This window comes from Sceloporus occidentalis, unplaced genomic scaffold (assembly GCF_023333645.1).
Source record: "Sceloporus occidentalis isolate IW3139 unplaced genomic scaffold, rSceOcc1.0.p SCAF_396, whole genome shotgun sequence".
NCBI lineage: Eukaryota > Metazoa > Chordata > Lepidosauria > Squamata > Phrynosomatidae > Sceloporus > Sceloporus occidentalis.
The window spans coordinates 89,597-161,685 of record NW_028317376.1 but is presented as its reverse complement, the minus strand read 5'-3'; the positions used below and the strand labels follow the sequence as shown (position 1 = coordinate 161,685).

General features: G+C 39.9%; 2 protein-coding genes across 2 annotated transcripts; both read left to right on the top strand.

The window, feature by feature from the left end:
- The first annotated feature begins 8,130 nt into the window (after positions 1-8,130).
- On the top strand, positions 8,131-12,019 carry LOC149273210 (leucine-rich repeat-containing protein 14B-like). Its single transcript, XM_089506593.1, has 2 exons — positions 8,131-9,035; positions 11,374-12,019. The coding sequence occupies exons 1-2, from the start codon at positions 8,131-8,133 to the stop codon at positions 12,017-12,019; spliced, it is 1,551 nt and encodes a 516-aa protein (XP_089362719.1).
- An 11,965-nt stretch (positions 12,020-23,984) lies between these two features.
- Positions 23,985-57,534, top strand: LOC149273209 (testis-expressed protein 10 homolog). Its single transcript, XM_089506591.1, has 14 exons — positions 23,985-24,164; positions 25,585-26,276; positions 27,459-27,693; positions 31,707-31,816; positions 32,440-32,675; positions 33,267-33,405; positions 36,257-36,432; positions 39,086-39,263; positions 47,524-47,612; positions 48,238-48,371; positions 49,438-49,518; positions 51,226-51,404; positions 52,845-53,055; positions 57,421-57,534. The coding sequence occupies exons 1-14, from the start codon at positions 23,985-23,987 to the stop codon at positions 57,532-57,534; spliced, it is 2,754 nt and encodes a 917-aa protein (XP_089362717.1).
- Positions 57,535-72,089: the final 14,555 nt, after the last annotated feature.

The window sequence follows — 72,089 nt, the reverse complement described above, 5'->3', positions numbered from 1 at the left end:
CATTTTCACCCACTTGCTGTTTATGTGTCTTAGCCAGCTCAATGAGCTCCATATGTGTGTAACTCTTTACCACTTCCTTCATCTCATCACGTGCACCATTTCTCCAACCAATGCTCCCTATCTTGGTCGCAGTGTATTCTCCTTTTCTGCTGTTGTATAATGATAGGACAGGCCTGTCGCCGGTCCAGTTCATTATCATCTTCAGAAAAGGACACATACGCATCATCGGATGACCGGGGAGTCTCTGCAGGATCCCATGTGGGATCTGCCACCATGCTCGCACCTTACTTACAGGCTCTAGTTTTCTACATCTCTGCAACCTCCTGTGCTTGATCTTGCTTACCATTAAGTTAGTACATTTCTCTTCTAGAGCAGCCAAATGGCACGCATTACTACGCATACATTCTTTGGTCATAACTAAAGAATCTTTGACTTCCTGCAACTCTGTCTTCAATGCTTCATTTCTCTGCACCTCGCGGCTAAGGGCCTGCACAACTATCCAGCCTGTGGTGGCAGCGGCTTTCCGCTCTTTCTTGGAGTAAACTCCTAGGTCTAAACGTAATGCCTGCACACCAAGTTCAGTACCAGCATCAGGATAGACTGGAGCTGCATATTTTATCAGTTCCTCAGAAATGGCTTTCCAACTACCAAATTCTGCCCATACAGGAATTGTTCCATATTTTGATCTTTCTTGCCCTGCTACAGCTGCTTTCTGTTTGAGTGTTCTGAACATCTTTACACACTATTACAAGCGAGTTCTATGCACTAGACTCTCTACTGTAATATAGGGGTATGCACTAGAGTTTAAACACACAAACACATGGCTTTAGAGCACTAGAGTGTAAACATACAAATCTGTAACTTTATGCGATAAATGCACAGTAAATACACGGTATTCTCATTAATAATCTTTACTGTATCCTGCCGACTACGCCAATTGTTGTGGTCGTGGCCTGTTTTATGCAAAATTATGCTAATATTTAAATACACAATTTAGACAAAACACATCTAACAATACAACAATAAATTTGATTCAGGAATACAGTTAAATTATGTAAAGACGAATACCAACAGATGTTATGATATATAATGATATACTTTATTAATACCTCTAGCGGTACAAACAATATATCAAAAAAGGTTACCATAACAAAGTTACAGACAGTCAACAATTATATTCTAATAACATTGTAATAACATATGTACTTAACTTCAGAGAGTATCAGCATATCAAATGACTCCTTTGGTGTTCAGTTTCCAAAATGGCTCTAGATACCAGGATCATATAGAAGACTTTAAAGGATTCTTTCAGTAGTTGTTTTCTAATTCTTAGTTACAATACTAGGCACTTAACTAGTCCTAGCTTCTTGGCACTTAACTAGCCCAAGATGGAAGAGCAGCTTTCTATTTCATACTTCTTCTCTGGCAAACTTTCACAGCTCCCTTAGCTTCTGCCATGCTGCTTCCTTCCTGTCCTTCCAGTCTCCTCTGCTCCTCCCCCTTCTTCCTGGAGTTCCTGATATCCCATTGTTCTTGGTATAGCCCACATGGCCTTTCATCTAGGTAGCCATTATCTATGGTCTTAGATAAACAATAGATGTACACATCACTCACTCTATAGTGCTACCTGGTGGTAGAGGTAAGGCACTTCTTAAACAATAGAACTAATTGGTATTGTAATATATGCCACAGTTAGGGGAGTGGTTTATCCAAAGGGAGATACAGATATTGCGTCTGTGACGTGAATCACTAATAATGGACGATGCAATCCATGTCCACAACAGATGCCCAAAAGGCTTTCGATCGGGTGAATTGGAGATTCTTAAAAGAAATCCTTCGAGCCTTTTGGTTTTAATGGACCCTCCCTTTGTTTAATAATGGCGCTTTATTCAAATCCGGTGGCTAAAATAAAAGGGCCCATGTTAGACTCGGATTGTTTCCTTATTCGAAATGGTACTCGGCAAGGATGCCCACTGGCTCCTTTGCTATATGCTCTAACAATCGAGCCTCTTGCGATGTTTATCAGAAACTCTATGAACATTCAGGGTATAAAAATTGGTAAATACGATTATCGTATTAGTCTTTATGCCGATGATGTTCTCTTAACAATGTCCTCTCAGTCGATATCTGTTCCTGCTTTGCTTGAAGGAGTTGCGAGATTTGGACAATACTCTAATTATAAACTTAATATATCTAAAACGCAGATAATTCCATTTTATCTATCAGAATCTCAGATAAATTTAATTCAAACACAGCTTCAAATTAACGATTATTCTACACAGATAGACTATCTAGGGATTAAAATTCGAGCAGTCTTGGAAGAAATTTCTGTTCTAAATCACAAAAAACTCTTTCTAGAGGTAAAATCTATGTTTTATACCTGGGGAAAAATCAAGACCTCATGGTTGGGAAGAATTAATATCCTTAAGGCCTACATTATACCCAAAATTCTTTATCTTTTCAGATTAATTCCCTTCCAAGTTCCCAACCAAACGATTATAGATTGGGATAATTTATTTTCTCGATTTGTTTGGGTGGCAAAGATGGTTAGATTACCAACAGATCTGCTTAAGAGAGATACAGAAGTTGGAGGCCTAGGCTATCCAGATCTAAAAAGTTTGTATGAAGCCTCCCAAATATATTTTATGATAGCTTGGAATCTTGTAAAAGAAAAGGAGGATCCAGGATGGTACAACATAGAGAGATATATTTGTAAAAATTCTGATCCATTTCTATTTTTTTGGATGCCTCGAACCCATTTTAAAAAGAAAAAAATTCCTAGTTTAATAATTAATACTACTTTATCTTCTTTTTATAAAATCCAAAAAAGAACGAAAGATAAAGTATTATTTACAAAAAACTGCCCTATAGATGTCCTGTCCTTTTTTATTCTGGACCTATCACTCCATAATTGTAAGTTGCTAGGTATAATGGAAATAGGAGATCTCTATACTGGAACCCAAATTGCCTCCTTTCCCTCTCTGATCGTGGTATTTGGAATACCTTCAAATTATCTATTTAAATATATTAGACTTAAACATCTTTTAATATACAATCCTCCTCCTGACACCTCTCCTTGGTTTAAATTTATTACTTCTTGTACTTCCAAAAGGACAATCTCTAAGATATCGAAATTCTTTAAGGATAATAAAATCCTTAAGAAAAGTAACGCTCAGAAACAGTGGGAGAAAGATTTTGAGTTTTCGGTCTCCCTACAACCTTGGAACATGGGCTGGGCGGTTACTAGAAGAGCAACCCATTGTCTAAATCTTCAAGAACACTTCTTTAAACTTATATACAGATGGTACATGGTCCCGGTCCGGATAGCTAAATTCCAACCAGTAAAGGGAGCTCTTTGTTGGCGTCGTCATTTGGATACAGGCACACATAAACATATTTGGTGGGACTGTGTATATCTATCTCAATTAAAATTACAAATAACTGATTTATTTTTAAAACTATTTGGATTTAATATAACGTTATCTCCGCAGAACTTTCTTTTTCATATTGATTTCCCTAGAATCAATAGGAATGAACAAATTCTTTGGATTAATGTCTTATTAGCTTTTAAAATCTGTTTGGCAAGGAATTGGATGAGTCAAACTCTCCCAACATGGTTAGAGATTGAAAATCAAATAAAAGTACTTTTTTAAAGAGGCTAATATAATAGAGAAATATGAATTGATTTGGCACCGTTGGCTACATATAGCTATCTAAATGATAAAGTATACCTATGCATTGATATAATTCTTTATATATTGAACTCCGTGGCAACCATTTTTTGAATCCCTCCTCTTCTCTACCCAAGACCCCTCTACCGGGAAGCAGAATGTGTGCATGAGAATATGCATGAAGAGTATTACAGGATTGAATTTTGATTGTTAGTTTAACAAATTGATATACTGCATTCTCCGTATACTCTATTATATTTTATTCATAAATTGAAGTCTGCCTTTGTTTTTTAATGTTTGTTTATTGAAATATTTAATAAAGAATGAATAAAAAAAAAAATACAAGTAGCATTTTTGCTATTTCAATACATTTTTTTTTCAGGTATGGATTTACAGCTCCTGGTATATGTCACTTCAAAACAACACCCTAATATATGTTCAGCAGCAGAACATATATGTTCAGCAAAGAACCCCGCAATATGTGTTCAGCAACATCTTCTGGGTATAGTGATACCACTAATGCATATGTGTATTGGGTAGTTTGGGGGCTAAAAGGCCACATTTGGGACATGCACAATTCACATTACCTCATTCTTTTTTCACAAAACAGTAGTCAGCAAAGTGTATTTTTGTATATTTCTATTTTTAAGAAAATGTATTTTAGGTAAATGAGGAGTGCTGTAGGTGGTGGAAAGTGTCTTTTGCTAATTTTGTAAACATGCTACATATAATGGAATTTGTTTTGTTTTTAAATGTATATTGTTTACAATTTGTTTTCACCATTACAGCAATTAGGGGGTCCCCCTAAAGTGTTCCACTGTGCAGTAGAGGGTTTCCTCCAGTGATTTAGTGGCAGGGCTCCCGATCTGGGTCTTTATAGACTCAGAGAGTCCCTGCCAAATCATTAATGATGACGTTGCTGGAAGGAAATGTCTGAACATAAGTTAGTGCATTTAAATGCCTATTGAATGTAACAATATTGTTACATTTTGGCTGTCAGGGGAGAATAAGCCTTAAGATTTGACAGCCTTATCTCAGTTCACCGGCAGGGGTTTAACTCTGCCAGTGCCGAAACCCCATGACATGCTTGGCCCTCAAGGTTTTTTGTCACATATTCCCTATGTCACTGGTCCTTAAGGGGTTATATGTATCAATAGACTGAAATGATAAGTATTATCATGGCATGTGCCAGTCTAAGTGTATGTCAGAATTGTAAGGAGGTTTCCCATCACACACCCACCCACATCTCCACCATCACCAGCCATCCCAACTACCGCCTTCAGCCCCCATTTGCCCTTGCAGCCTGCACAGCCACCTCCGTCCCTCAACTACCTTCGTCACTTCCAAAAAATTGCACACCCAAAACTGCCCACCTCAGCCCCTGTCACGGAGCTGGATAGTCCTACCGATTACCTCCAGCAAAACCCACATTAACATAAAACAAGATATTGGGATATAAACCACCTCGTTAATCTGCCTTCCAGAGGCAACAGGGGCAGTAAAGAGATTAACAGTACAATAGGGTCCCAACCTCCACTGGCTGTCAGGCCTCTCCAGTGGCCCCAGTGATGGAGGGTTCTGTCACAGCCCCCATCTGGTGCCTTACCCTCCCAACTGCTCCCTCCAGCCAACTCAGCTCATCTTTCTCCTCCATTCCCAATTGCTTTCTTCAGCCAATTCAGACCTCCTTTCTCATTTTCGCATCTGCCCCCTTCAACCACAACAGTTCCCACATCTTTACCCTCACCTGCCTGCTTCAGTCCCTATCTGCACCCTGACTCACCACCTGCACTCTTCAGCTGCTTCGGTCACTTCCTTCACCCCCAACTTGTCACATGAGGTCGCTTACTGACTGCAAGAGAACCACGGTAAATTATTTGAGTACTAAGACAGCAGGTAAGAGGGTTAATGTAGCTAAAGGGGGCAAGCCGGAAAGATAAAGGGCTAAGGTCACCTAAGGGGGTAGAGATAGTGAATCTTTACAGCCTAACAGAGGGAGTCTGATCAGCTTCTAGTATGCATGCACAGCCAACACGCCAACTGGGGTAAAACATGATGATTGTATATATCATTAATTTCAAGTGACATCCCACCCCAACATAAATAAAAACAGTAAGGGCAGTGTATGTTTATATGTGTGTTCATGGGCATGTTTATGGCCAGGTGTGTCTAAAGGCAGTGTAAATAAAGTAACCTCTGTAAAAATATAGCGAGGGGCACAATTTTCCCTTCTTGCGTTTGGTACATATGAAGATAGCTATGGCTCTGCTGAGCTACTTCATGGCTGGAACCAAATCAAGAGTTCCTGCAGCTGATCTTCGCCCTGATGACCATTCAAGGCCCGCAGCTTCTCCTACAATGCCTGCACTGCAGACATCTTCTTCTATAGACAGAAATCAGGTCATAGCAGATTACTAATACAAATCACTGGACGGTCATCTAAGTCACCTAGTTATATAGACTACAGACCTACCCATATTCCCTTTCAAACCCACCCTGTCCGGTCTTTTTTTTTTTATATATCAATCTTTATTAAGAATATTTTTCAAAAATAAAAATTAAACAAATAACAAAGACATTCAATAATTTCAAAGTATTAAAACAAAGTGGGTTGATAGAAGTAATATCACATGATGATAAATATACCCAACATAATCTATATTAGGATTTCTCATTCAAATTACTAACAATCATACCAATCTTGCGTGAGAGAGATTCGGAGGAGGGAGGAGAGGGAGTATAGACACAGATTCAATGAGAAGGGTCATGGAGATAAATATGGGTATATTATCAGTATTTTAAATTTTTTACAATGCACAGGAATCATTATCCAATATATAGAAGCCACCTATGCCAAATCGTCTTATATTTCTCTTCTGCATTAGATCTCTTAAAGAAGTATTTTTCAGCGGAACATTGTTGATTAATCTGAGTTTTAACCTCAGGCCATATAGGAAGAGTCGAATTTCTCCAATTCCTAGCTAAGCAGATTTTAACTGCTAGTAGGATGTTTAGCCAGAGAGTTAAATCATTTCTGTTCATATCAGGTAGATCTAAATGGAGAAGAAACCCCTGTAGGGAAAATATTAAATTAAATCCAAATAACGTTAAAAAGAGATTGGTTAGTTGAGTTTTAATCTGACTTAAACCCGAGCACTCCCACCAAATATGTTTGTGTGTACCTGTTTCAATATGACATCGCCAACAAAGAGCACTTTGTTTAACAAGGCGGACTGGTACCATATACCATCTATGCATGAGTTTATAAAACTGTTCATGGAGGTTCAAACAGTGAGACGCTTTTCGAGTAACTTGCCATGCTTTGTTCCAGTTAGATAAGGAAATAGGTAAATCAAAATCCTTCTCCCATTGTTTTTGTGCCTTACTCTTCTCATAATTTTTGTTAACCTTAAAGATTTTCAAAATTTGGGATATTAAATTCTTAGGGGTACTAGAAGTAACAAATTTAAACCAAGGAGTAGACTCAACTGGCAAATGAATAGTAAGGAAATGCTTGAGTCTAATATACTTGAAAATGTCTTTAGCTGGTATATCATATACTTCAATCAATAAGGGGAAAGGGGCCATTTGGGATCCGATAAAAAGATCGCCTATCTTTTCCACACCCAATAATCTCCAGCTTTCCAGCGAGAGGTCAGGGATGAAAAAAGAAAGGACATCAATCGGACAACAGTTAGTAAATACAATCCCATCTTCCAAGCGTTTCTTAATTTTAAAGAAAGTAGATAAGACATTATTGATAATAAGACTAGAAATTTTTTTATTTTTAAATTGAGTTTGAGGCATCCAAAAAAATAGGAAAGGATCTGATTTTTTACACACATGGTTCTCTATATCGTACCAACCTGGAACATTTTTCTCATTTGTCAAGTTCAAGGCTAACATGAAAGATATTTGCGAGGCTTCATATAACTCGTTCAAATCCGGGTAGCCAAGACAAAAATGACTAGACCACAGCCTACTTCTTCTTTATGGTGATTTTGTTGGCAATTTGTCCACAGGATTTGGCTGTAGTTTTGACCCATGTTCTCCTAGCGCCATATGGAAAAAAAAATCTGTAGTTTGGTTTCTGCAGATACTACCCAATTCTGACCAGGAACCTGAAATTTGACTGCCGCAAAGCAAAAAAAAAATCAAGAAATTAATAGAACATTTATTTAAAATTAATTATTAAAGGCAATATTTACTATTGCTTTCAATAATTACTATGTAACTGTATTATTAGATAGTAGGCATATTGCTCTCATGCTGAACAAAGAACTAAGAACTTCCCGCTGCTAGTGCAAATCATAAAAAATAATTGCCATGGCACAGATAAAAATAAAATAGACCTGTGACTCAGCTGTTGCCGTCAGCTGCTTCTAAAAATAAAAAAGCTTCTACGAACTATTTTGTTCATTCCTACTAGCAGACAACAAGTAAGCTTCATCGTGAAAGGATGAAGACACTTAAGTTCATTGGGGCTGAAGCATTTATTTTTAATGAAGAATATGCCAAGAAAAACATGAAGACTGTTGCTCACAATCTTTACCCACTTCTGTTGAAGGCATGTTATTTAAACGAGAAAGTGGAAGTAATCCACACATTGGTAGAAAACTGGCCACATGAAGATTTTATTCTTGGAAAAATACTAGGTAAAACTATCGACTGTCCTGAAGATCTCACTCATTGGTCATGTCGACTAAGTTTGGTTGCATGTTTAAGGGGCTTGAAGAATTACGTGTTAAATTCTTCTTCGTTGTATTCAAAGAAACTTAAATCGGTGGATATTACAGGTATAAAGGATATTGAATGTCAGCCATGCAAGTGCAAGAAGACTTTGGGAAGGTGGGCAAGGACAGAGCTGCTCTCACAGACTTGTTTTGATCTTCTGATTGAAATGGCAAATGGGGAACTCAGTGCATCTATATCTAATCTTGACATTGATGTGTTGTGTAACCTTTTTGTTACGGAAAGGAATTATGAGGTTGTGGTTCAAGCTTTACTGATGAGACATCATTGTCCTCTCAAGATTCGATGTGTTGATCTCAGAGCTGATAGTCTATCCTCACAAAGACTTTTTTACATATTAAAGCTTGCTGAACCAGACTCACTACATAAATTAGAAATAGTTCACAATGTTCGACTAGATCTTTATGATCTTAAAGTTCTTCTTAATAATTTAAATTTCCCAAAACTGTTTTCCCTTACTTTTCCTGCCAGAACATTTAATGTTCCTAGGTATACAACAGAAGATGACATTGTTTTGAGCAGCATTGGTGAGAAACTAAGCAACATGACACAACTGACTGAACTAAGCCTTTCATTTTCTACTCTGACAGGGAAAATAAGAAAACTACTAAGGTAAGGATGTTTGATGTTTTTTAGTAGCATTAGGCTTATTGTATTTTTTTGAACAAGGTATTATGAAACCCAGCACCAAATGATGTACACCAGGAGAAACAAAGATCAGTGTGCTATTCCCCAAAACACACGTTTGTGAAATAAATAACCCAAATACCAAATATCACACTGTGCTTAGTGCTTCAAGTAAATAAAAAACATGATTGTGTTTTATTTAAGGATTAATAACTGGTGACATGTAAAAAAAAGAAGAATTATATTGTAGTATACACTGTGCTATAAATATGCATGAATTGGGTTTATTTTGTTGCAGTAACAGACAGAGTAGATATAATGGGCCAAGCAATATCTCCAAATGGTGAAACAACTGCAACCCTGACGTCAGAAATATAAGACAAATGTTTAGGATAATTGTAAATTGTGCATAGGTTTTTTGAAATGTAGTATCTTACAGCTCAATGTGTGGTGCAGCAGTTCTATATTCTTAAAAGAAAGTTAAAAGAAAGTTTTATCAGTGTCCCTACGAAATTCTGTATGGAATTGAATCACCGGTCCCAGTTTGTGACACGGTTCGCCTAAAAAGTAAGGGTTCTTCTAAGCGTGATGGCAATTGCTTTTTCCTTTGCGTTTTATATCGTCAACGGGTACGGAACTGCTACACTACAAACTGAGATGTAAGATACATTTTAAAAAAACTTACAAGAGAAGACAATTTTTCAGATGGACTGTAAATTGTATCTGAGGTCATGCCTATCCCTAGGGCCGGATTAATAGCATCATGGGCCTGGTGCCAAGGAATTTGGTGGGCCTTTTTACGGAAATAAAATAGACAGAATCTTAACTCCTTGGCATCCATGTGTACTGAATAAAGAGAACATCAGTGCTAGGCAGATAATATAGGATTGAATCTTACATGATGGGACTGGCAGTATCAGTAAACTAAAAATGTCATCATACACCTGAAGCCACCATTTGGCACCACTAATCCTTTTTAATAAAATTTGCAGATTGAAATAGAGTAAATAACACAAATCCCTTACTTTTCTTCTCATGGATTTCTGGGCTTAGAAGTCCTCTGAAGTGACTACAAATTCAGGAGGCGTTTTATCTCTGGATAAGTAACAATTAAATAATTCAATTTATTCCTACAATAAGTAAAGTGCCAGGAAACAGATGACCAACCAGACACACCAGGACAGGCTCTGCCACACCAACACCCAAACACACACCAGGATAGGCCCTGCCACACCAACACCCAAACACACACACCAGGACAGGCCCTGCCACACCAACACCCAAACTCACACACCAGGACAGGTTCTGCAACACCAACACCCAAGCACACACACACCAGGACGGGTTCTGCAACACCAACACCCAAACACACACACCAGGACAGGCTTTGCCACACTGACACCCACATCAGGACGGGTTAACAATATTTTTTCACACTGCTTATGTCTTTTGTGTTTTTGCCCCCTTGTGTATCGCCCCCAACCTGCCCACAGAGCACTCTGCCTCTAGAAATGCCTTATGCCCCCCATTTAACACCCCCCCCAAACTTACCGGTGCTTCTGACTTCCCTGTCATATAGCCGGGGCAGCGTGTAGATCCCACACACTTACGCTGCAGCCGGAAGGAGGCGTGGCTAGCAGCGGGGGTTGTCTGCGTCCATCGCGCAGACCTTCCCCGACTGTCAGAGATCAGAGTTCCCGGCACCGGTGCAGCACCGGCACCGGTGCGGGGAACTCTGATCTCTGACAGCCGGGGAAGGTCTGTGTGATGGACGCAGACAACTCCCGCTGCTAGCCACACCTCCTTCCTGCTGCAGCGGAAGTTGTCTACGCGAATCGCGTAGACATCTACACGCAGCTACACACTGGGGACTCAGAAGTACCGGTAAGTGGGGCGGGGGGGGAGACAGGAGGATCCAGGTCCCCTGCAGCTGCGGGGGATCTGGATCTTAGTAGTCTCATAGTCAGACCTATTTGAAGTCTGATTATAAGACGACCCCGATTATAAGACGCGGGGTATTTTTCAGAGCATTTGCTCTGAAAAAAACCTCGTCTTATAATCGAGCAAATACGGTAAATGTTTGTATCATATACCCAGTCTCTCGTCTCTTCTACAAGCTATACATATTGAGATCCCTTAGTCTTTCTTCATGGCTGTTAGCCTGTAAACCAGACATATTGGCTCTTTTTAGGAACACCGGTATATATATATATATGTATGTTAATCAGCATTTGAATGCTGTAACGAATAAAAAAATATAACATGTCATACATACATCGAAATATTACTTTTAAAATATTAAAGTATTTGTATTATTTTTCAGTGTCATGAATACACCTCTAAAAACACTGGAAGTCGCCAACTGCTCTCTGAACAATATAGACATGGCGTACTTGGCTAATAGCCTCCATGCAGATCATTTGGAAGTACTGGATCTCAGTGGACACAATGTCACAAGCCAATTTCCATCAATGTTCTTTAAGCTTCTTTCTAAGGCTTCTCAGACACTGAAAATGTTGGTTCTTGAAGAATGTGATATTGGTGATATGCATGTCGATCTGCTAGCATTGGGTCTGTCACATTGTTGCAGATTGCAGGAGTTTAAGTTTCTTGGAAACCCTATGACATCACTAGCTCTTATGCACTTATTCAACATATTTGTTGATCTTCCTATGTTTAAGTACATTGAATTTCCTGTACCAAAAGACTGCTATCCTTATGACGTCCTTTACCCTCTAGATGAAGAAACGCTAACTAAATTTGACCACCAAAAATATAACAGTATAAAGGAATCCCTTCTATTGATTTTGACACAAGCTAACCGTGAAGACATATTAGCTGTTACACCCCTTTTTGGAACTTACGATCCAGCAATCCAAGAGACCAGCAATGAACTTGGAGCCCATTTACTTACATCTTTTAAAGAAGCACTAGAAAATATTACAATATCATTGCAAAAGTTAAAATAAGCCCACAATCATGCAAGTGTTTGTAATATAAAAGTTCTATTTCAAGTTTTGTAGATGAATGCAAAATTAACCCACTTTTAATCAATCTGCAACAAAAACTGGTTGAAAGCAGCTTCAATTATCTAACCCATCACATGAGATTGTTATACAGTAAGTAATAACAGTATGGTATAACAATACTAATGTTGTGCCTTATTGTTGATGACCTTGGGCTCAACTTAACGACCAGTCTAAAAATAGTGTATTACAGCTATCCATGGTTGCACTCACATATTCAATGGTTAATGTGTGCTCCATGGAATATGTGAGTGCAACACCCAATTTATAAAGGTGGATTGTACCCTAGCTGTATTACACTAATTGTGTTTTTTGCTCCTTTTTTCTCTTACTTTAAGACTTATTGCATTAAGAAGCCATCTACATCCAGAACTTATATACAGGTTATGTAAATGTATGCTTACCAACAGATTTATGCTAGAGTGCACTTAATACTTTATCTGCACTATTTCATGTGATATTCTCGCTGTATGTGGAGGGGAAACCACAAAAATCATTGATATGATTAAATAAAAGCTAGTGTTAAATAATGTAGACTCACACAAATCTTGGCCATTCTCCATCTGCCCCAAATGCTAATGCAGCGCTCCTCCAGGAGGCACAACACAGTTGGACTCGCTTCATCTCCGTTCTTGACATTCAAATGGGCAAATGAGCGGGTGTCAGGAGGAAGCAGAAATGTGTAGAGCAAGGTAAAATCAGGCTCAACGGGATCGACTTCACACAGTTTGAATATTAAATAATGTATATAATATAAATTATACAATGTATTTATTGTATTCAATGATGTATTAATAAGCCATAAGTGTGCAGACAATGCACAGAGACTTGTCTTTAATGTCTTTAATGTCTTTTATGAGGTTTCCATAAAATGAAAATATTGATATTGAATTTGTCATAATGTTTGACTCTTGTTATTACAATATAATGTTATGTGATTAAGTGAGATCATATCCATAGAAACCTTTGTACACCATAGAGAATAGTCATGATTGAAAAGTACAACTGATGTTTAGTGTATTAAATATGGATTATCCACAGTTCATATTTTTTACTGCCTTTGGTTCTGTCCAGTGATTATTCATTACTGCAGAAAAGTACACGTCTAAACAAATTCTTAAATAAATGTTTCAATTGACAGCATCTTGGGGTCCTCTTTGGAATAGTAACAGAGACCATACATTTCTCATCATCTACCAAAAAATGGATTTACCCTCAATGGCCTACAGTAGATATAATGTATGATCGTTTGCTTCATAAATTCAGGGTGGACTGGGTATAATCCTCTAGAAATAGAGTGATATTTCCATATATATTTCCAAAAAGGTCCATCAATATTACACATTATGACATTTGAGAAGGGGTAGAGGTGGTAGATAGCGAGAAGGGGCAGAGTGGGGGAAGGCAGTGAGAAGGGGCAGAGGTGGTAGATAGTGATAAAGGGGGAGAGGGGATAGATAGTGAGAAAGGGGAGTTTTGTGACAAGATTTTTTTTCCTTTCTTTTTTTGGGATGGGGGGCGCCAGAGGAGTAGTCCGAACAGGGCGCCAGAACACCTAAAGCCGGCTCTGGTTGTTGACTTCTATACTTAGCTACTTTTCATTTGTGATTTATACTGATGTAATTGCCTTTGTCACTTCAAGTCAAGTTATTGACTCAAGTCCAGAAAGAATCCATTCCCTTTAGTCAATTCTCACTTTTACCCAGAGATTTGAAGAAATAGCAAATATTGCTAAACCCTTTTGCCTGGCAGGCCATAATGTATCACCGTTCAGATAACTGATTTTAGACTATTTCCTTTATTTATCTAGAGGTGGTAATTAAGGAAATATCCATGATCAAGCACATACACAAGTTAATATCCATGCTCACACACGCATGTAACATATATATATAGGGGGTTAAAAGGCATATTATGGGGCAGAGTGACATATAGGGAGGTATAAGGCATAAGGCATTTCAGGAGGCAGAGTGCTCTATTAAATGCCCCTTAACGCCACTCTGCCTCCTGAAATGCCTTATACCTCCCTATATGCCACTCTGCCCCATAATATGCCTTTTAACCTCCTAAGTTCCAGAGTGGCATATAGGGGTATAAGGCATTCCAGAAATGCCCTATGCCCCCATTTAACACAGACACGCACACACACACACGCACGCACGCACGCACACACACACACTTACCGGTGCTTCCAATTTCCTGCTGTATTGCCGGGGCAGCGGGTTGACGTCTCCTTCTGCTGCAGCCGGAAGGAGGTGGAGTTGGCAGCGGGTGGTTGTCAGCGTCCGTCGCGCATACCTTCCCCGGCTGTCAGAGATCAGAGTTCCCCGCACCGGTGCGGGGAACTCTGATCTCTGACAGTCGGGGAAGGTATCCGCGACGGACGCAGACAACCCCCGCTGCTAGCCACACCTCCTTCCGGCTGCAGCGGACGTTGTCTACGCGGATCGCGTAGACGTCAACCCGCTGCCCCGGCAATACAGCAGGAAGCACCGGTAAGTGTGTGGGGGGGGGGGGACAGGAGGATCCAGGTCCCCTGCAGCGGTGCGGGGGATCTGGATCTTAGTCTCATAATCAGACCTCTATTTAAGGTCTGATTAGAAGACAACCCCGATTAGAAGACAAGGGGTATTTTTCAGAGCATTTGCTCTGAAAAAAACCTCGTCTTATAATCGAGCAAATACGGTATCTTTTATTTATATAGCGCCAACAATTTATGCAGGGCTTATTACAATGCATATATTCAAGGGGTATGACAAGATAAGAATTGACAGACTAAGACAAACCGATACATTAGGTGGAGAGAGCCCTGCTCGCAATTTTACAATCTTAAAGGAATCGGGTGACAAACATAAGGCACAGAGAAAGGGTGGGAGGTAGTGTGGTGGTTGTGTCAGTGACAGGGAAGTTCTAGCAGCTAAAGTGGTTTGCTTCTCTGAAGAAGTGAGTTTTGAGACGTTTCATGAATGTTGGGAGGGAAAGGGGTAATCTATCACTCCAGTAAAAGACCCAATTCTTTAAGCTTGTTTCCTGGCTGGGATGGAGTTTGTGGCTGGAGCTTTCAATGTAAGCAGCCTGCGTTGGTTGTAGGTGAACCACATACAGAACCTGCTTCAGTGATCCAACCAAGCCCTTACATGAGCCAATTTTGCTGGCATTATACCTCGATTAGTCCTTTAGGCAAAAAAAAAACATTGGGGTAGTAAGATGAATGGGCAAAAACTCCCACAGAAACACTTCAAAATCTTGTGGAAAGCCTTCCCAGAAGAGTGGACGCTATTATAGCTACAGAGGGTAACCAACTACATATGCGCCCCACACACTAAACAGGTGTCTAGATTGCCTTGTACATGATCTGGGGAAGGCTGAAAAATAAGACGACGCTAGGGACGTACTAAACAGCATATTGGGGATGATGGGATGATGGGATGATTGGCTGCAATGTTCAGCACTATCAATAGGTGTCAGTATACTTTTTACACTCATGGTAAATCAAAGTATGTTCTTTTTGGTAGTTCTTGATACTAAATTGCAACGAATACATTGCAAAAAGAAGCTGCAAATGTTTAACTATTTACTTGCTGAAATATATACAGTTTTATAACGGAATCATGGTAAATTCTATAGAAATAATAGAAACATTTTAAGTAATCAACATATTGATATAATATGGTACATGTATGTGCAAACACCATATTTTACCTGTTTTGATTGGCACAATATGGGAATATATATTATTATTTTTACATGGGGATTATGGGTGGAATATTATAGTTACACATGCTAAGGAACTTATTTGACCCATTTCTGATAAGAATATGGCTATAAATATTTTTTTACATGGGGATTATGGGTGGAATATTATAGTTACACATGCTAAGGAACATATTTGACCCATTTCTGATAAGAATATGGGTATAATTATTTTTTTACATGGGGATTATGGGTGGAATATTATAGTTACACATGCTAAGGAACACATTTGACCTGTTTTTGATAAGAATATGGCTATAAATATTTTTTTACATGGGGAATATGGGTGGAATATTATAGTTACACATGCCAAGGAACACATTTGACCCATTTCTGATAAGAATATGGGTATAATTATTTTTTCACATGGGGATTATGGGTGGAATATTATAGTTACACATGCTAAGGAACATATTTGACCCATTTCTGATAAGAATATGGGTATAATTATTTTTTTACATGGGGATTATGGGTGGAATATTATAGTTACACATGCTAAGGAACATATTTAACCTGTTTTTGATAAGAATATGGCTATAAATATTTTTTTACATGGGGAATATGGGTGGAATATTATAGTTACACATGCTAAGGAACATATTTCACCCATTTCTGATAAGAATATGGCTATAAATATTTTTTTACATGGGGAATATGGGTGGAATATTATAGTTACACATGCTAAGGAACATATTTGACCCATTTCTGATAAAAATATGGGAGTATTATTTTTTTTATATGGGGATTATGGGTGGAATATTATAGTTTCACATTCCAAGGAACACATTTGACCCATTTCTGATAACACTATGGGAATATTATTATTTTTACATGGGGATTATGGGTTGAATATCATGGTTACAGATGCCAAGGAACAAATTTGACCTTTTTCTGAAAGGAATATGGGAGTATTATTATTTTTACATGGGGATTATGGGTGGAATATTATAGTTACACATGCTAAGGAACATATTTGACCCATTTCTGATAAGAATATGGGTATAATTATTTTTTTACATGGGGATTATGGGTGGAATATTATAGTTACACATGCTAAAGAGCATATTTGACCTGTTTTTGATAAGAATATGGTTATAAATATTTTTTTACATGGGGAATATGGGTGGAATATTATAGTTACGCATGCTAAGGAACATATTTGACCCATTTCTGATAAGAATATGGGTATAATTATTTTTTTACATGGGGATTATGGGTGGAATATTATAGTTACACATGCTAAGGAGCATATTTGACCTGTTTTTGATAAGAATATGGTTATAAATATTTTTTTACATGGGGAATATGGGTGGAATATTATACTTACACATGCTAAGGAACATATTTGACCCATAAAATAATATCTTGACTGATAAGAATATGGGAGTATTATTTTTTTATATGGGGATTATGGGTGGAATATTATAGTTACACATGCTAAGCAACATATTTGACACATTTCTGATAAGAATATGAGTATAATTATTTTTTTACATGGGGATTATGGGTGGAATGTTATAGTTACACATGCTAAGGAACATATTTCACCCATTTCTGATAAGAATATGGGTATACTCATTTTTTTACATGGGGATTATGGGTTGAATATCATGGTTACAGATGCCAAGGAACAAATTTGACCTGTTTCGGATAAGAATATGGGTATACTCATTTTTTTACATGGGGATTATGGGTGGAATATTATAGTTACACATGCTAAGGAACATATTTGACCCATTTCTGATAAGAATATGGGAGTATTATTATTTTTATATGGGGATTATGGGTGGAATATTATAGTTACACATGCTAAGGAACATATTTGACCCATTTCTGATAAGAATATGGGAGTATTATTATTTTTATATTGGGATTATGGGTAGAATATTATAGTTTAACATGCCAAGGAACACATTTGACCCATTTCTGATAAGAATATGGGAATATTATTATTTTTACATGGGGATTATGGGTTGAATATCATGGTTACAGATGCCAAGGAACAAATTTGACCTTTTTCTGATAGGAATATGGGAGTATTATTATTTTTACATGGGGATTATGGGTGGAACATCATGGTTACACATGCTAACTAACACATTTGACCCATTTCTGATAAGAATGTGGGTATAATATTTTTTACATGGGGATTATGGGTGGAATATTATAGTTACACATGCTAAGGAACGTATTTCACCTGTTTCTGATAAGAATATGGGTATAATTATTTTTTACGGGGGGATTATGGGTGGAATATTATAGTTACACATGCTAAATAACATATTTGACCCATTTCTGATAAGAATATGGGTATAATCTTTTTTTAAATGGGGATTATGGGTGGAATATTATGGTTAAAAATGCTAAGGAACACATCTGACCTTTTTCTCATAAGAATATGGGGGGATATATGGGGATTATGGGTGGAATATTATGGTTATAGATGCCAAGGAACATATTTGATCTGTTTCTGATAAGAATATGGCAATTATTTTTCTACATGGGGATTATGGGTGCAATATCAAGGTTACACATGCCAAGGAACATAATTGACCTCTTTCTAATAAGAATATGAGTATACTCATTTTCTATATAGGGATTATGGATGGAATATTACGGTTACACATGCCTAGTAATGTATTTCACTTGTTTCTGATTAGAAAATGTGTATGGTAATTTTTTAATAGGGATTATTGATGGAATGATATGATTGCATGTAACATATTTGATCTATTTCTGTTAAGAAAATGTGTATAAATGTTTTTCTAAATGGGGATTATGGGTGAAATGTCATGGTTACACACCCCTAGTAACATTTGACACTTGTCTTAATAGAATGTTTGTATATATATATATATATATATATATATATATATATATATATATTTATTTATTTTATTTATCTCAACGAATTTTGACCACTGGACATGAATATAAATACCTTTTACAAGGCGATTTAGCTGCTATTATTTAGATAATTTAATCTGTTTTTTTACTAAAATTGACGGTACCATTGACACATACTTTATTGAATTTAAATTTGAATAATTGCAAATTGAAATATTTTGTGTTTTCTGATGATAAAGCTTCACATTTTGAATGAACTTTTATAGGTTCTTTACTAGGTATAATCTGTGCTCATTGCAACTCTTTGCTGGCCGATCAATTTTGATGATTTAGCTACTGGTTTTTTTTTGGGTTTTTTTACGAATATTCTTATAAGGCGATTTAGCTATTACTATTTAAAAATGAATAACTTCACTTTGAACAAGCGGAAACTGAAAAGTTTGGTGTTTTTTGATGATTAAGCTTTAGATTTTTGATGAATTTGCTTTTTTTTTAATGAATTTTGACCACTGAACACAAACATAAATATTTTTATAAGGTGATTCAGTCCTTATATAGACAGTGTATTTTCTATTCACTGAAAATTTGATAGAATTTATACATGAATAATTTCACTCTAATTAATTGGAAATTGAAACTCTGTTTTTTGATGATCTCGTTTTTACTTACTTAAACTTTGGTGTCATTGACATGTAGTTTATTGAATTTAAACACGGATAATGTATTAATTGGATTAAAAACTGTTTGTAGATGGTCACCTTTTAGATTTTGAATGAATTTTTAGAAGTTCCTCATCAGGTATAATTAATGTTTATCATAGGATACTATATAGATAAACTATGAATGTCATAAAAAAATATTTATAGCCACATTCTTATCAGAAACAGGTCAAATGTGTTCCTTAGCATGTGTAACTATAATATTCCACCCATTATCCCCATGTAAAAAAATGAGTACACCCATATTCTTTTTTTTTTTTCACTTGAAATTTTTTATTGAGACATCCACAGTTGACAGAAATGTAGTACAGTCACAAAACATCCGAACAGCAGATAGTGGAATCGACGGTGCAATGTACAAAGAAAGACAAACAAAATGTACAGCATGTATAACATGTACCAGGACATCTCAAACATTTTTCTTTTAGAATGTAATAAACAAACTAAATAAGACATACTCTGGCAGGGTAGAGAAAGAAATGAAAGAGAGTCGAAGAAGGGAGAGAGAGAGAGAGAGGAGGAAAGAAGAAGAGAAGAAGAAAAAAAAAAAAAAAAAAAAAAAAAAAAAAAAAGGAGGATCTTAGTCGGTAGTAGTCGCCCTCACAAGCCAAGGAGTACGCATGGTGCCCAAGACATGACCCTGTGGGGTGGGGCAGAATGTGTGTGTGTAATATGCATCCCAACTTTCCCAGGTGGAGTGGAAAATGTGTGTGGTATTGGAGGCTGAGTGAGCCATATACTCATAGGTGCGAGTCGTTGTGATGGAATACAGAACGTCTTGAATAGTAGGGGGAGAAGTCTCCTTCCATTTGCGAGCTATACAGATCTTAGCTGCATTCAACACGTGTGCTAGGAGTTTTCTATGTGTATGTCGTAACGATCGGGGAAACATGTCTAAAAGAGCTACCTCAACCACCTGCTCCACCGGGAGGACAAGCAAGGTAGTAATAAGAGTAAAGACGTCAGCCCAGAAGGGACAGAGCACCGGGCAGCTCCACCAGACGTGCAACATCGTACCAACTTCACCACAACCTCTCCAGCATAGAGAGGAGGCTGAAGGAAACATGGCAGCAATCTTGGAGGGCACAAAATACCAGCGGAACAGAACCTTGCGATTAGTCTCAAAGGTACACCCATATTCTTATCAGAAATGGGTCAAATGTGTTCCTTGGCATGTGAAACTATAATATTCCACCCATAATCCCCATGTAAAAAAATAATTATACCCATATTCTTATCAAAAACAGGTCAAATGTGTTCCTTAGCATGTGTAACTATAATATTCCACCCATATTCCCCATGTAAAAAATATTTATAGCCATATTCTTATCAGAAATGGGTCAAATATGTTCCTTAGCATGTGTAACTATAATATTCCACCCATAATCCCCATATAAAAATAATAATACTCCCATATTCCTTTCAGAAAAAGGTCAAATTTGTTCCTTGGCATCTGTAACCATGATATTCAACTCATAATCCCATGTAAAAATAATAATATTCCCATATTCTTATCAGAAATGGGTCAAATGTGTTCCTTGGCATGTTAAACTATAATATTCTACCCATAATCCCCATATAAAAATAATAATACTCCCATATTCTTATCAGAAATGGGTCAAATATGTTCCTTAGCATGTGTAACTATAATATTCCACCCATAATCCCCATATAAAAATAATAATACCCCCATATTCCTTTCAAAAAAAGGTCAAATTTGTTCCTTGGCATCTGTAACCATGATATTCAACCCATAATCCCCATGTAAAATTAATAATATTCCCATATTCTTATCAGAAATGTGTCAAATGTGTTCCTTGGCATGTGAAACTATAATATTCCACCCATAATCCCCATGTAAAAAAATGAGTATACCCATATTCTTATCAGAAATGGGTGAAATATGTTCCTTAGCATGTGTAACTATAATATTCCACCCATAATCCCCATGTAAAAAAATGAGTATACCCATATTCTTATCAGAAATGTGTCAAATATGTTCCTTAGCATGTGTAACTATAATATTCCACCCATAATCCCCATATAAAAATAATAATACTCCCATATTCCTTTCAGAAAAAGGTCAAATTTGTTCCTTGGCATCTGTAACCATGATATTCAACCCATAATCCCCATGTAAAAATAATAATATTCCCATAGTTTTATCAGAAATGGGTGAAATGTGTTCCTTAGCATGTGAAACTATAATATTCCACCCATAATCCCATATAAAAAAATAATACTCCCATATTCTTATCAGAAATGGGTCAAATATGTTCCTTAGCATGTGTAACTATAATATTCCACCCATAATCCCCATATAAAAATAATAATACTCCCATATTCCTTTCAGAAAAAGGTCAAATTTGTTCCTTGGCATCTGTAACCATGATATTCAACTCATAATCCCATGTAAAAATAATAATATTCCCATATTCTTATCAGAAATGGGTCAAATGTGTTCCTTGGCATGTTAAACTATAATATTCTACCCATAATCCCCATATAAAAATAATAATACTCCCATATTCTTATCAGAAATGGGTCAAATATGTTCCTTAGCATGTGTAACTATAATATTCCACCCATAATCCCCATATAAAAATAATAATACTCCCATATTCCTTTCAAAAAAAGGTCAAATTTGTTCCTTGGCATCTGTAACCATGATATTCAACCCATAATCCCCATGTAAAAATAATAATATTCCCATATTCTTATCAGAAATGTGTCAAATGTGTTCCTTGGCATGTGAAACTATAATATTCCACCCATAATCCCCATGTAAAAAAATGAGTATACCCATATTCTTATCAGAAATGGGTGAAATATGTTCCTTAGCATGTGTAACTATAATATTCCACCCATAATCCCCATGTAAAAAAATGAGTATACCCATTTTCTTATCAGAAATGTGTCAAATATGTTCCTTAGCATGTGTAACTATAATATTCCACCCATAATCCCCATATAAAAATAATAATACTCCCATATTCCTTTCAGAAAAAGGTCAAATTTGTTCCTTGGCATCTGTAACCATGATATTCAACCCATAATCCCCATGTAAAAATAATAATATTCCCATAGTTTTATCAGAAATGGGTGAAATGTGTTCCTTAGCATGTGAAACTATAATATTCCACCCATAATCCCCATATAAAAAAATAATACTCCCATATTCTTATCAGAAATGGGTCAAATATGTTCCTTAGCATGTGTAACTATAATATTCCACCCATATTCCCCATGTAAAAAAATAATTATACCCATATTCTTATCCGAAATGGGTCAAATATGTTCCTTAGCATGTGTAACTATAATATTCCACCCATAATCCCCATGTAAAAATAATAATACTCCCATATTCTTATCAGAAATGGGTCAAATATGTTCCTTAGCATGTGTAACTATAATATTCCACCCATATTCCCCATGTAAAAAAATAATTATACCCATATTCTTATCCGAAATGGGTCAAATATGTTCCTTAGCATGTGTAACTATAATATTCCACCCATAATCCCCATGTAAAAATAATAATATTCCCATATTCTTATCAGAAATGGGTCAAATATGTTCCTTAGCATGTGAAACTATAATATTCCACCCATAATCCCCATATAAAAATAATAATAATATATATTCCCATATTGTGCCAATCAAAACAGGCAAAATATGGTGTTTGCACATACATGTACCATATTATATCAATATGCTGTTTAGTACGTCCCCGACGCTATAATGCATTAAAGCGCATATCATTAATGGAGTGTACAGGGCCCGTAGGAAGGGGTAGACTCTACATTTAGCATGGGGGATAAACATCAAGGGCTTGTTGTTGATACTATACTTCTTATTGCCGCATTGGTTCGCACTGTGTATACATTACTGATCCTGGCTGTAAGGACTCACCAAGACACACACACCGTACACACATTCTGGAAACACTGTAAAACAGGGAAGGGAACGAGGGCAGAGAGATTTACGACCGAAGTTGCAACGACCTTTCAATAAAGGTTGCTACGGTGCAGAAATTACGGTTTTGCCAGCAACTTTCCTCATAATAACACATAGTTCAGAATTACAGAAAACAGCCACCTCATCTAGACTAGTTTAAGTGATTTGTCCTACCTAACGGACATGCATAATTCATCCAAATCAATTATTTATATGGCAGCTACAGCGCAGGAGAAGAATTCAGCCTTTCGAGCCACAAACGGTTAAAATCACATTATCCAAAATATCACCGCAGCCTTGCTTTTTGGATGGAATTACTTTCCGTAGAGGTCTAATGGGTGGGCGTGTATTCTTATGTTTTCGCTTTGTCACCCGGAAACAGTTCGTTTTGCGGAACTCCTTCCTGACACAAATTGCTGTCGAGGCTGCGGCGTGAGTTTATGTATAAACCAAGCGCGGCAAAATGTTTAAAATGTTAAATTAGAAGCGTTCAAATTGCTCCAGCGGTTTATTCTAGGAAATAGGGATCGCATCTGACATTTCTTTTACACCGATTAACGACGTCTTTTGATAGCATTTGTTAGGGGTAACCAAGCTGTTTTTTTTGGTAGGCTTATACTTTCAGACTTACTATGTCGAATAAACGAAAGCGGCAAGAAGATTTCCAGAAAGTGAAGCTAAAAGTTGGAAAGAAAAAACCCAGAGCAGACAATGCTACCGAAGTCAACTTTCGTTCTAAGTCTGTTCATCTGAGTGAACAGTTAAAAGGCGACACCTCGCTGCCCACTACGAAAAGAAAGCTCAACATCACAGTACGTCATATTCCTATGCTGAATGTTCGTCATATGTTTTCGGCAGCTATAGATACGTTTTTTAATGTGATCATTATAATGTGATATGTTTATAAATATCTCTTACAACTGTTTGGTTCTTAACTGACTTAATGTGACTTTGTATTTACAGAGGTTTTTATACATTATAGTATAGATTATATTAGACTTTGTCAGGGCTAGAATATACACGAAGGCATAAGTATTTAAATGTGTAAAGGCTGGGCATACCTCATGTACAAAATTTTAATATTCTTGTATTAATCTACATAAATACAAGCGTTCCTGACTCTTACAATACATTTTGGCCTTTGGCATTTCTATGGAAAATTAATACTTTTCTATCGTTCTGTTAATTTTTAGTAATAGTGGCATATAAAACAATGTAGCTTAGCATGGGGGGGGGGTAAAGCGGGTTTTAGTTAATTTAGATCAAATCAACTTCCTTTATGTGCAGACCTGGTTGCAGCTCTATTAGAAGTTTGGGTGACTCAGTCCATGCAAACACCAAACTAAGCAGACTTCTTATGATGGTGCTAAAGAGGTTTCCTTTATTGACGTTTGTTAGTTTATAACAGAGCCATTCTATTGTGTACAACAAGGTAGTATAAGTAGTCTGTGTTTTGTAGAAAAGATTGTTCCAGGACGCATACAACCTGGAAGCATGCAGCTGTGTTAATACGTTATTATTTTACATAGTTCCAACAATTTACGTAGCGCATCTTATAATACAATACAATATTCAAAGGCATGACAACTAGAGTTGACAGACAGAGACAAACTGATACATTAGGTAAATATGCTGTTGCAATCTTTAAAGTGAAAGTAATGTACAGAAACAAGTAGCAAGAGTGCCAACAATTAATGTGAGAGTTGTCTTAGTGGCAGAAAAGTCTTAGCTGCAAAGATGGTACTCTTCTGAAAAAGTGGGCTTTGAGGATTTTCTTGAATATTGATGAGCGAGAGTGAAAGGTAGAAGCGAGAGGTGGTAAGCGAGGAGGAAATCCGTAGCCCGCAAGAAGAACGTAAGAATTTAGTAGTAGTGTAATGGGGCAGTATAATGGAGGACTTTGAATATTAGTGGAATCATTTTAAATTTACATAATTAAGTTTAAAACTGTTAAAAACCACAGAATATTTTTGCAAACCTTTTTAGGTGGTGAACTTTGGGTGGGACCACATTTGTATAGCTTTCATTCATAGTTGCTCCTAATGTGGGCTATGGATATATTTGAATATATGAATTTTGTAATACTAATGTTTTGATTCCTTTAACAACTCTTGCCGTTATTGCATAGATTCTAGATAAATACAAATGTTTTGTTAATGTGTATGCAGTGTTCTTCGTTGCTTCATATAACCCTGAGTTGTTTTTTTTTTTTATTTCGTTTTTTTTCTATAGGATCTTTTATCCCAGATTCACCATTACAATACTGGCGTTAAACATAGTGCTCTGGTAGGCCTGCAAGAACTCCTGTCTGCTCACCCATCAGTGATCGATACACATATTTCTAGCATAATAGCAGAAGTGGCTGCGGTTTTTACAGATAAAGAGCCAACTGTAAGAATAGCTGCTGTTTCTCTCCTGAAATGCTTGGCTCCCATGATTCCGCAGGAAAAAGTTGCACCTTTTTTCCCGCTTGTAAGTGCTCACCTCTCCAGCGCTATGACTCATATCATAGTTGATATTCAGGAAGACTCGTTGAAGATATTGGATATCCTTTTGGAACAATATCCTGACCTACTAATTGATCGTAGCAGCATGCTCTTAAACAATTTCTTGGAACTTATTTCTCACCAAAACAACTCAAAAGAAAAAGGTGGAGAAAAACCATCGGCCTGGACCTTGTCTATAAATCCTAACAGAAAAATTACTTCTCAAAAGTGGAGGTTAAGTGTTCTGAATAGACTAAAGAAGTTCCTTCAAGCACTGGTGAGACAAGCTATGGAAAAGTTTCCAGACACAGAAAACTTGGAAAATGTTTTTTCCTCTAGAAAATACCTAGATGTTGTTTGGACTGAACATACACGTAGCAGACAACCTATTAAATTATATGAAAGTGGTGAACAGCAACAATCATCTTTCCGATTAAGGTAAGGTTTGTACAGCTTGTTTGCTGAGCTAGTATTCCTGTAAACAGGTTAAAATCCTCAGTGAAGGTCATTGAGCAAAGTTTTCAAACACGTTGGAGAAGAGTGATTTTTATGAACACTTTCCCTAATTTTCTTAATTGCAAACCAAAACGATTTTGCTTTTCAGATTGGCTCAATTAAAAAAAATAATACATTGTGCTCACAAGTATAGAGATGAAATGGTACCCATGGCAGTGGGATGTATGGGATAGGCATAACAGTATCCTGAATCCAGGACAAGGACAGATTCTCTGGCAGACTAGGTGGACCTAACGGCTTATCTGCCATCAAATTCCATGTTTCTACATTGTATTGAGAACCTCAAATGTACTTCTTTATCTTGTTTATCCTCATTTATTTGGGAGTACAATGTGAAGAAATAAAGTAGAGTTGCATGTGTCTAGGTATACTATAGGAAGCTTCCATGTTTTTCCAAGCTATCCTAATAGCCTTTTTTGGGGGCACCCAGTTGGGCAATTTTAACAATGCTGCTTGATCATTTTGTATTATATTTGGAAAATATATTCAGCCCTCATCCTACCACCTACGTGTTTTTTCCCTTCCTGTTGTAACACCCTGCTTGTTTTTTTTTTTTCTTTTTGTTTTTTTTGTTCACCTCTTTGTTTTTCTCTTGCTCCATAAACCTGTATTCTTAAAACCTAAAAAAACATATTTGTTCTTACTCCTTTTGCCACCTTGTTTGGAATATCAGTACTTATTTACACCAATCCTTTTTTTTAATGACATATGTTTCCTGAATATTGCTGATCACAATTTAAAAGGACTATAATACCAGGTAGAGAAACAAGTAGTGTTTCACTTAGAAACTGACATGATTGTTCACTGTAATAGTGTTTGCTACCACCTCTTTTCCATGGATACCGGTCTATGTTCATAGGCATCGGGAGTCCGCATTTGTGTCTTCCAAATGTTTCCTTCTTTGGCCATTAAGTGATTGAGCCGAGTGCGCTCTGCTGAAAATCTGGATTTGGGACCTGTTAGTTAATCTAAGAGAACACTCATTGGGGGAAAAAAATAAATAATGCATTCTTGCATTTCTATACTTGCCCATCGTTAGTATTTTATGTATGATGCCATGTACTACTTTCTCTTGTCATGATATTTTTCTTTTGTTTTCATAAGGACTCTGATAGGAATAACGGGCAACTCAGATGAAGGTTTGTCTTCAGCAACTAACCTTAAGGTATTCATTCAGGCAATAGTCCCACTGTTGATTGAATGCTGGGTTGAAGAATTTCCTGAAGCTGAATATGGAAACCCTCTTAATCCTGTGTCACATAATCTACTACAGCAGGTGCTAAGCATTGTTTCTCTGCTATGGAAGCTTAGCGAGCATCAAGATGAATCTCACAAAATGGTAGGAAAACAGCATTTTATGGAACAGTTACCTCTTCTGTTGTAAGGCTCTGTTGTGTTCTGTGACCAATAATTATTTTACATGCCTGGATGATGCCTAGCATATGCAAATTAGATGATTAAGGTCTCGTATAACCACTAAATAGTACCATTGCATGCGTGTAATATGTTTTGAAAATCCATAATTATGAATTCTCAATTTGCACAAGAAAATCCTGCCTGTCTGAAAAAGAAACAAATAGCAATATGCCCTAAATGAAAAAGGAAAGCATACAGAGAGACAAAAAGCTCAAACTGATGTAATGCTAGGTGGGGTATCCAAACTCTAACCTTAAAGCAAGTATAATATACCAAGAAAAATCCATACACATAAAATAGAAAAAAAATAATTGTCTCAATAAAACAAAATAACTAGTAAATATTAAGTGGTATATTTGCTTTGTGTATGACCACAAGCCATACAACAAATGTATTTGTGATAGTCTTCTGTCTTTCTTCATAATACTGTTACTATACTTGAAAAAATAAACACAACATGTATATAGAGTTTTCATATAATCCGTCTTGTCTTATGACAAATAGAGGTCAAACACTAAGATCCAGATCCTCCTCTTTGGCAGCCAGTGTAGGTCTGTGCACTGCGCGCAGACATCTCCCGCTACTGCCCTCCTCTTCCGCCGGGGCTTCTATGATGGAGCACCAGCGTGACACGACCTTCCGGTGCTCCACCTTGAAAGTACCGGCCAGCAGCAGCGGAGGTTGTCTGCGCGCATTGCGCAACATTCGCCAGCTGCCAGAGAGGAGGATCCGCTGCAGTGCTGCAGGAGACATGGATCATCCTCTCTGGCAGCTGGTGGGCGTCTGTGCGTTGCACGCATACAACCTCCGCTGCTGTCGACACCTCCACTGGGACTTCTATCATAGAGCACCGGCATTACATGACCTTCTGGTGCTCAGTCATAGAAGCTCCAGCGGAAGTGCTGGCCAGCAACAGAGGTTGTCTACGCACATCGCTCAGACGTTCACCGGTTGCCTCTACTAGACACCAAGGAGTCTGGAGCATGGGGGTTAGTCTGGGGGGGGGGGCAGAGTGTCATATCTGAGGGCACTATGGCATATAGGGGGGTATAAGGTGTCACAGGCAGGACTACTTGCCAAGCTGTGACGGTGTGGAGGGAGTGGGCATGAAGGGGTTAATAGCACCAGGCCTCTGGATTTACTAGCTTCACCCCTAAACAAGGCATAACTTATACCACATTAACCCCCAAATCCTGCCTGTATCCCCCCAGGTAGTCTACCATCTCTCTCACTCTCTCACTCAAGTTATGGTGGGGTAAAGGTGATGGAAAAACTCCTCCACTTTACCTAGGAATGGAATTCCTATAACTCAAGATCCTTATCAGTTAGGCCATGAATCACCACAGAGGTCCTGGGAAGATGACACCTCTTGCCAGAACAGATACAGAGGTCATGCACACAGAAACACATTTAAATGGACATCACATGAATCCATTGAATGCTAACACCCTGGGATTAACCACCTCTGCTGGATTACCCTTCCATGCATCCACTACATCATGAGTTAATCATGACAAGGCATATAGGGGATATAAGGCATATCTGGGATGGGCAGAGTGGCATATTTGGGGCTATAAGGCAAATCAGAGAGCACTATGGCATATAGGGGAGTAGAAGGCATATCTGGGGTGGGCAGAGTGGCATATCAGAGGGCACAGTGGCATATCTGGGGCTATAAGGCATATCAGAGGGCACAGTGGCATATCAGGGGGGGTATAAGGCATACAGGGGATATAAGACATATCTGGGGAGGGTGGAGTGGCATATCTGGGGGTATAATGCATATCAAAGGGCACAGTGGCATATCTGGGAGGCAGTGTGGCAAGCCTGGGCTCATATTCATAACTGGGGATTGGGGTCAGGTTGGGAAGTAAAAACAAGAAATGCTTTTTCTTTTTATTCTGCTGTTTGTGTTTAACATCCAGTTTGTTCTTTAAATTATTTTAAATAAATGGAAAATGTACATTATTTTTTCAATAGGATAAAAATATAATCGGGCCAACTAATCGATTATGAAAATAGTTAGCTGCAGCCCTAGTTTTTTGGGTTTTTTTTTTTTGCATATAGTTGTGTGTAATTCTATTTTGTGCGGTACTATTTTCTTTGCTTGTTTTACTTTTTGCACACCAGTGGGTATGTGTGGAGACTGCAGTAGTAAAAAACTTTGTTAAGCACTGTGTATCACTTTTTATTAGGGATGCACCGATATATTGGTGGCCGAAAAGGGCATTATCGGCAAAATGCCGAAAATAATCTTCCGCAGGGGCCAGGCTGCTTACCTGCGCACAGTGTACTAGCAGCATTTCTTGTATTAGCCAGGAAAAGCAGGAGCCCCGTGGGGTCACGTCGGTGCACGTCACATGACGCTGCTCTGTTCCCTGGGGGCGGGGCAAGAAAAGTTGGTAGCACAGCTTGCGAGCAACACAGAGGGAGGAAGCAGGGACCCTGCAGAAGTCTGCGAGTGAGATCTGCAGTTCAGGTTAGGGGATAGGGGAGGGTGTATGAGCAAGTATGCGTGGTTAATGGAGTGAAAGTGAGAGTGTGTGTGTGTGATGGATATGTGTGTGTGGGGGGCATGGCATAGGGAGCCTGTAATCACACTCCTATCATGCTCAGGTTCTAGCATGTACTGGCTGCCTGGGCATGATAGGAGTGTGATTGCTGTTAATTATATAATTAATATTATTGAATTTTTCTGTCCAATTTTGGTGTTACTTTTAATAAGTGTGTTTTTTGTTTGGGGGTCGTTTTCGGTTTTGGTTTCAGTTTCGGCCAAGTGAATCCTGAATTATTTTCATTGTTGTGGTCTTATGTAGTGTTGGCTTCTATTGGATATATTATGATCATGGACTAAAGCTTCAATTTAGATCTGAACGAGCATAAATATTAAGAAAAAAAGTTGAAATCTGCTACTAGCATGTTATAAGCCTTTGTTGTTGTCTCTGTATGAAGTTTTGCAAATAAACTGATTTATTATTTTTTAATTGTTTTATGTAGTGCCATTGTATTCTGTAGCGCTGTTCAATGGGTTGGTAGGATATAACAAGAAGTGTACCGTGTTTGCCCGAATACAGGCTGTACTTTATTCCCCCTGCTTTAAGCCTTTAAAGTGGGGAAGTGCCAGCTTAGACAACCTCCGCTGCCAGCACTTCCGCCGGAGCTTTGGTGGAGCACCGGCGTGACAAACTTTCGGTGCTCCACCATAGAAGCCCCAACGGAAGTACCGGGAGCGGAGGTTGTCTAAGCGCATTGCGCAGATGTTTACCGGCTGCCGGCACTTCCGCCAGTGCTTCTCAGTGCAGAAGTCCACTGGCCTGTCCCACTAGGCATCAGGGAGTCTGGGGGTGCCTTGGTAAGCCTGGGGGGGGCAGAGTGGCATATCTGTTAGTAAGGTGCATTATGAATTAAGGGCAGGGACCTTAAAATGGCTATTGGTTTTCTGTTTTGTATATAACATATGTTGACTAACTGCATAATAGATACCAGCAATGTTACACGTATTCCTGTGTATTAGGTTAAATACTGTTTTACCATTCCACTAAGGTGTATTTTTTCTTTAAAAATAAGTTTTTCTTTAAAATAGCACCAAACTTAGGGTGCGGCCTATAATCAAGCCAATACGGTATATAACATAACAATTTGACTTACAGAAACAGGTGAAAAAGGCCCCGCTCAAACGAGCTTATACCGTCGGTATCACACGTTTTACCCATCCACTTCAGAAATTCGAAGCACCTAACTATTCCCAGGGTAGCAGAGGATCATTGGAGCTGTAGTTTAGCAGCAATTGTAAAACTACCTGTTTACTACCTCAGGCATAACTGCTTTCATGCAATAGACATAGCATTGCATTAACATTTGTTTTTATTGGTTTCATTAAAATTACGTTACTGAAAGTTTTAAAGGGTTTTCTTATTTTTTTTTTTTTCTCCATAGGATGGATGGCTTAGAAAAAGTTATCTTAAAGATTTCAAGCATCATTTCATGAAATATTTTCCTTACTCCTTTTCTGAGGCAATGAAACAGAAGAAGAAAACAAAGAGAGGGTATTTTTTTTTTTTTTTTATTTATAAATGTGTATGCAATGAACACAGATTTGCTGATTGGCATCCAACCCATCCTTTGGTTAACATATGCTTCTGACATTTGAGTTGAGAAAATTCTTAGATCTGTACGTGACTGCTAAGATCACAAATAAAGAAAAAACAGACATGTATGTATCTTTGTAAGTGGGCCAAGAGCTACTGGAAGAACTATTTTAGTATATATAATATATCCTCGCAAATCACAATCTGCTTACTTATTAATGGTGTAATTTGCTCAACATTAATGAAAACATTTTATCATCTGTTGGAAACTCCTTTACGACCCTTTTCACGGTGAACAGTTAAGCAACTTTTCACTCTCCATATCAATATTGAAGCCCTTTAGAACTGCCTCCACTCTTACTCTTCCTTCTTAGTGTATGGGTGCTACAGAATCCTAAATATATGTTGTATTTTCTGTTTATACGCTTTGTATATTATACACATACCATATTGGTCTTATTACAAGTCTGTTCAAGCTCAGGTAAGCAAAATTTCAATACATCATAGCCATCATATTCTGCAGTGCTGTACAATGCGTAAACATGACATGATATATATCATGTTTTGTTTTTCCCCCCCAGCAAAGACTTCTCACTTACAAGCAACGGTCTCGACAGTCTGTTGTTGAATTTAACATTATGTGACATAATGGTGTCCTTGGCTAGTCCTGCAACTCTGGAAGAAGACTCGGGATGGCTTGCCACAATTCGAACATTTATAACAGACAAACTGATGCATGGATATAGGCTAAATGCTAAGCAATTAAAAAGATTACTTGATGTAACAAGCAGACTTTTAAATATTCAAAGGAACAGAGGTATGCATATGTTTCTTGTAATGTTTTTACCTAATACATCTTATTATTGAAATATAAATCCTATTACATGGAAACTTTTTAAATGAACAGTTCACTCCCCATTTGGGCCGCCTGATCTGTACATTTTCCATGCATTTTTCTGCCTCTATTCATCCAGGCTAGGTAATGAGTCCTCTATCTGCATATTAGGGTTTTTTTTTTGTTACCTCCTAGGTTTGTTTTTAATGTACATATAACAAAGGTTATACTTTAACATTTAGCATAGGTTAGGTATTTTAACCTCCTTTTAGTTGGTTGTCAGACTATTAACCTAGCCTTCTCCAGACTGAGCTTGTATGTTACAAGCCTCCCCTCTTTATTGTGCAAATAAGAGAGAGGTATCAATTGGTAATGTTGATTTTGCAGTATATTTAAGCTGGAGGTGGCGTATTCATTTCAATGATATTTTGAGGAAAATGTACCTAAGTGTGTGTGTGTGTATATTATATTTTTATGTTTCAAAAATGTATTTGAATAATCTAGACATTGAAATTATAATATAAATGTATACTCTGGTTATCTATTCATTAAATAGTATGGTTTTTTTATTAGCAGCTACAGAAAAACTGATCTATGCAGTTTACATGATGTATCAGCAGAAGGATTTGCTCTTTTCAGTGCGTGCAATGCTTCTAAATTTTTTTAGTAAACTTTATTTAAAAGAAGAAGAAATTTGTCTCAAGTTGGGGAGGTAAGGCTGTTTAATATTAGTTCGTTTTGGTAAGCATTTTCTATGATCTCTGTCGCTTAAATCTAATCTTTCTTGCATCCATACTTCGCATTTGAAATAACATGTACTATGTTAAATGTTATGCTAAAGAGAAAACAATTCACAGAACTGTTTTTTTGTATTTTCCTTTTTGTGGGTTTAAAAAAAAAAATAAAATAAAAATAGTTCAGGTATAAATTTACAGTTCCTGGTATATGCCACTTCCAAACAACAATACAAAATGTGTTTAACTCCTTCCATGCCTACATTTTACCACCAGCTTTAGTCAAAGTTTGCAGTAGTTTTTTGGGCGTGCTTTTTTCTCACACATTTAACTACAGGCATGCATTTACAGTTCCTGGTCTGTTACTGTCAAACACCTCAGTAAACATTCAGCAACTTCTCCTGGCTGCAGTGATACCACCTATGCATGGGTTTGTCTTTTTGGGAGCTAAAAGGTCACATTTGGGAGGGTCGCATCTGCGGAGTGGTTGGATTTTGACAGCTAGTCGGTCTGTGCCCATGCACTATTTGGGACATATTTGAACCCAGCCACAACAAAGAATCAATGAACCCATCAAATAATACATTTAAAAAAAAAAAAAAATACACCCCATGAGTATTTTAAATGCCAGTATTTAAAATGTTTCTATGTCAGGATTTGTGTGAAGATAGTGCTAATAGACAGATTTCTCAAATGGAGAAAAAGGTGATCAGAATGTTCTTTTAATCGAATATCTAGATTTACTGCTCAGTATGATCCCATATTCATGTGTTCTTGTATTTTTGAAATTACAGATTTCATAACGAAAGGGACATTCCAGACTCTGAGCACTTTAATATGCGTTTTTCTTTTGATGTGATGTCAGGGGCATATTAAACTAACCCATTAAGAGATGCAAAATGCCCACATATTTTCCACATTCTTGCACGTTTTCCAGGAAAGCTATATGTGACGGAACCTTCCATCACTGGGGCCGCTGGAGAGACCTGACTGTCAGCCTCCTCCCTATTGACTATGGGCCCTGACATTGTAAAGACTTCTGTGGCTACCCCAGCAGTATATCATCCCATCACTTGCTGAGGGGATTATCTCTGGCAGCCAGGGTCTGGAAGCAGGGAGTGACCGCCATTGTTTTAGTTAAATATCAGACCCCTCCACCCTATAGTGCGTTATTATGTTGTCCCCTCCCTTCCCCCCCAATTTCACTACTACCGACATTTACCCCGGCCATCCCTGGTATTGTTAATCCAGTTACTGCCCCTGTTGTCTCTGGGATGTGGTTTGTATCCCAATATTTTGTTTTATGTTAATGTCTGTTTTTTGCTGGATATATCCAGCTCTGTGTGTGAGAAATAAAACAGTCTTTCTTTGGTTTTACCCTACACTGCGTCTCGCTGGGGAACCGGGAAAAGTATGGTGTCCCAGGCTAAGGGAGCACAAGTCAACGGAGGTAGTCGGTCGGACTAGCCAGCTCCGTGACACTATATATCTATGCATTGCGATATAGACAGTCTGCCGTTTAGGGCTGCAATAACTAATCGATAATGAAAATCGTTGCCAACGTATTTCATTATCGATTTAGTTGAACCGACTATAAAATGAGGGTTTTTTCACAGCAAATGCTCAGAAAAATACCCATAGTTTTAAATCTGTTTAATTCAGTGTGACTCACAGCAGTTACTACTTACCAGTCACTCCCTGCAGTCACACTGTCGATTGGCCCCGTCCCTTTCTCATCTAACTGTGAGTATAAAATTAATATTTGGGCTGCTGAATCTAAGGGGAGGTGGGGGTTAATTTATTAAGGGGCAGTTATGGTTGATGGCGTGTTTAGGGTTAATTTAGGGGCAGTTATGGTTAATGGGGTTAATGTAGGATTAATTTAATGCTGAGGGTTAATTAATGTACCGTATTTGCTCGATTATAAGACGACCCCCCCCCCCATCTGAATATTAATTTAGGAAAAAAGAAAAAGCCTGAATATAAGACGACCCTATAGGAAAAGAGTTTTAATGTAAATGTTAATTCATGTAAACTATTTTTTAAAATAAAAGCTATGATTGAGAAAAATATTTTGTTTTTATTTACTTTTTATTTTCCAACCTGCCCCCCTGGGTATGCACATCTGCCCCAAGGCTTGCCACTCTGCCCCAGAAATGCCTCATACCCCCTATATGCCACTGTGCCCCATGATATGCCTTTTAACCGTCTATATGCCCCTGTGCCCCATGATATGCCTTTTCACCCCCTATGTGCCACTCTGCCTCCAGAAATTTTCTGGCATTTAGGGGGTTAAAATGCATATTATGGGGCATAGTGGCATATAGGGAGGTATAAGGCATTTCAGGAAGCAGAGTGGTGCATAGAGGGTTAAAAGGCATTTCTGGAAGCAGAGTGGCATTAAAGGGGTTAAAAGACATTTCATAGAGCACTCTGCCTACAGAAATGCCTTATGCCCCCCATTTAACACTCCATCCGCCCCCCCCCCCCCCATTACCGGTGCTTCCGGTTCCCCGGTGTGTTGTCTGGGCAGCATGTAGATGTCTACGCAATTCGCGTAGACAACTTCCGCTGCAGCCGGAAGGAGGTGCGGTTAGCAGTGGGGGTTGTCTGCATCCATCGCGCAGACCTTCCCTGGCTGTCAGTGAGAATTCTCCGCACCGGAACTCTCGCTGACAGCCGGGGAAGGTGTTGTTTTTTTTTGTTTTTTTTTTTTCTCACATCTAGCAACTAAAAGTCTCAGGCAAGAATAAAAATGCTGATGCTAAATGAATGCAAATTAAATGAATGGACCTTTTAAGTCTTTTGTTTGTTTTGTTTTTTTTGTAGAAGCAGAAGCAAGGTTTTATGTCGTTGGCTTGCCAATCTTCCACTGCAACTTGCTCAGCTTGGCTCCCGAAATGCTCATCTTTCCTCAGTAATGATTAATACAATATATACTGCTGCAGCCCGCGCAAACAAAGGAATACTACAGAGCCTACAACTCACAGCTTGCCAGATCTATGGTGATGGATTTATTTTTTCCCATAGGTGTTAAACAGAATTTTTCAGATTACCAAGTCCTGCATTAAGCAGTTCAGTGCACTAAGTGTATTTAATGGTTAAAGTTCCCCTTTATCACTTCGCTGACGTTGGCAGTCTTATTGTTCAGATAATTTTAATCACTAGGTCATGGAAAATTTGTGTGATATGTTGAGATATTGCGGTATTTGTAATTGTGTTTTTTTTTGCTAGACACTTCTGGATTGTTTAATTTTCTGTGTGCATTTGTGTATGTACACTATATGACCAAAATATGTGGACACCCTTCGTAATTATTGAAATTCGTTGGCGGTAGAATGGGTTGTACTGAAGAGCCCAGTGATTTTAAATGGGTGCTGTCATTTAAATTGAAGCATCTTTTAACAGCTCAGCTACGGAACTGTAAACCACGCACATTTACAGAGCGGGGCTACACATAGAACTTAAAAATAGCCTGTCCTCTGTAGCATTGCATTACCATATGCACCGTGCATCATCAAGTGGGTTTCCATTACTGAGCAGCTGCCCAGAAGCTGTAGTTTACTATGCGTGGAGTGGTGTAAAGCACACTTCTGCTGGGCTCTGGTGTGTTGGAAACATGTTCTCTTGCGTGTTGTATCATGCTTCACTGTCTGCAGTGCTGTGAAAAAGTATTTGCCTGCTTTCAAATTTCTTCTGTTTTTGCATATTTGTGACACAATTGTTTCAGATCACCCAACTAATTTTAATATTCGACAAAGATAACTACGGAGAAATGATAAAAGGAAGAAAACTATCCAACCCTACATTACCCCCTAAATTACTGTCATAAATCAAGTACTCACCCCCGCCATCGTTCCCACGCTGATGTCTCCGCTCCTTCCCGGCTTACTGACACAGCAGCAAGCAGGGCCTCTCCAGCTACACTCCCACGCAGCTGCAGCCGGAGGTTAACAGGAGGGAGGGGGCGCTCGCTCCGTTGCCAGGGAGACGCGTCTCTCTCTAGCTGCCGGCAGAATCAAGTGAAACGTAGGACACGCTCCACCGTTGCCATAGCAACACGTTTCAAATACTGACGTCATTTTGGCGCCAAATTTGAACGTATTTAGACGCTTCAGTCCCAGTATCCTTTGCTGAAGTATCAGTTGAAGTTTATTTCCTATACTGAAGCGTTCTCTGTGTTTTGACCCTTTGTGTACCAGACCCTATTCTCGCTTACCGACCATTATCTATTTTGCTGCCTGCCTTTGACCCTTGCTTGTTTTTGACGCTGCCTCTGCTCGTGCCCTATTGTACCTCGTCTGGATTTTTGTCCTGTGTGGATTGGTGTTTTTGCGATTAGGAACCTTTCGCTTACCAGCTCACTTACGGATCGTGACAATTACTTAATCTTACCAAATGTAATAATCGAGTTCAATTTCACTAGACACACCCAGGAATGATTACTGTTAGCCCTGTTGAATCTAAAAATCAATTAAATAGAACCTGATGTGACGTAGGCTACAAGGTCTCAAAAATCAACATGTAATGCTGCGATCTTGAAGAAATACAATAGCCAATGAGGAATAGTCATTGATATGCATCAGTCTGGAAAGGGTTACAAAGTCATTTCTAAGTCTCGGCATTTCCAGCGAATCACGGTGAGAGACATTATCTAGAAATTGGTCAGTGTTTGTGATTCCACTGTAAGAGAGTGTCTGCAAAAACAGCATCCATGGGGGAATTGCAAGGCGATAACCCCCAATTTTTCTGGAAGGCATTTGGCATACAGCTAACATGGCATTACACAATAAGGTGCTTTGCTGCTTTAGGACCAGGGTGACTTCCTGTCCAGAAAATCCTGAAAGAATCAGTTTGTGACCTAAAGCTAAATTGCAGTTTGGTTATGCAGCAGGGCAATGATCCGAAGCACACAAACAAGTCCGTCTTTGACTACAGTGGCCTTGTGAAAGTCTTGACTTCGATCCGATTGTGATGCTGTTGAATTACCTTAAAGGCAGTTCATGTTTGAAAACCCTCCAATGTGGCTTACATTAAAACAATTTTGTCAAGATGAGTGGGCCAAAACTCCTCCACAGCGATGTGCTGGTTATCACAAACCTTTCATTAGTTGTCGCTGCCAAGAGCGGCACAACCGGTTATTAAATTTAGGGCCACAATTTTTCACATGGCTGATAAAGGTTGTAATTTAACTCTTTACATTCAATATATGGAATTACTTAAAAGATGCATTATGTCTTTTATTACCATGTCTTTGTTTTATATTAAAATTAACTGGATGATCGGTTAAATGGGATAAATATGCAAAAATAAAAGACATCAGGAAGGGAACAGATACTTTTTGACAGCACTGTAGTATGATGGATGGCAGATCCCACTAGAATGCTATGTACTGGACCACATAGTGCCTACTGTAGACCGACAATGGTCTGGGGCTGTTTTACAGAGTTGGTGCTTGGCCCCTTAGTTACACTGAAGGGTAATTTTAATGATACAGCATATCATAAAGTGTGTGTATGTATTTAAATAATTGTATAGAATTGTTTGGTATATGTTAATTTAAAGGTTTTCAAATGTTATCTAGTTCAGTGATACTCTAATACCGTAAAGGTACTAAAGAAAATAATCTACAATACTAAATATATTTTCTTTAATTAGATCCACAGGATGGTGCATTTGTGCTTCTTCCAGTAGAGTTGCAACAAATCTTGGTACAACTGTTGTACTTCTTGCCGTTCGTATCTTCAGATTTACTAGTTTGTTTAAATCGTTGCTGCGTTACTGAAAAACTTCCATATAATCTCTCGTCTATGCTTATTGGGATATTACATGCAAGGTAAGTCCAAGTAGTCATGTTCATATTTTTTTTTATATTTGTGCTATAGATGATTTATTGGTGTTTGAATAAACATATTTACAAACATGCAGCATAAGTTTAATGGTTAAAAAGGGAACTTGCACCAGTTTCTTTTTTTATTACTAGTTTTGAAATCAAACCAATAGTATTGTTTTTTCTTTTAAACTGGTCTTGCTTTTACAAAGTGTTTAATAACTCCTTAATGCAGGGGTGTCCAACCTGCGGCCCTCCAGCTGCTGCAGGACTACATCTCCCATAATGCTCTTTCAGCTAAGGGGCTGGCTGAGGAGGATGGGAGATGTAGTCCTGCAGCAGCTGGAGGGCCGCAGGTTGGACGCCCCTGCCTTAATGCAAAAGCAAGAACTGCTTATTTGTTCTGGCTGTGTTATCTTAGCATAGTCTACTAGGCACACACCGATTCTTTATCATACTGTCTGTGGTAAACAATAGAATAGCTCAGTCATAATCGCCCAGCTGAAATACTCCCAAAATCTATGGAGGGACAGGCCTCATTAGTATTGCCATAAAGCAGGGCTTGACAAATTTGTTGTGAATCCAGGCACCAGCTAAAAAAGTTAGGAGCCAGGATTTTTATTAAAACTAACAGTTGGTCAGGAGTGATCTGATCATCATCAGCCCACTTACTAAACTCACAGCATTTGACCTGGAAGCACCCTGGACTTTAAGGTCAGTGCTGTTTTTTTCTTATTTATTTATTAATTTTTTAATCTTTCAATGCTGATGTTCCATTGGAGCACAGCATTGACTGATATTTAGTCCCCACAAGCTTTAGTCCCCTGCAACCGCGTTTTCAGCCTACAGGATCACTCCGTGGGAGTGATCACAGGCTCGCGGACGGGCTCGGAGTGGCTGTGCTGGTCTGCCCAGACTCCTGGGCAGGCAGCAGCAGCGCCCCCGCGTGGTGACACAGAGGCAATTTTTTTGTGGATGTAAGAGGCTGACAAACACCTAGGCGCCAGGACAAAGTTCTGGCGACCTGGCGCCTGGGATTTGCCGAGCCCTGCCATAAAGAATTAGCTCAGTGGTGTTTGAATAGGCAAACCCACCCAATATATCACGACTGACAACTATGACAAAGTTTATTGAATCAAAATGTGATAAAATGTTTTTGTTGATACTGTATAAAGCAATATATTTTATGCTCAAGGAGAAAATGTATTTTTCCGTGAGATGACCCACTTTAAATCATGTTTACTCATGCTACTGCATAATTATTGCTATTTATTTCTAGATATGTACATATTATAAACTGATTTTATTAGTCTGTTTTACAGTCTCAAATCATTACTTCACCATTATAAAACAGCTAATTGGGGTCAAAGCTAAGGGTTAATGCTAGTTGAGACTGGCCTTGGTTACATGTCCCAGTGAGGACTCTGATAGAAGGGTAAAGTCAGTAGAATTATTGCTATTATGTACATTAAGTACTGCTTATTTACTACGCCAGCTGGATTTGGTATGTTTTTGTGGGTTTACAGACTTACTCTTGTACCCTAAGGATGGTAAATTAAGGTCACACTGGGAACACAATTTTAGTTTTCTTAAGTCACCCTGTGGAGCACAGCTTAGTGGAATGAGTAGGCTGGCGAGTAGCCCAGATTACAGTTACAGGAGGCAATGTAGGCTAACTGCTCTGCCTTTTCACTTCACTGTCATTGGGGAGGCTTTTAGCATTATGTTTGACATGTTATTGCATGCATCCAAGAGACTATCCTAGACTATCTAATCACAATTTTATCTGATGATTTCTTTGACAATAACCCCTGGGGCTAAACAAGAGGGTACAGCTGTATTTCTGTGCTAACATCTTTCCATGTTCAGGGTCACTTAATTGATCCAGAGGGATGATTTGTGTTTTAAATTACTGTATACTACAATCAACCTATGCCATTGCATTTGAGTTTACCTATCGCTTATCAGCATTAGACATTTAGGCTTTTAATGGCAAAGCTTTTTACCTTCTCTGAGGGGGTGGTAATCATGGCTGGCAATCTCAATGTCCCTTTAGAACCCAAGATTGGCACCCCAGCAGGCGAGACAAATGCTCTGCTGAGGTTCTGATATAGAATGTTGAGGATCTCTGGTGGACTGCTGGAGGGTGCCCCGTTCCCAACATAAGAATTACACACTGTATTCACACACACATAGAAGATATTCAAGTATTGGTTATATTTTTATTTCATACCACTCGTACACTAGTTGACACAGCGATGGGTCCAGCAATATGGTCAGACTTTCCCTTCTTGCATACCTAGAGCATTGACGTGGAAGATGAATGCGTGGCTGTGGCTGAAGTTTTTCAGTGTTCATGAGAATGAGGAGGTAAAAGTTGCTAATACTCCGTAGGCACACAAATGCGTTAAGGGTTTTTTAATCCAGCAGAAAACCAAGCGTGCAGCTCATGGCCAAGATGATAGATTGAAGAAGCTTTGTGCGCCTGATCTAAATCTGGCTCAGTGTTTCAGGATTTAACAGAGATCAGAATAGTAATATTTTGTTGCGCTCACAGGTCCAAGCTTTATTGATGTAATATAGCATTTTCAATGAACATGACCATAATCCTGGAGAGGCACTGAGGCAAGTTAGACTGGAATCTTGTGTTCATAAGATTTTAGATGGCAAGCTCTCTTATTCACACCAAAAATTGCTGAGGGTTTCCACCTCTATTATGAGAGGCTGTATAATATCTGTCTCAGTCCAATTCCCAACAGACAGGAGAAGATATTGCAGTGTATTGACTTTAAACGCTAAGGAAATTGAAGATTATTGTGGAGCTTGCTAGGGTGATAAAACAAAAACTGGCGGGAGTGCTCCTGTGCCTGATGGTTTTGCCTTGCATATTACAAGGCATTTAAGGAAATCATTACACCATAGTTTTGTAAAGCATTGAGGGATGGGGAGGGGTGTACCTTGATGCTGCCTAGGAGGCCACACTTGCCATGTTGTCTAAGCAGGGGAGAGACAGTCTTTTGTAGTATCTGTGGGCTATTTCTCTGCTAAATGCAGAGCTTGAATGATTTTTAAGATTTTTGGCCTTATGCTTCAAATTGCTCTTACCTTGACTCATTCATAAGGATCTGGTGGGATTTGTTGGTGGTAGAGAGGCCAATGATAATGTATTACGAACTTTGGATATTTTAGTTGAAGCAGCAGGTTAAGGGAATAGGCTGTTTTATTCTCTTGATGCTGAGAAAGTATTTGGTCCTCAGTCCCTCGGTTCCTTGGACTGTGGGGGGGGGGGGTGTATGCTTTGCTTGATTGAGAGTCTTTACTCCCAGCCAACGGCTAGAGTTCAGTTGAATGCCTATATCTCTGAACCATTTCTTTCTTTGGAGCCCCTCCTTTTGTCTATGCAGGCCTTACAAACTGGAAACGCATGCTGATGATCCATTATTTTTATCTCTTATCCACACATCTCCCTTCTGGTACCTCAGAAATGATATTGATTGACAGATTATCTAACTTTGTGGAAATCGTATTTGAAGTGTATTTCGAGTGGAGTGGAAATTGAAAAGATGGGATTCCTTGAATGTCTCTTGGTTTGGAAGGATTAACATTTTGACAATTATACCGTATTTGCTCGATTTATAAGACAAGGTTTTTTGCGCTGAAAAAATACCCCTCGTCTTATATTCGAGGTCATCTTCTAATCAGACCTCAAATAGAGGTCTGAGTAAAAGACTAAGATCCAGTTCCCCCGCAGAGCTGCAGGGGACCTGGGTCCTCCTCTCTGGCACCTGGTGACCTTCTGGTGGTTAGCCATAGAAGGCCAGACAGAAGTCCCGCGTAGCGGCGAAGTTTGCCTGTGCGCATCGTGCAGACATCCACAGGCTGCCCTCACCTGACACAAGGGAGTCTGGAGCAGTTGGGACAAGTGTAGGGATGCATCGGTAAGGGGGGGTGAGGCATATCAGGGGGCAGATTGGCAAGTAGGGAGGTATAGGGCATATCGGGGAGAGCAGAGTAGCAGGCTGTGGGGAAGATGTGCATAACTGGGGGGCAGGTTGGCAAATAAAAAAAGATGCATTTTTCTCAATCAGATTTTTTTTAATATGAAAAAAGTTTACATGTGAATACATATTTACGAATAACTTTTCTCATAGGTTAGTCTTAGATTCAGGTCTTTTTTTTTTTTTTTCCTTTTTTTTTTTCTACATTAATATTCAAATTTTGGGGGGTCGTCTTATAAATATGTCCCAAATATTGTAGTACTTTCAGAGGCTGGGAGGGAGCTCTGGTCGTAGGATTTTTTTTTTTTATTATTTTTTTTTTTTTTTTGAAAGAAGAGAAAACCCCAGATTTTTATAGTTATCCTTACCCTGCCTAAGATATTACCCTGACCTACAGAGCCCCAGCTATTCACCCACTACATCTCTACCCTGTTATTCAATTACACAGCTAATAGACTCCTCCTTTGTTCCTCTTATAAACTGTCTCGCTTCTACCATCATTACCTCCTTCCACTCTAGTATTCCTTACCCCGTTCTGTCAGGCTTCCTGAACCTCCCCCCAACCTTTCTTCCTAACAATCATTCTAATCAAGCCATCGGAATGACCAACAACCTCTACAGATCATCCTGACTCGATCAATTTATCCCTATCCAAGCAGTCTTTTCCTACTGTTCACTTCCCCCTCAACCACCAACTAGATTGTAAGCTCACGAGAGCAGGGCCCTCTTCTTCTTCTTCTTTTGTACCAGTTTGTATACGGTTTGTGATTTTAAAGTACTTTACTGACTCTGTAATGCTATACTGTTGGCACTCTATAAATAAATGTAATGTACTACTATAAGTCTTGCGTTAAAGAGTGGAATACACTTCCTCATTGGAAGATCTGGTCCTCCATTGAAAATACTTGGACTACTTGCCTGTTCTCAGCTATGATGTGAATGCACAAACAGGTTAGGTCTCGGTTGCTATCCTCTCACTGTATCATCTCTGCCACTTTGTGGGTTTGAGCAGCCCAGTATGAACTACCCACTTCCTATATCCTTATATGCCATTGTTTAATAACCCATTATTTGTGCCAGGTATTACCCACCTGGTTCAGAGTGAATGCCTTATTAGATGATGTTATATTGAAACCTCTTATTTGAACGATAGGGAGTAGACCAAACACTCTTTAATGCTGAGGAGCAAATACAGAGACAAATACCAACAGTTTATAGCCATATGGTTCCCTTAGATCAACGAATACATTTAAATCTATGTACAGGAGTAGATCAAACATAAAGAGGCTTGTGTTTAATGCTAGTGATTCACCCTGACAATCTGTCGATTTGGGTGGCTGGGGGTTTATTAGTTTTGTTTTCAAATTTTGTAGTACTGTTTCATATCAATGTACCTCCGTGATTAACTGTCATTCTTGAAGCAACTTCATGTGATACAATTCCTTAATCCATATGGGTTTGCTCTGTTTTATTCTATATCAGGGCTCGACAAATCCCAGGTCGTCATGGCGACTGATATTTTTGTCCAGCGCCTAGGTGTTTGTGAGCCAAACCGGTGGCGAAACACATCTTCGGCAAAATGCCGAAAAAAAAAAAAAAAACGGCCGAAAATAGGGCCATACTGCTTAACTTTGTGTCTTACTGTACAAGCAGCGTCTCTTGTGCTGGCCACAGGAAGCAGGAAACCAGAGGAGTCACATGAATTCATCTTGCGTCACATGACTGCTCCATTCCTCCTCCCAGTGGGCAGGACAAGAGAAGTTCGTACAGAGAGAGAATCAGCAGGGCCTCTATGGAACTATGCGTGTGAGAGATCTGCAGTGCAGGTAAGGGGGTGAAGGAGGGTGTATGAATGAGTGTGTGTGATAGCATGGTTGTGTAAGTGGGGGAGGAGCATGGCACAGGGGGCTCTGAGTGATGTGCAGCATCAATACACAAGGGAGGGGGGCAGCAATCCAGGTTTCAGCATGTACTCCTATCATGCCAAGTCAGCCAGTACATGCTGGAACCTGGGTGTGTCTGGGCAGGACTGTGATTGCTGAGTGCTGGGGAAAAGTGTGAGGGCTGGGGGAAAAAAAGTCCTGGCTCCTAGATTTAAAACAAATTTGTCAAGCCCTGTTCTATATGAATGTTACCAGTCATTCACATTTCGCTGGGCAGATGTTTTGAAGTACATTTGTGTGATGTGTTTTTCTTTGGATGGTATGTATGGATTTTTTTTAAACAATTACCTTATCACATTGCATCTGAAGAGTAGTGAGATCATTTAATTTTTACGTTACCTATTAAATGAGCAGTAAATAACTTGATTCTATATTACCCTGTTGGGGCTGAACTACACACATGCAACACAATCAAAGCAATTTCCATTTTATCACCAAGTGCAAGAACCCATATCTCGCAAAACACATCTACCCTCCATAAACGAACATATGTACCTCTACGTTAGCACACCTACCTATTAATCCACACGCATAGATATACACACGCACGCAGACTACAGAAAGCCTTGCTTATAAAAATGTGACAACATTTAACCCAGAGAAAAAAAATTAGCCTCAATCCGGGAAAACGTGGCTTTGGCGCTGAGGAGAGAGATGTGCACCAAGCGGTCGCTCATGAAGTTTTCAGCAACCGCTCGGCGCCCTTCAGTCTCTTCCGCGAGGCCTCTAGCTCGGTGGCAGTGCCGGCATGTCATGCTGAGCACCGGAATATGACTTCATAGTCTGGCGCTCAGCAGTGAAGCAACGCGCACTGCGGAAGAGCAGGGAGATAGAGGCCTCGTGGTCCCACCGCAGGACTTCTGGAAGGTAAGGGAACTACAAAGGGGGAGAGAAGGGTACATAGTGAAAAAGAGGGTAGCAAGTATATTGAAATACAGAGTGAGTATGATTGAATTATTGTGTGGGAATGAATGAATGTGTGGATGAATTGTGTGGGAATGAATGAATGTGTGGATGAATTGTGTGTGAGAGAATGAATGTGTGGATGAATTGTGAGTGAGTGAATTAATGTGTGGATGAATTGTGTGAATTAGTGAGTGTCTGTAAAAGTGTGTGCATCATAGATGTATAATTGATTTGTGGGAAAGCAAAGATGGCACAAGTAGGGTGTTTGTGCCATATTGGTCCCCAAGGCTCAAAGTGTGTTATCTGGGTGCTGGTCAGGTTCAATGTGGGTAGTGTGGCCGCCAGGCTTTCAGGTGTGCAACCTGTGATTTATGCCTCTAATTTAGGTGGTTTTATCTATACCTTTTAATGCTGAGTTTTTATGTGAATTCAATTTGATCTATACCTGCAAAGCTGGGTTTGTGTTATTCTGTAGATCCATATCTGCTGTGCTATGTTTCCATACATTATGTATACCTGCAAATACAGGGTTTGTACGTCTTGTTGAGCTGATCAATACCTGCAGTGCTGTTTCCATGTGTTTATTCAATCTATGCCCTTAGTGCTGAGTTTACATGTGATTTTGAGTTGATCTGTACCTGCAATGCTGGGCTTGTGTGTTGTTTTGATCTATACCCGCAATGCTATGTTTCCATACATTATTATTGTATACCTCCAAATACATGATTTGTATGTCTGATTCTATGCCTTCAGTGCTGAGTTCACATGAGAATTTCAATTGATCTATACCTGCAAAGCTGAGTTTGTGTGTAAATGTGTTGATCTATACCTGCTATGCTATGTTTCCATACGTTATATATGTATACCTACAAATATAGGGTTTGTATGTCTTATTCAGTTGATCTATACATGCAAGTGCTGTTTTGTGTGTTTATTTGATCTATACCTATTTTTTGGTGCGGAAGCGGAGGGAGTGATTGCATGCTGTGGAGCGGTGCCCAACGAAAAGCTTGCGTAGGATCCAATTTTTTCAATATAAAATGTATCGGCAGCAGGATCTAATATATATTGGCAGCAAAGGGCTAATATATATTAGCAACAGGGGCTCATAAAGAAACTGCCAGTTCAGCTGTTATTTTGAAATCATATTTCAATCGTAGTCTTCACTTCAAAGAAATAAGTACATATTATGTTAAAAATAACATAACGTGTATATACACACACCTGTGTGTGTGATCTCATGCGCTTCATAGTGTGTCCCTGAATGGCAGAAATAAAATGTGGTCACCCTAATTGTGAATGAGCAGTGTGGAAGTGTGTGCCTATTTTCAATACTTAACTTGAGCGTACTGAGTGTAAAAACATGATCAAGAAATGTAAAAAAAAAAAAAAGGTCTTAAGATTGTATTATTATTGCAGGTCCCCTTTTGCTCATTGGACACAAGTCACTCAAGAAAGCTCAATGAATGATACAGACTATTTCAGTTTCTTGTTCTCAACATTAATAGGTAACGTATTTATTCGAATAACGCTGGTCTGCAAATTGCCTTGTTGGCTTCAGGTAATGAGGTAATAAGGTAATGAGAAGGACTGTTGGAGTATTGATTTTTAAAATACCGTAATAGTTGCAGCCCTGGTGGTGTATTAAACTGCTTAATATACTGCTGCTAAACAAAACATGTTACGTAATACATTTTCTCATATGCAATTAGTATGCAATTGGTATATTGGGTTAAAGGGAGTTTTTGAAAATGGGCAAATGAGAGTTCTTTTATTGTGGGGACATCCGTTTTGGTTCAAACAGTTAACCATCAGTGGTAGTTCTGTTGCCATAGCTATAAATGTCAATGCATTATCAGAATAAGATTTCAGTGCCCTTACCTACCACTTCTACTAATCTATTTGATCAATCTTAATCTATTATGGCTATGTGAAATTTAAAAATATATGGTATTTTATGATCCTGTTTAAAATTGACAACAAAAAAACGTAAGTGTTGGTACTGCTTATCTTATCATTCTGTTCAATTACATAACTGGCATAGGTAATTATTAAGATAGCAAACTCGATTAATTGACATTAATGACAACTTAAAGGTTTCCTTTTGTCTTTAATATTAGTTTTTGTGTTTAGGTTTTTCAGGAGAGAAATTGGCATGGATTCAAAACCGCAAAGTATGTAATCGTTTTAGCAGGACACGCGTTTCACGTATATGTCTTTATTTGACTGACCAGTCGCAATTCATTCATCATTGGGCTGTTACAAAGGTAATATATTTTGTAATGAGAAGAAGCTCACACGAGGTATAGTGTGATTTTGGAAAAAGATGCTTTACCGTAAATGTGTTTTTCTTTCCATGCAGCAGCCTTACAAATTGGTATAATCTACTCATCCCCTTGAGCGGATTATAGAGGTGCCTGCAATGAATTGGCTATAAAACAGAACTCCCTCCCCTTATTTACTGTGTAGTAGCAAGACTACCTCTAAAATAACAGAATAAATAGTAAGATAAATTTACGGTAAGAAATGTTGCCTTCCGTAGCCTCACAAGTGTGGAACAAGCCTGAAGAACCATGTTGATATGGAACAAATTGGCAATAGTTGCTGCTTTACAAATCTGTCCTTCCTATGGATTGGCTGCCTCGGCCCATGATGTGGCAATGCATCATCTGGAGTGAGCTCTGATACCCTAAAGTGCAGTTTTCATCCATGGTTCGTAGGCCAATGATATAGCAGACTGAAAGTTCAGAAGTATTCTTTTCATTGTTTGCACCAGCAAACTTTTTTTCAAGAAATAGTTTTCAGCGATACAATAAAATTGCTTTTTTACAGTCTACCCGAGTACCTAAAAGCTTCACCTTCATTGCAGCAGTGAACATAGACGTGCATATGTGTGTGTGTATGTATATATATATATATTATATATATATATATATATATGTATGTGTATATATATATATATAAATATATAAGCTGCACTCTCTCTGCTTTCTGAAATTTCAGTTTGGAGACTATGGAAATTATTTTACACTAACACCAGAAAATAAAGGTTGTATACTTTTTCTGCATATTGTGCTGAATAATAAAGCCCAATGTATTGAATAATGTAGTGTCTCAGTGTATGAGATGGTTTAACTTGTCTCTTAGATATGCGAATTTGTGTATTACATTGACATTAATTTGATTTGTTTCAGCTTTCCATTAATAGATATTTGCCTTTAATGATGCTACATTGGCTACTGCTACCTTTCATTCCACTTTTATAGCTGCTATTTATATTTTTGTTACATTTCCCAGTAGCAGTGTTTGTACATTGTACATTCTCTTTTGCAGGCAATATGTCATAGTTTGGCGTCGGTGAGAGCAAGGCGGCAGTGTTTTGATATCCTCCAGAATGCTATCAATAAACATCTGGTAAGACATTCATTTTCTTTAAACTTTCTTAGCAATAGTTTTGTTTTATTTTTGGGTCTGGGTTTTTGTAACTATTTAACAGGATAATCAAAATTGATCTATTATATATCGGGGAGAATCCATGTTTATCATTGTTGCACAGTTATCACACCCTGTTAATATATTGTGCCTAAACATTGGAAGCTGATATTATGTAGAAACTTTAACTGGTACAAGAAGGCAGGTGAGTGAATCATACCGCTTTTACATATGGCATATAACAAGTAAAAATTGGTTTTTAAATTTAAATTAACTGAAGTACTCTGTTCTATCTTAAAGAAATTAATTCCAGCTGTGTCCTGGAGAAATGCAGTACTTTTATAACACAATCCCTAAATGAAATCAGAGGAAAAACACTAGTTTTACAAGAACAATCATTTCTTAACCCAGGCAGACCACCAGCAGCAAAAAAGAGCCCCACAAGATTTACCGGCGATTGTGTCCCAGCTGCCAGAGGCAGCTTCAGGGACAGGGTGCCAAGGCTTATTCGGTTTCCACATGAGTGTGAAGACTAGCCCCCAACCCTCCCTTGCTGACCGACGCTCATTAAGAGCAATCATGTAGCGTTTAACCCCTTCGATGCCGCAATTGTGTATGACACGATCACAGCATTGTATGGGGGTTAATATTTATAACAAGCTTGTGAATAAATATCAGTCAATATTGTACTCCTATGGAGCATCAGCATTGAAAGAGTAAAATAAAAAATTAACAGCACTGACCTGAAAGTTGAGGGTGCTTCTAGGTCAATTGTGAGTATCTGCAGCAGTGGAATCGGCTGCATGGGGCAGATTCCCTGATCTATCAAAATTCCATGCTTGAAAACTAATGTGCATGTTCCAATTTTAACCCACAGGGCTGAAGAGACTTGCCCTACCCATGCATACGGGGTATTCCTGTACTCGGGGGGGTACCCAGGGGAAAACAAATAAGTGAAATACTGTGTTTGAATAGAATGGGTTTGTTAAAAATGGAAAAATTAAATTTTACTGCAATGTTCAGGACAGACTGGCACTAAAATTGTTAAATCAGAAGTGTTAAAATGCCCCCAGTCAAATACTATAGTATGTCAACTTTCAAAAAAATATATACTTTTGTTTAGCAGTTTTTCTTTTTCTGGATGCTTTTGAGGCACAAGTCCCAGCATACCAAATCTGATGATGCGCATCATACCAAATCTGATGATGCGCATCATACCAAATCTGATGATGCGCATCATACCAAAAAACAAGATTTAAAAAAAAAACCTTGGGTATGAAGGGGTTAAAGTTATGTTGCCAAATGAGCCCTGGTAATTTGAGGAGGATTGGTAACTTTTCTAACCTATTTTATTATCTGTCTATACTCACAAGCACATTCCACTTAATCTCCCAATGTTTGGAAAATCTTCTGCAGTAAAGAAACATGACATAATGATTTCAATACTTGGCATAGTTGTTAAGCATAGCGTCAAATACAATTTCTGTTAAATATAAAAATGTCTTTATACTTTGGTCTTCTTCCAACCCTAATTGGTTTTTATATGTTTATGTATTTCTATAACAACCACTCTTGCATGTGTAAACACACGATCATCTGCATGCTTTTTTGTTTATATGTATCTTGCTTTGATATATTTCTGATACATGCTTTGTTTTAGCTATTGTTTTTTGTGTGTTTTATTAACAGGAGGGATTGGTAGTAATACCTGACAGCACTGTTGGATCTATACTGTGTGCCATAAATACTTTGCATGAGCAGTGCTGCATTCCTAATGAAAATCTGAACAAATTCTTAGCTTCCTGTTGCTACAGCATTTTCAACTTCCTGCTCACAAAGGAAAAAGATGCTGAGCATATGCAGAAAAGGTAAGAATAAGATTGGGAATTGTGTCCTTAAATCGTATCCTAATTAACATATTTTGGGGTGCAACAGCTAAGCAAGTATATTCTTTTATATCATATATATATATATATATATATATATATATATATATATATATATATATATATATAATATACCGTATTGGCTCGGATATAGGCCGCCCCCGTATATAGGCCGCCCCCTAAAAGTTTGGTGCTTTTTTAAAAGTTTTTTTCTTTAAAAAAACACCAAAAAAACATGCTGCCACTCTTCTCCCCCCCCCCCGCCCCCCCCCCCCCGAGCCGAGATATGCTGCCACTGTCCTCCCCCCTGAGATATGCTGCCACTGCCCCCTGACTTACCAGAGAAGACTCCCGGGTGTCTTGCGGGGCCGGCGGGGGACATCTACGCAATACGCGTATACAACTTCCGGTGCCGGCTGCGGCGATGCGGGTAAACAACCTCCGCAGCCGGTGCACGATGCACTTAGACAACCTCCCGGCCCGCCCCCCCCCCCCCGTGGAAAGTGCTGGCAGGGGAGGCTGTCTGAGCGTATCAGAGTAGGATGCAGGTCCCCTGCACTGCTGCGGGGGATCTGTATCCTAACCCCGCTGCCTGCCCGGCGCCCGCAGTGGGGGGAAAAAGTGTGGCCTATATTCAAGCCAATACGGTACACTACTGTGCAAAAGTTTGGTGTCACTTAAGCTTTTTATGGAAAACAAGGACCTTTCTCGATCTACTAACATACCGTATTGGCCCGATTTATAGTTTGGTGCTTTTTTAAATTAAAAAATATTTTTAAAGAAACAATACACAGTGGAATGATGAAACACTATTTTATCTAATGAACAGGAATACATGCATTATAACATTTTTGGTATCTATTATGCAGTTAGTCAGCATATGTTACTGTATTTACGAACAAAAACTTGGAAAACCAATAGCCATTTTTAGGTCCCCCTTAATTCATAATGCACCTTAGATATGCTTTATACCCCCACAGATATGCCCCTCTGCCCCCCCCCCACAGATATGCCACTCTGCCCCCGACAGCCTGTGGAGCTCTGTGCGATGTGTGGAGGTTGTCTGCATGCATCAAGCAAATGTCCACCGGCTGCCACAGAGGATGATACAGGTCCCCTAGGCAATTGTAGTATCTCAAACTTTTTAAATGCAGTCTTTAAGTGTCAGGCAGTGTTAACGAGAAAAATAGAATGACTTCTCTCTGCACCTATCTGGGGGATATTTTAAGAGGCATGTTTAACATGATTGTTTGTGGCCATCGGGCTCTCTACAAATAAGTAGTTTCAATAAAAGGGCTGTCAGGGAAAGTAACCTGGCCATTACTCCCGCATTTTAAGTTACTTTGTTTTTTGGAGACTTTTTGACCTTGTCAAATTGTAATTCATTTTGGAAATGTATTATCAATTATCTTGTTTTTACAGAGATGCTTTATGGGGAGCATGTATTACTTTACTATCTATGCTTCCGAATGTGCTGAAACTGATGTTACAGAGTCTTCAAGTAAGCAGGGCTTGTCAAGAAGAGCTGCCAGTTATTGCTCAGTTGCTGCGACTCCTACTGCAAAATGCACAGCTAAGGAGTTATATGATGGCCAATGCTTTCCTTGTGCAACAAACTCTTCAAGATGTTATGGTATGTTTTTTTTCTCATTTATTTTCAGAATTTAAGCAAGTCAAATTGTAACAACTTACATTCTAAGTAATCCTCCAGTGGTGTATCTAAGAACATTTAGTGCCTTTGCTATCTTTTTATATCCTGTTATTTGTTTGTGAAAGCGATGTGTGGTATGTGAGCGTTACAAAGTCAAATCATGCTTGCAAAGAGGTTTCAACTTTTCTAACAGCTGAACCTGGCTCACCTCATACTTTTGGGGGCAAAACTACACATACACAACAAAATAACCCCATAAACTATATATTCCCTGAAAGCACAATGCACAGGGGTTAGCTGATAGCAAGGGGTAACACTAGGATCCTGTTGGTGAATAGTTATAGGTAGATGTTAGGTTACAGTACTGTATAGTGTCAGTGGTCACATAGAATTTTATTAGGTTAAATACAATATATATATTATATTTTTATATAATAAATATATTTATTTTTTTAAATGTATAGCTATCAGATGACTTGTAAGCAATAATGAGCCACCTAAAATGTCATAATTATGACCTAAAATGGTAGTTATTACCTAAAATCGTCATTAGTATTACATGTTTTATTAACTTGTGTTTTTTATTTTTTATTACTACCTTAGATGACCCCTCTCTCTTATTAGGGCAGGGTCATTCAGTGGCTGCCATAATGATCAGATCCCTCCTATTGACCAGGATTGATGTGATCATCATCAGCCTATTTTTGATTGATTGCAGTTTCAGCTGCAGCAGATTCTTAACTCACAGCAATTGACCTGGAAGCACACTTGATTTCCAGGTCAGTTCTGTTATTTTTATTTTTTTTTAATGCTTGGAGCAATCAGGCAGCCTGAAGGTGCCTGTGTAAGAGCTATCAAAGGCTTGGGGGGGGACGACCAGATACCTGGGCAGACAGCAGCAGTGCCCCTGCGATCACCACGATTGTGACAACATTTGTTTGGCATGATGTACCAGGTAGGTGACAGAACCACTTTGGTATGACGTATCTGGTAAGTCACCGGGCGTGAAGGGGTTAAATTCCATCACTGTATTAGTCCCTACAACTTCTAAAGAGAGGCTGTTCCATTTATCTACCACCCTAAGTAAAACATCATTGCATTAAATCTGAACCTCTGACCCTCTAGTTTTACCCTGAAACTGGTTGCAGTCTGGCTGTCTGCCAGAAATAATCTCCTATTATCTCAAGTGATGAGATAATATACTTATGGGGGTATCTGAAAACATGGGGAGACACAGGGAAAAGTTATTACAAGACATGAGCTGTGTTGGCAAAGTACAGGACTAATCGCAAATCAATATCAGCGCTCCACAGTCCCCAGAGCCTCTATTATTTAGGAAATATGGAAAATCACTAGAAACTGACCCCCTGTACCTACACACGCGCACACACACACACCCTTTACAAGGCCAGGGCCCATAGTCTGCAGGGAGGAGGGTGGCTCTCAGGCCTCTCCGGGGGCCACAGTGATGAAGGGTTCCATCACATTCCCCCCCCCCTTCCAAATGGGACTGACCCAGGAGGAGACCCCAATCAGGTTGACTCCATGGTCGGTCAGTTCATTTGGCCCATCAATGCCCTCCCTAAACTGTTGCTCCAAACAATCTGCCCCTCCAAGGGCAGTACTCACCTGCCTGACCTCTGCCTCTCCTGGAAAAAATAACTGCCGCTGGAGAGAATTGCCAACTGCACCTTCTCTCTGGTGTCTTCTCTGCCACTGAGGAGACGACAGGGTGGCGGGGGCCCCTTCAATCCAGGTTTGGGGATCTGAGCTCCAGTGCTTGTTTTATACCATCCTCTGGTGGAGGGACCTCGGGTGAGGGAGGGCAGAGGCCAGCTGCACTCTGACCAGGAGAAAGCTCTTCTACAGGGGTAGAGAGGGGCCGTCCTGCCTCTCCTGTTGTCAATACTGAGCGGGCACTGCGGGAGCGCCATGGTCAGACTGGGGGTGAGCAGAGACCAGTGACACTCTGCCTTAATGCCAGCACTTCTGCTGGGGAGTGGTTATCTGGGCGAACTGCCCAACATTCTGGGGACCCAGGTGTGTAGACCGCAGTCCCATTCACCCCTTCTGAGTTTACATCCTTAGCTGAAAGATCAATTAAATCCCCACACTCTGTAACCTCTGATGCAAGTGCTTCTGCTGGCACTGTGCCAGTGGAGACCGCAGCCCCATCCACTGCCACAGTGTCTGGAGCCACAGAGAGAAGTGGACAGAGACCAGCAGTACTCTGCCCTGATGCCAGCACTTCTCTGGGGCAGTCCGCCAAACCCGGCTCTGGGGCAGTCCGCCAAACGCGGTCTAGCAGCTGTAGGTATGCCCTTTCCAGCTGCCGCTCTTTCATAAACAGGTAGTCCAGATCAGGTCTCAGCTCTGAGACTGTATTCTCCAATGTCCTCCAGATCAGAGTCCCCTTCACTGCCGAATTCAAAAAAATCGGTGAGGCTCTCCCATGACAATCCAGAGGCTCTCCCACAACTACTGCAGAGCCTGATATCTGTTGTCCAGCTCTACCTCCTGTTGTACAAGCTTGTCAAATTCAGATACCCATTGGTCCTGTCCCAGGAATGACATACGCCTGCCCATAAACACACACACACACACACACACACACACACACACACACACACACACACACACACACACACACACTGCACTTACACAAGCCTGTCCACACACGCACACACACACACACACTTATATACATACATTGCACTCGTACACACCTACCAGCTTACAAACACACAGGTACCTACACTGCCCTTACACACACCAGCTTACAAACACACATATATACACACACACACACACACACAGCCCTTATACCCCTTTCTCCATCCTGCCGTGGATGCTAACAATCTCTTCAGACTTTTGCTTTAGTGCTCCCTCAAGACTATGCGGCTATTGATGCAGGGTTATAACGTCAAATCCTGGTGCTCTGGCGGCACGGAAGCCAAAGTCTGATGTTGGGCCGGTTAGAGGGACCTTGCCGAGGCAGGTATAAGATTGTGATCAGGGCTGGTTGGGGAGATCACAATCTTATACCTGCCTCGGCAAGGTCCTGAAGACTGGCCCAGGGTAAGCGGCCTCTCTGCTTGCCCCTCCCCCTATAAACACGCTACTCTTAAGGACTTTGTGGTGAATCACATTGCTATCTGCAATGTGATTCCCCATGGGGCCCCCAGAACGTGGGTCTGCCCTTACATTTAGAGAGCATTGTGCATATTGGTCCTGCAGCTGGGGGGGGGAGAGTACTAATCTAGGGGGTTCTTCACCTAATATGGAGCTATAATTTATTGATGGGTGGCAAACCTACTCAGCTCAGATACACAGCTGCTTGGTCTTCACTTAATACCTTTTGTGAAACCTTATAGACTTGATGTCTATAAGGCTTCACCTTATTATGTCTATATCGTCTCCTATATAAACTCCTACCTGCAAATTTCTTCTCCTTGTGTATCCTCTGGCAGCATTATTTAGTCCCTCCCCAAAGTTTTTATTGGTTGCGTATTTTCTCTCATTGGCTTTTTCACTGAGAGCGTGTTTGAGAGGGAAACTTATTTTGATTTTACAACTCTGCCTGGAGGAAGAGGCAGATTTCAGTACTGCCGGTGCAAATAAACCCCCAAGTAAAAATCTACTCTTCTAAAGTTAAGTTCTTTTACCATTCCCAATACAATTACAATTTCCTTATGTTTTAAATTAAATGTTACACGCATGGATATTTTAAGCATATTAATACCAGGAGAAGGATAAAGGAAATTAAGCAATCATCTTGAGATATATATATATATATATATATATATATATATATATATATATATATATATATATATATATATATATATATATGGGATATAGACATGTATTCCTGAATGCACTGTTAGTGATCCGCCACCTTTCTATCAGAACCAGCATTACATTTGCTCATTTGAATACATGGGGCCAGCCTTTACCCCTGTGAAACCCCCTCCCCCCAACTGCATCAATGAATCTTGGCGTCCCATGACCCATCCACTGACAGGTGCCATGATAACAAGGTTCATCAGGATCGGTGTATAGTTAGTGTTTCTGGCATTGACACCTTCAGAAGAAATTTTGTCCCAAGCACAGTTGTACTGGCTGGTCCACACAGTATACTCCTTGTTACCATTAAACAGCATGGACTCCCATGTATCGGCTCAGAAATGTAAATATTTAGGATATGCTATTGTGCCCTAGTGTTGTGGAAAAAAAGTTAAAATGTTTTCAGTACAATTTAGGAATTCTCAGCAGACACAAGATATTACATTTTATATAACTATTTTTATTCTTCTCACACTTTTTTGTATTTTCTTGCAATTGTAGAATCTAAAGAGTTGTGAAATTCAAGAGCAATGGCTGACAGATCTTCAGTATTGCTTTAATGTGTACCTTTCAAAGCATCCTCCGGAGTCATCTGCATTTGGAATTGCATACTGAAAGTGGGCTTTAATAAAACGACATGAAAGACTGGCACAGTGTTTAATTATGTAAAGCAAATCACATTGCTTATCAACTTGTAACAAAAGGATGCAAAGTATTTTATTTATTTGGTGATGGTTGTGTTGATTGCTTTTATAATGGTTTGAGTGCAACATCCTACATTTTCTATAATAAATCTCACCGAATAAACAATATGCTGACATTAACACTATAAATACCATTTATCAGTGCAGTGGTTGCTATAGACCATGAAACTACATGTATTGATATTTCACATTGTGTTAAGATTAAGACATTAACAAAATACAGATTTCAGAAAAATCTGTCACTATCATTTAAAATATGTCAAACTTTATAGGTACAGAATTGTGTTAATGTCACTGTAGATATGATCCTGATTTGTTGCCCCCCCCCCCCCCCTTCGTTTAATAATTGGAAAGCAGTGTTTTATCTAAAATGTTAGAATAGTGTTTGTTTTATAACTTTGTTTTTAAGGTGGTATTTTTTTGGTATAAACCAATTAAAGTTTAGTTGTTTGGGAAATATGCCACAATACAATACATTAACACATTAACCATATGAGAATAGGTCCTACATATTTTGTACTAAAGCTCAAATAAAAAACAAGTTTAATCTGTCTCCCCATAAACAGAACAAAATACACAATAATGTTTTAGTATGTCTGTTTCTGTATTTTCAATAAATAAGAAATGAGACTCCTGGTATTCTGGGCTTGGTAAATGGTTTTGTCAAATACCGCATGTACTGATGACAAAGATGAGTTTTAACATTATAAAGCAGGAAGAATACATTCAGAACACTAATGCATCAGTTCTCACAATGGAAGAAGAAAAAACCCAGAAACCTCCAAATGGTTTTCAACCAGATGCATGTAATATAACTGTTATAGAATACACCATTGCTTACAGATAAATGTGATGTATGCATTTGTATCCAATGATGTGGATGTGATTTTATTTATATATTTTTTTGTGGTGTAAAAAAAAAAAAAACATAATGGAATTTTTGGTCTAAATATAAGACATTTTTCTATGTCAGGACAAGTATTTTTATATATTTGGCACTTGAGAAGAGAGTTCAGTCCTAGGATTATTATGCTAAAACTTTTTAAATGCTCAAGGCTTCAAACTTTTTCTTGCTTTCATTTGATAAATATTTGACTAATCTACAATATCTAATGAAAAAACCTACAAAAAAATTCTACTATATGTTCTGAGTTTAGAAATGCACATTTATTTTTTTTAATTTTGGGGGGTTGCAAGTTACCGTATTTCCCCATGTATAAGACGCACCTTTGAAAAATCTGGGGTCTAAAAACTAGGCACGTCTTTTATACACTGATAATCGGCCCCATCCCTTTCTGATTAACAGTCCCTCCCTGTACACTGATTGCCCCAGCCCCTTTTTCTGATAGCGTCCATTCTGCCCCCATTTGCTATTTGGGACATCTTTGAAGACGATCAGTTCGGTTTACCCCCATCATGCATAGTTTTGTTTGGTGGTTTGAGGGCTAAAAGGTCACATTTGGGAGGTGCACTTTTCTTTTGACATGTGGTCAGTTGTCACAAATAGGGCATGGGGGGGAGATAAAGACTTCCACTTCTTGGTGGTACTGATCTTCGCAGCAATAAGAACATGAGCCAGCATTTTCTGATGCCAGAGAGGTCGTCCGGGAACATGTCAAGGAGCGCCAGCTCAATAGTCCTTGGTATCTGGATGGAAAGAAGGTGGGTGCTTAGATCAAAAACGTTGTTCCAATAACTACGCAGTGCGGGACATTCCCACCAGATATGTGTCATCGAGCCCCGGGCACCGCATTGACGCCAACACAGTGGGGAAACCGTCGGAAATATGGACGCCAGCGTAGTCAGGACATAATACCAGCGAAACAAAATTTTCCTATTAGTTTCAAAGTGAGTTACATTTTTGGATGCACCTCGAATCGTGGATAGAGCCTGAAACCAGTCGGAAACATCAAAGGTGCGGCCCAATTCTTGTTTCTGCGCGACCATATAAGAGCTTGTTATCCGTAATGGGATTTAGCAGAGCCAGGAAGCACAGAGAGATGGCTTTGGGAACCAGCAGGGCCCGGAAGCACATCTGGACGATAGGGGTGGCCGGATCGGGTGATACAGATTTCTGCAGAACAGAACGGAGCTGGAGGTACTTGAAGAAATCTTGCCGCGGGAGACCAAACTCGGCACATAAGTCTTGGAATGAACGGACGTGCGATGTAGTAAAGAGCTGTGAAATCGACCGGACACCGGAAAACTTTGTGGATAATCGCGGGCGTTTATGAGACCAAATAAATGTAATGAGGCGGGACCGAATGGACCGTAGAAAGGATGCCGGGAGGACAACAGGGAGCGTTCGGAAGAAGTACAGGAGCTTAGATAGCGTGTTCATTTTAAACGCAGTGATACGCCCCAACCAGGAAACCTCCAACTTTGACCACCGGTTAAGGTCCTCTTGAATCCGATTCCAAAGTTATGTTTAAAGGGAGGAAGTCCGAGCGCCAATCGTATGGAAAGGACGAAAGCGCAGCCACCAACGAGGAGGGATACCCAATATTAAGGGCCTGGGATTTGCCCCAATTGATTTTATAGTAAGAAACGGCGCTGAAGGAGTCCAGCAAAGCATGTAACTGTGGCAATGATCTGTCAAGAACACGTCATCCGCGTACAAACTGATTTTAAACTCCGTAGCATGAGCAGAGAAGCCCTTGATCACAGGATCTTCGCGTATCGCAATCGCCAAGGGTTCCATGGCCAGCGCGAAGAGGAGCGGAGAGAGACGGGTGCCATTGCATATTTGAAAAGATTTAGAAAGGAATCCAGAAGAACACACCTTGGCAGAAGGGCTGCTGTAGAGAAGGAGGACCGCATTGATGAACGCTTCCAGAAGATTAAAGGCCTCCAAGGTAGCCCTCAAGTATCCCCAGTGGAGGCGGTCAAACGCCTTCTCCGCATCCAGGGACAGGAGAAGGCACGGCGTTTTAGTAGCATCAGCCAGATGGACGATATTGACGATCTTGCAAGTATTGTCCGACGGTTGACGGCCTAAAACGAAGCCCACCTGGTCATTCGAAATCAGCGATGGAAGAAGGCCGTTTAAACGTAGGGCCAAGAATCGGGAAAAGAGCTTTGTATCCGTGTTCTGCAGTGAGATCGGCCTGTAGTTAGCACAGCTGGTGGGAGATTTACCAGGCTTGGGAATGGTAACAATCTGCGCCTCCGTCATTTCACTTGGTAAGGACGATGCAGACAGAAGGTGACTAAACAGGGAGCAGATATCCGGGGCCAGAATGGAACGGAATTTCTGATAATACGAATTCGGAAGGGCGTCTGGCCCAGGTGCTTTGTGAGGCTTGAGCCCTTGGAGAACCGCCTCTATCTCTTCAATCGACCGAGGAGCAACAAGAGTCCCACTGTGTTCTTGGCAGAGCAGGGATAGGAAGCGAATGTAAAAAGGCGGAAATGGAGGCTTGCGACGGCTGGGCAGTATGTGGATAGGAGTGCAAGTTATAGAGAGTCATAATAGTCCGTGAAACTGTCCCCGATATCTTTAGGGTTATAGAGCCGTCGACCATCAGGAGCCTGAAGGTAGTGCGCCGTGATCTGAGCCGAGCGCTGAGTGAGCTTCCTAGCAAGCAAAGAGTCCGCTTTATTACCTTTAGCGTAATAGGTTTGCTGAAGTCTGCGGAGCATGTATTCCGTACGCTGTAGTTGAAGATGGAGTATATCTGACTTAACAGCAGTAAGTTGGCGGTAAGTATCTTCAGACCACAAAGTCTTATTAGCTAGTTCCAAAGCTGTGAGATGTTGAGTCAGATCGGAAATGGATTGCGTATAATCCTGTTTACGTCGAAATGAATATTTCGACGTATTTTTAAGTCTTCATGGGAAAAGATACAGTGACTATTTTAGGGCTTGCTGATAAAAATGTTATTTATTTTCTTTTACAATTTTTGGCCATATTTTTTTTGAGCAAGATGATTTCCTTTATGATATTATGGTGACATCACTGGGTTTTTTTGTAAATTTTATTACATTTTAATTTTTTTATATTAAATTTGACTGAGCACAGTAGAGCTGGGCTCCATTAACCTGCATGGTTGCCTGCTGTACCTGTAGCTCAAAGTTCTCAGGAGGGCCTGGAAACTGATTTTTAAAGGGCACCTGTATAGATACATTTTACGAATGATTCTTTGTAACCTAATGTGCAAATCATAGAATTATTTGTGTTATTTGTGCAAGAACAAGCTGTTTTATTAGAAAGCAAGGACAAGATATCCGAAAATATAATCAGAACAAAAAATAGCAAGTACCAGGCATACTGCCCGTATTGTCTGAAGCGTCTTGTAACTGTATGGCTCGTATCCTTGGGAGTTGGCCACTCGCAAGATTGTGACTCGTGCAGTAAACAACAGAAGGCCAATACACGTAAATTTGTGTATAAAAGCAAGGGGAGGATCCCGATTAGTCAGAAGCCTCGATTACCTGTATAGGAGTGCACGCCTGTACAGTGTTGGTCCCCGGTGCTTCCCCAGTTAATGATTCCAGACAGATGATGTGCTAGCCTCTCGGTGATGTAAGTATATAATCGATTGTTCTGATCAGATTTGTGATTTGTGAATACTTGATAAGATTGTGTTCATGCAATAATATCATATTATCTATCAATACAACCATATTTATCCATTTATTCAACCTGAATGACCTTCTTTAAAGGCCTAGCCGAACCTATTGCCATTTGGCAATACAGCACCGTCATCTTGTTAGAGGCAAGATGTACCTAACAAGTGGCCATTTGACCGCTCCTAGGAGCGTTTCAAACGGGGCCCCTGACTTTTTGTGTAGCTGAATACCTCTATAAAGAGGCACTTCAGAAACACTGAGGGACCGATCACTGTGAGGGACCGACCAGGGACCTCAGGTTGTCCCTCTCCGCCAAGAGCGACTTCTCCCTTCAGGACAATAATCCCCCGCAATCCTGGGCAATATACCCAAGCAAAGTAAGGGGATATCGCTATCCAGTACCCAAATAACCAGGCAAGACTAGTCTTTAGATACAACAAGAGGAGAACTGATTTATTTTAGACACAGACGGCTGGATGTATCCAGCAAAACATACATTAATATAAAACAAGATAATGGGATACAAACCGCCCCCTTAATCTGCATCCCAGAGACAACAGGGGCAGTAAAGGGATTAACAATACAAAAAGAATAACTGGCACCACTAAATCTGGGGGATAAAGAGCACACATCTTTATTACATTATCTCTCAGACCTTAGTGTGCAAACTTTTACAAAAATAAGGCAATAATTAAAATTTTTATTAATAACACACAAAAGGATACCACTAACCTTCACAAGACAATTACCTTCTAAGACATTACACAAAAGAAAAATACCCGACTTTTAATTCTATCATTGGACACAGAAAAAGTGTAAAATGGGAATTATTGGAATAAAACGCTATGACCACCTGCCTAATACTACATAGGTCCCACTTTGCCCCCCCCCTTAACTAGACCTCTGAAGGTGCACAGTGGCATCTGACACCAAGTCCTGTAAATTGCAAGGTGGGGGCTCCATGGATGCATCCTGGTGCCTTGTGTTCTCCAAGTAAGCGACGCACACACCCCCAGCCATCCATGTGATATAAAAGAAAACGTGATTCATCAGACCAGGCCACCAGGCGCCCTGACCTGGAGATGCTCTGACCCAGTCGTAAATTTTCACTTGGCTAATATATTCCACCCGCTGCCAGGTGCCATGATACCAATATTATGTTATTCACTTCACCTGTCAGTGGGTCATAATGTTATGGCTGACCGGTGTAACAAATCTATACACCTACTGCGAGAACAATTGGACCTGGTATTTCTCAGAATTATTGTATTAATGATCAAACAGATGAGAGAAAGACATCAGATCGAGCTATCGAGACTTAGAATTCAAACTTTTCGCTATCTCGACAATATCTTAATCCAATTTCAGATTTGAGGGAAGTGCTTCGTAATTTTGGAAGAGTATTTTATTACAAGTTAAACAAATACATTACCACAGTTTAGGCTGGTGGTGGTGGTGGTGTAGTGGTTTGGGGGACATTTTTGGCACACTTTGGGCCTCTTAGTACCAATTGAGCATTGTTTAAACATGACAGTATTGTTGGTGACCATGTCCACCCCTTTATGACCACAGTATACCCATCTTCTTATGGCTACTTAATAATAATACACCATGTCACAAAGCTCACATCATCTTCACCTTCGTGATGTGGTGGAACGGGAGATTTGCATCATGGATGTGCAGCCGACAAATCTGCAGCAACTGCGGGATGCCATCATGTCCATATGGACCACAATCTGAGGAATGTATTCAGCACCTTGTAAAACGTATGCCACGAAGAATGAAGGCAGTTCTGAAGGCAAAAGGGGGTCCAACCCAGTACTAGTAAGGTGCACTTAATAAAGTGGCCAGTGACTGTACGTGTCTAGCTCTCTCAATACCTGAATAAACTTGGGTCTGATTCCATGCCAGGATGGTCCCAGGGTGTTGTGTAATGAAATGCAACTGAATGTGGACAGCTGCAACATATAGAGTAGTTAACAACAACAAAAGAAAAATACAAGAAGAAAGTAACCCAGTCTCCTAAGAGTTACTGGGGTCTTATTATAGAACCCACAGAAATGTTTTTGGTTCAGAGAAGGTATATTAGTGCAAACCAGTATATCAATGGAATGTGTGTCCATCTTCTGTGGGACATGACTGATATTTAGACGGAGTGTCTTGCTGACAGGCTTGTTGCATCAGCACTTTTGTCATGGTCAGCAATTGAGAGTAAATGAGAGGTGTTTTCTGCTTCATGCTGAATACCACAAGATAAAGCAACATATTTACAGTTCTATGAAGGCCTTGTTTATCAACTATAATGAAAGTCAGTTTAATAATAGTTTTAATTTCTACTGGAGGCTTTCAAGGGTTGTAAGGGCTTAGTAGTTTGTACCCTCTCCTTGACAAACTGGCTTACCTGTGAAGTCCACGCATTTGTTTGCAGTGTGAGACAAAGTGCCCCTCAATTTCTGTAAAAAGGTCTCCCTGGTGCAGAAATAGAAGAGTTAATAAAATTGGCATTCATTGAAACGCCGTACGTCAGTTCAAAAGGTGGTTTACCTGAATTTGAAGCAGAAATATTATTAATACCTAATTATATCTCACGTAACAATGGGAACCACTGTGTGGGGCAAGAATACAACAGCTTGGTTAGTCATTTTATTTTGGTATGTTTCCTTTTCACAAACCCACTACTTTGAGAATTCCCATTTGATACACAATACGCGTATACAACTTCCGGTGCCGGCACTCAGCGGATGTGCCGGCACCGGAAGTTGTATACCCGTATTGCGTAGATGTCCCCCGCCGGCCCCGCAAGACACCCGGGAGTCTGCTCTGGTAAGTCTTGGGGGCAGAGGTAAAACGCATTGTGTGGACATTCACCGGCTGCGGCAATGCACGTAAACAACCTCCGCTGTCGGCAATCCCCGTGGGAATTCCCGGCAAGGGAGATTGTTAAAGCACATCGTGCAGACGTGCCGGCAGCGGAGGCTGTTTATGCGCATCGCTGCTGCCGGTGAACGTCTACACGATGCGCTTAGACAACCTCCCGTGCCGGCACCCCCCCCTGTGGGAAGTGATGGCAGGGGAGGCTGTCTGAGCGTATCAGAGAGTAGGATGCAGGTCCCCTGCACCGCTGCGGGGGATCTGCATCCTAACCCTGCTGCCTGCCCGGCAGCAGACCCCGAATATAAGTCTTTAAAGTGGGGGGAAAAAGTGCGGCCTATATTTGAACCAATACGGTATATATATATATATATATATATATATATATTTAGTATTTTAACTGGGCCTGTGTATCAATACCTCAAAAATGGTTGTTAATGGACAGAAAAAAGAATGAATGGGAAAAGGCAGCTGCTCGGGCGTTTCAATGGTTGATGCCAGACGAGGCCCCTGCCGGCAAACAATAGAGTCGCTCTTACAGACCTTTAAATCCTGATGATGCCAAGGTGCATCTCGGCGAAATGAGCATCGGATTAGAGTGTTAGGGATTTACTTTTCTCACGCTATTAGCTTTTTCTCCCTTGTAGATTCCAGTATTAACCCCTGCTATACTACGAAAGACTTAAGATAGTCTAGAGTCAGTGATTTGTATGGGGGGGGGACCAGAGAGATTAGCTAAGGGATATTTAGGGATTTTGTCTTAATGTATAGGCTAGCCTAGTATACGAACACGAAGAAACAAAGATTTTTCGCACTGTGCATCTTCGTGCACATTTATCCGCCGCCATATATTGTACGTTATTCAGTTTGACGAACGAAAAAGGAACATTTGCATTCGTTTTCATTTTGTCATGAATACGAAAGCACAAGTCTACTAAATACTATGTAATTGTTCCACTAATAACTTGGTTTAAAGGACCCACATCCCAATTATTAATTATTAACCCAAAACCCAATACGTGTTTCCCTGCATAGATTTGTCAGGGGGTTTAATTGAAATAAGCTCCCACAAAAAGTGGGGTACTTAAACATGTAGTGATCTAAATGACAACAAAAATGGGATCTGTACGCAAGGTACCTTAGTAAACAAATGGAAAATCCTGTGCAGCTACGTCCAAAAGCACTCCTGCTCCAATGAGTGCACAATAAGACAATCCAAGAAAGAAAAAAAACAGCGCTGCAGGGATGTTGCAAGCGAATGCACACGTTTAATAGGTGTGATGATGGACCAGGTGGAAGCATAAACATTTTGGGGTACACTATGGTTGTAGGTGCACATTGATAATGTCAGGAACCACTTTTTCGCTGCCTGAACCATGGCTTTTTTATACCTGTGGCGTTTAAATCTGCTACCACTAGTGGCCGCCCTCTGGAGCACTCAGAACTCAGGTGTGCCTTGTTACCTGGGTTGAGCCCTAGTCAAAACATCCAGCTGGGCCTTGTTACCTGGATTACCCTGCCTTTATGAACCTGCTCTGCCCTTCAGTCAGGGCCTTTGTATTGAAGTCTATGGACCTTTCTGCTGTGGCTCTGCACCTGTACTCTTCCTGGTTCCCTGCTTTGTGTCCTGATCAAGTGGATTCCCTGCTTTGTGTCCTGATCAAGTGGATTCCCTGCTTTGTGTCCTGATCAAGTGGATTCCTTGCTTTGTGTCCTGATCAAGCGGATTCCTTGCTTTGTGTCCTTCCAAGCGGATTCCTTGCTTTGTGTCCTTCCAAGCGGATTCCCTGCTTAGTGTCCTTCCAAGCGGATTCCTTGCTTTGTGTCCTTCCAAGTGGATTCCCTGCTTTGTGTCCTTCCAAGCGGGCTGTGTGCCTTTCGTACCCTTCCAATCGGGCTGTGTGCCTTTTGTACCCTTCCAAGCGGGCTGTGTGCCTTTTGTACCCTTCCAAGCGGGCTGTGTGCCTTTTGTACCCTTCCAAGCGGGCTGTGTGCCTTTCGTGCCCTTCCAAGCGGGCTCCCTGCCTTTCGTGCCCTTCCAAGCGGGATCCCTGCCAAAAGACTTATTACTGGTATTTTATTTTGCCATCCTCCGATGAGGCACAGACGCTGCGATCTCTATGCAAGTTGGTGCAGGGGGATCGAGGGGAGGAAAGTGAGACACCATGTTTCTCACCCTCCTCCCATGCTGAAAAACAAAACGGAGGGAAAAAAACGGTTAGTCATTTAAACATTTTTTTTTAAAAAAATCATTAAAATACAATAAATAAATAATAATTTTAAAAAAAATAAAGCTAAGTGATGTCATTGTGACATCACTGGCATTAATAACATGTAAAAAAATGTCAAAAAATAAAAAATATATATAAAAAAATAATAATAATAAAACAAATTAAAAAAACCTTATATTCCATTGCCCTAGCACAACATCTACCCTCCTGCCCCCTTTCAAAAACCCCAAACCTGTTAAGCCATAAGCATAAAAATTCCACAAAAAATGTATACCTTATAGTATGTTCCCTATAAGTGCTGGGAAAGTATGGAAAATCTATATAAATAAGGTATTTCTGAAATCAGGACACCTGAATTGATAAACTTGGAGCGGATTTTCCATCACTTTACCTAATTTTGTGAGGATTCAGAGGGAAAAATTTTAAAAAAAATAGGTGTTTTTTTCCAATTTCCGCTAGTTTTTACAAAATTTCTCATTCTAAATTCTCAGCTAATCGTCTAACTATGTTATCAAAAGAAAGCTATATCTCTCCTTGAAAAAACAATATATACATGGGTACACTATTCACAGGAAAAGAGAATAATCGCTGAACCGACATAGCGCAAAAATGGCAGAATTGCTCCGGGACTTGAGGTACCCAAAACCCCTGGGATTGAAGGGTTTAAACGTGTGGATTCACTTGCAACATCCCTGGAGCGATGTGGTTTGTTTCTTTCTTCGACTAATGTAAACATGTACGGAGATGAGCTGGTCACTATTAGAAAGATTATTTTTGGTTGATGCATATGTAGAGGAAGACATTTCAGTGTCAGCGTTATTGGGGCATGACCAGTGTTGCGCTTGCATCGCCACTTAAAACACACTCTTATTTTGTCAGCAGTCATGCATATTAAAAATAACCAACACATTGAATTGAATTCGCATGAGGCTCAGTCAGACATACTACTTCCATGATGCTGGCTGAGCTTTTTTTTTTTTTCTTGGGAAAGTGCAGCAACAGTAAAGCTGCAGAGGCTAGCTGTGAACAAAAATTCCCATGATTCCAATGATGCTCAGCTAGCATTATGGTGGACACCTGGCTGGCTGAGCATCATTGGAAGAGTAGTCCACAGCAGCAGAGATTTTAAAATGAAAAAAGGCTAATGTTAGCCTCCCTCCCAGGACCCTCACACACACCTGCCATAAACACACATATACACATACACTGCCCTTACACACACACACACATATACACATACACTGCCCTTACACACTTACATATACGCATACACTGCCCTTACACACACACACATATACACGTACACTGCCCTTACACACACACACATATATACACGTACACTGCCCTTAGAAACACACATATACACGTACACTGCCCTTAGGCACACACATATACACGTACACTGCCCTTAGGCACACACATATACACGTACACTGCCCCTACACACACACATACATGTACACTGCCCCTACACACACACATACATGTACACTGCCCTTACACACACACACATATACATGTACACTGCCTTTACACACCAGATAACAAATACTTACACACAGCTCTTACACACAGCGGCCCATACACACACACAAGCTTACAAACACATACATACATTGCCCTTACACCCCTTTCTCCCCATCTCTTACCTCTTCCACCATCCTTCTGCCTTCTGCCTCCATCGTGTATCCTGCGGTGGGAGCGTGAGGTCTGTCACCTCGCTCGCTACTCCCTCATCACAACGCGCCGGCTATTGCTGCCGAGAGCATTATTTGTTCCACTGCTATTATTCTGGTGTCCCTGACCATGGTTTGTTACACGGATTACGGCTGTTATTCTGGTGTCCCTGACCACGGCTTGTTCTACAGACTACTACTGCTTTTTTGGTGTTCCTGACCACAGCCAGGGATTGCCCGGGATTTTTTTTGTTTTGTTTTTTTTTATGTGGAGGAGAGGCGCCGAGCAGTCGCTCATAAAGTTTTCAGCAGCCGCTCGGCGCGTCATGCTGATCGCTGGAATATGACGTCATATTCTGGCGCTCAGCAGCAGGGAAGCAGCGCACACCGCGGCAGAGCAGGGAGAAAGTCTCACTGCAGGACTTCTGGAAGGTAAGCAAACTACAAGGGGGGTAGATTGTGAGAAGAGGGGGGGTAGATTGTGAGAAGGGTGGGAGAGGGAGTAGATTGTGAGAAGGGAGGGGGAGGGGGCAGATTGTGAGAAGGGAGGGAGGGAGAGGGGGCAGATTGTGAGAAGGGAGGGAGGAAGAGGGGGTAGATTGTGAAAAGGGAGGTAGGGAGAGGGGGTAGATAGTGAGGAAGAGGGTTGTAAGAATATTGAAATAAAGAGTGAGATTGAGTGAGATCATAAATGAATTGTGTGAATGAGGGAGAGTATGAATTAATGTGTGGATGAATTGTCTGAATGAGGGAGAGAATGAAGTAATGTGTAAAAGAATTGTCTGAATGAGGGAGATAATGAATTTGTGAGAATGCATTAATGAATATGTGTAATTGATTTGTGTGAGTGAGAGAATAAACAATTATGTGAATGAATTATGTGAATGAAAGTGTCATTTAGTGAGTGACTGTAAAAGTGTGTGTGTATCATAGATGTATAATTGATTTGTGGAAATGCAAAGCAGGGTGCTTGTGCCTTGGGGACCAAGATGGCACAGGCAATGTGTTTATGGGACAAAGATGGCATAGGACAGGCTCTTTGGAGACAAAGTTGACTAATGCTGTGCTGTCTGGGGACAAAGATGGCAAGTCTTGTGTGTGTTATCTGGTTGCTGGTCAGGTTCTATGTGGGCAGTGTGGACACCAGGGCGGGCTTTGGGGTGTGCAACCTGTGATCTGTGCCTGTAATTTATTTGGTTGTATCTATACCTTTAATTCTGAGTTTTTATGCAAATTCCAATGTATCTATACCTGCAAAGCCAGGTTTGTGTGTTATTCTGTATATCCATATCTGATATGCATTATTTATGTATACCTGCAAGTACAGGGTTTTTATGGCCTACAAGGCATAAGTTATATCAAATTAACCCCCAAATCCTGCCTGTATCTCCCCAGGTAGTCTGTGGCAGACTCGCAATTTTGATACCGGATTCGTGAGATATCCAAATTAAAATATATTGGCTCGTATTGGCTCGATTATAGGCCACACCCGATTATAGGCCGCACCCTAAAAGTTAGGTGCTTTTTTTAAAGAAATTTTTTTGTAATAGATATGCTGCCACTCTGCCCCCACCCCGAGATATACTACCACTCTGCCCCACCAAGATATGCTGCCACTCTGCCCCCCCCGAGATATGCTGTCACTCTGTCCCCAAGATGTGCCCCCCCTCCCCTAGACTTACCAGAGCAGACTCTTGCGGGGCCGGCGGGGGTCATCTACGCAATACGCGGAAGTGCCGGCACCGGAAGTTGTATACACGTATTGCGTAGATGTCCCCCGCCAGCCCCGCAAGACACCCAGGAGTCTGCTCTGGTATTCGGGGGGGGGGGGGGGGGGGGGGGCACATCTTGTGGACGCATCGGATGCGGCAATGCAAGCATAAACAACCTCCGCTGCTGGCACGTCTGCACGATGCGCTTTAACAATCTCCCTTGCCGGGACTCCCCCCGTGCTGTCTCAGAGCGTCGAAGAGTAGGATGCAGGTCCCCTGCAACGCTGCGGGGGGGTCTGTATCCTAACCCTGCTGCCCGGCGCCCGGAACTGCATGTCCCGGACGTCGGGCGATACGACTTAAAGTGGGGGGGAAGTGCGGCCTATATTCGGGCAAATACGGTATATATATATATATTTGGATTATGAATATTTTAATAATAAAAAGACAAGTGCTACACAGTGCCACAATTACAAAAAAACAAGACATACAAAACGGCAAACAGTTCTTAAAAACAATGGGACTTAAACACAGGACCCTCAAAAGTTTCTTCAGTCCTGTGGAAACTCCTTAAGTCCAGATGGTTTCTTACGATGTTGTTCCAATCAGAGTAAATCACGGCGTTCTCCTTTGAGGTCGCTGCATTGCCCCAAAAGCAGACTCTTTTGCAAAAAAACACCCCTCTGGCCACATGACCAATTATATGACACTAGGGCTGCAACAACTAATCGATAAAATCGATAATAATCGATAATGAAATTCGTTGGCAACGAATTTCATTATCGATTAGTTGAATCGATTATTATCGATTATAAAATGAGGGTTTTTTCAGAGCAAACGCTCTGAAAAATCCCCCTCATTATATAATCCGTTTAGTCTGACTCACCGTCTCACAGCAGCAGCTCCTACTTACTCCCCCTCCCTGTAATCACTGTGACAACTGGCCCCGCCCCTTCCTTCTCCAGGCCAGAACCACATGGCTGTGACACTCATCTAACTGTAAGTATATGTATGTATATATATATATATATATATATATATATATTTGGGCTACTGAAAGTTAGGGGAGGTGGGGGTTAATTTAGGGGCAGTTATGGTTAGTGGGGTGTTTAGGGTTAATTTAGGGGCAGTTATGGTTAATTGGGTGTTTAGGGTTAATTTAGGGGCAGTTATGTTAATAGGGTGTTTAGGGTTAATTTAGGAGCAGCTGTGGTTAATTGGGTGTTTGGGGTTAATTTGAGGCAGTTGTGGTTAATGGTGTGTTTAGGGTTAATTTAGGGGATGCTGTGGTTGATGGGGTCTTTAGGGTTAATTTAGGGGATGCTGTGGTTAAGGGGGTGTTAAGGGTTAATTTAGGGGCAGTTATGGTTAATGGGGAGTTTAGGGTTAATTTAGGGGATATAC

What these genes read in the sequence shown, in the direction of transcription:
- LOC149273210 (XM_089506593.1), top strand. Translation starts at nt 8,131, where the DNA reads ATGAAGACACTTAAGTTCATTGGGGCTGAAGCATTTATTTTTAATGAA. An exon ending in AAAATAAGAAAACTACTAAG is followed by an intron (nt 9,036 to 11,373) that starts GTAAGGATGTTT and finishes ATTATTTTTCAG; the next exon opens with TGTCATGAATACACCTCTAA.
- LOC149273209 (XM_089506591.1), top strand. Translation starts at nt 23,985, where the DNA reads ATGTCGAATAAACGAAAGCGGCAAGAAGATTTCCAGAAAGTGAAGCTA. An exon ending in CTTGTTCTCAACATTAATAG is followed by an intron (nt 47,613 to 48,237) that starts GTAACGTATTTA and finishes TTTTGTGTTTAG; the next exon opens with GTTTTTCAGGAGAGAAATTG. An exon ending in ATGCTATCAATAAACATCTG is followed by an intron (nt 49,519 to 51,225) that starts GTAAGACATTCA and finishes TTTTATTAACAG; the next exon opens with GAGGGATTGGTAGTAATACC.